A 72,089-nucleotide genomic window follows, 5' to 3' on the forward strand; every position below is an offset into this window, starting at 1 on the left:
TTTCTTATGTATCGCTTATTAGGTTTTCATTTCTTCTTATAACCTAGTCGCTTATTATTTACTTATTCCTTCGTGTATTTTTCACGTAGTTTTGAAATAAAATTTAAGGATTCTAAAAAACTGACATTTAAAGGAGCAGGGACAATTTTTTCCAATACAATATTTCGTCTCTCTTTTTCCAGTTATCTTCCAGTATTAAAATCTTTCCTCCTTTTGTTTAAATCCAAGGCACTTCACTTTTACATCGCTGTTTCAGACATTAGTTATTCCTTCAGGATAACACACATTATCAAATAAAATGGCAACCTGATTAAATGACACTGGAATCTCTTACATAACTGAATATGGATCTCGCAACATCGGGAACATTTACTTCTGTTACTTCTTCAATTTTATTTAATTTTATAGCCATCGTTGAACAGCAGACCCAATTTTGGGTTTACGACTTCTAATGTTCAACGCCGTAGCCTTGTAATTTTGAACAGATCCAGAAGACAAGGAAACTCCTGGATCAGTATCCCCAGAGGTTTTGATTTGTTCTGGGAACATGGAGGACTATGCGACTCGATAGATTTAACTTGCATCAGTCACCATTTACTACAAGGGGAGTCTTCGGCCGTCGAGGATCGAACCCACGAATGGGCCCAGTGCCCTACCAACCAGGCTCTCCCGACCTTCTATTTCTTCAATTATCAAAATTTTTTGTTTTCAAATTTAGCATTTAATGCTGAATTTTATTTATTGATCTCCTTATTTATTGATTCCTGATCCTTTTTCCTCTCGTCCTGTATATCCGTTCCAATTATAAACACACAAACTTTATTTCATAAAATATTATTACCAGAAAAGATTTCACTTACAAATGTATGTCACAACTGTTAATAGGAATTGGCTGTCAGGGATATTTCACTTCTTCCGAGAACAAAAAAGAAATCAAAAAATTATACTACAGCATACCCTCCAACTGCTACGGAATTTCCGTAGTTTCAGAAATCTTCTTTTCAGACGGTAGCAAAATTAATGTCTCAATATTTAAAAAAAATTAATTTTAGCGTAACTTGTCCACTATTACTTATAAAAGTGCAGGCCATATGGCTAGATTCTTAAGTTCTGATAAAAGTTTTATGAGAGATCCATTTGCTTTAAAAATTTCTACTTTGGTTCGCTACCACTAGAAAGAATTATTTTCAAAATCTTCATAAGTTGGAGGGTATGCTACAGTCTGACCTCACGATAGTAAATATTTCGCGAAACCATGTACAATAAGTTCACTTTGTACGATGGCTCACTATAGCAAAAATCTTAAAATTTGAAGGGTTTGGACAAAAATATGGAAAAATTTCTGTGCTATCTTTATGTGAACAATCTTCCTTTTCGCTGTAAATGACTTGGAATGTTTTACGTGATAAAACTATTGGTACCATTTGAACGATCATACTTGAAGCTTTTTGAAATGGTGTCCTTTTTACCCATGCAAAACTTGCATCGACCAATATGAGGGTAGGAAGCTAAAACCTTGTCTCTTTTTTAAATACCACTGTAACTTTAAAATCATTCTTATATATATATCGTAATCCTAAAGTTTGATTTCAAAATTGCTGGTATTAAAGCTAAAAAAAGGTAATTAACTTCCTTTCTTCATTATGGTTGATCTGAATATTGCATGTTTAAAAAGTGACGCCTATTCGAAAAAGATTCAAGTTTGATCTTTCAAATTGTGCCAACTGTTTTTCCGAGTAAAATCTTCCAAACATTTGCTGCTAAAAGAAAGATTGTTTTCATAGAGATAGCATATTAGTTTTTAGTAATTTTGTCCAACCTCATGATTTTTTAGCATATTGCAGTAGTTTTGTTGGAAACAGTTATAGCAATAATTTGTAATTTGATTCACAAACTAAATAGTACGCAACGAAGCTTCCGAAGAACGCTTGGTAAATGGATATTTTTCACAGTGGTCTGTTCACACTACCATTAAAAAACCGTGTGGAGGCTTTCAGTTATAGGAGGCGTTGGCCGTTTCCCTGGATGTATCTTCATGATGTCTTGCTCTAACTCGAGCTATTTCAAATGTGCAAATATTCGAGTTTTGCCAACGCCTCCTGTAACTGAAAGCCTCCACACGGTTTTTTATAGATAGTCCGATCAGACCACTATGAAGGATATCCACTTTCCGAAAGAGTCACTTAATACAAAATCTAGTTAAAATAAGAAAGTGGTAGCAAATATATGACTAAAAATTTATTTTATTTATGAATATTATTGGTTTGCCTTATTCACTTGTCAACCACTACAGATTCAATTCTCAAACATATATGATGAATTTCTCTCAATTACTTTTATAAAAGGTTTTGGGTTCATGCGCACAACTGGTTCACTTATAAAAGACCGTGTGGAGGCTTTTTGATGTAGGAGGTGATGGCTTTGCGCGAAATGTTTCGTTAAGTGATAATGAACAGAAACGGAATTTTTCAAAACAAATCAGAACTTTTATTGGGTTTTTTTAACTTTTTTTTAATGGAACCTGCTGGTTACCTAACATTTAATATCATGTCTAAATCATACGTGGTGGACAAATTTTTTAAAATTCTAATTGATTAAAATATTAATACATTACATTTGCTACCATCAAAAAAAATATTTTCAGAAATTCCTTAGTTGTTGGAAAGTATTTATCTGTTCTTCAACCTGACAAGGCTTATAAGCCTTGAATGCCAATAAATAAATAAATGGGCAGGTACTTTTTTAAAGTGTGACTTTAATTTACTTATTATTATTATATTTTTTTTTAGAAAACCCTTCCTACTTTACTTATTATTTTACTATCACTTTTAAAATTTTTTTTCCAGTGACTATTTAAGTTTGTAGCTCGCTTACATTAGATTTTTTTAGTGTGGACAACAAACAAACATCCTTTTAGCAGAATTGGAAGTTATTATGACAAAATGACGAAAACTTACATATTTCAGATATTTTTAGTAAAACCAAAGCAATAAACTTCACCAAATAATAATAATAATAAAATAAATAAACAAATATAAATAATAAAAAACGTTTTTTTGTTACTTATTAAAAATGGTATTAGAATTGAAAAAAAAAAAAATAGTTTCGGATGTGGAAAAAGAAACAAAAAACTTAAGTACTTATATAAAGAAGTTCATATAATCTAGATTTTACAGCACTTATAAAAGGAAGAGATTAGTTTTTCGACAAATTAAAATATCAAACAAATTTACGTAATCTAGAGGTGATGAAGAACTAAGAATTAATGACCCAATAAACAAACGAAACACTATTTTACTACTACATCCTACGCACAGAGTTCTCGAAACAGAACTTGTTTTGTTAGTAAAACGCAATCATTCACAGAAACACACCGTTACACTCAAAGCAGGTAATACGATGACGAAACAACACGTCACTTCCACTCAACACGTCAAAAGAAACAACAACAAAAAAAATATAACAAATGCCACCTTATCCTTATCTTTACCTCACACGGATTCCCCCGCACGAAAATCGTAGCCATCCTTCTAGAAAAGGATGGAAAAATCAAAACACAAAACAAAACAAGCCCGCCGGTTACGCCTTCCCAGAAATATTGCCACGCGTGTGACGTCAGTTTATAAGAATAGTCTCCGCCTACATTATGACGTAGCGGAAAATCATCGCTTCCGGCGGCCCTGAATGGTGAGTCAGCAGAACCAATAGGAATTATGGAAGCATCTTGCCCGCAGAATGTGATTTCGACCGCTGTTTTTTTGGGTAGTTTATATCCTGTTTGGTCAGCGGAGCGGGTGGATTTGTGTCTGTTTTTGAAGGTGTTTTAGAAAGAGGAGTAAAACTGACATCCACGTGTTTTTCACAACATCCCATCATGTTGCCGTTCGAAACGACGAATATTTTTGAACAGTTGCCGAGGTTTGTGTTCAAAATGCCCCGTGTAGTGCCCGATCAAGAAAGTAAATTCCAATCAGATGAACTTTTTAGAAGATTGTGTAGAGAAAGTGAGGTATGTGTTGATATTCTGTGCTCTGATTAGTGATGTCATATTGACGTAATATTTTCTTGTGGTTTTTCGGTGAGTCATAACATATAATGGATATTTTTTAAAAAAAAGAGTCACTTTTTATATTATCCCGGATTTGATACACTAGTGACTGGTTTTTTATTATAGAGTTGCCAGTTTTCATATCATACAATATTAAGTGGTAACGAGACTGCAATTAAATGGATTTCTCTTTCAATAATTTTGCAATACTTAAAAGAAAGAAAAAAAAAACTCAAACTACTTAGATTGATTTTTTATAAGTACTTTAACTTTATTTATATGTTATAAAGAATTTAAAAAAAGTTTTTAGTCAAACTTTTTAATTCATTAGACATGGTTGTAGGTATCTTTGAAATTTTCTTTACCAGAGAGATTATGAGAATAGCATTTCATTCCTAACATTTATATTGTATAGAAAAAATCTTAGCATCCACTATAATCTTCTTTTTCACCCGCACTACAGCCGTATGCAGACATAAGCCTCAATTTGCATCCTTTAAGCGGAGAGCACTATAAACAGTGCATGATTTATGATAAGGCTTGAAAGGCCCAGGCCAACGCCTCCTATAACTGAAAGCCTCCACACGGTTTTTTATAGGTAGTCCGATCAGACCACCGTGAAGGATATCCACTTCCCGAACTAGTCACTTAATACAAAATCTAGTTAAAATAAGAAAGTGGTAGCAAATATATAACTAAAAATTTGTTTTATTTATGAATATTATTAGTTTGCTTCATTCACTTGTCAACCACTACAGATTTAATTCTCAAATATATATGATAAATTTCTCTCAATTACTTTTATAAAAGGTTTTGGGTTCATGCGCACAACTGGTTCACTTTTTAAATAGTCTGCTCGGACTACTTATAGAAGACCGTGTGGAGGCTTTTTGATGTAGGAGGTGATGCCCAGGCCTACGGTTCCCTAAATGTTTCAAATAAATTGTTGTTTTATTTTTCCTCAAGAATTGTCTATTCAAATTATGAGTTAATCAAAATTGTAATATATATAAGCTCAAATTTAGTAACATATTGTAATTTACTTATGCTATAAATAATGTAAAGACACGACAATAATAAACATAGAGTAGACATGTCATAAAGTTATGACCAAGGTGCTCCTGGCAATTCTGTGCCTAGAGCTTCCTTATTCAAAGATTTTTATCAAAGATTTTTATTTATATGCTCAGCACGATTTGAACTCATTTTATCATGATTTTTTTTCGAAATTAGAGGTGGTAGCTAATAATAGATAATATCCATTTTGTTTGAGTACGAATGCTCTGTAATTTTTTAAATATTTTTTTTAAAAGCCAGTTTCCTTGTTGCTACTAAATATCACTTTTACGAAGTGATCGCAGTTAAAAAATGGTTTCAAATTTATTTTCAAATGAAGCAGAATATAAAATTTTTTACTTTCTGTTTATTTTAAAATACTTTTTTTACTATTAGCACCAGAGATGCCTACCTACTCCGGACAGCAAATAAATATTTTCGAGTGGTAGTTTATTAATTGTGATTCTTGGTCTAATAATCTCAATTTATTAAGTTTTTATCCACCACTACTTCTAAATAATTCGAAGGCTTATACAATTCACCACTTCGGTATAGTTAAGTTATGCTAACCCCATTTAAAAAGCAAGCAAAATTAGTCAAATATTTGCAAATTTTAGTTGTAGTTATTTACCGTTTGTTAAATTATTTTGGCGTGTCCGGAGCATTGGGCATCTCTGTTAGCACTCGTCAATTTTAAAATTCAATATATTTAATTATAAGATTAACATATTCTAGCGGTCATATATCGTTTTTTGCTTCACGAATTAATGAAAAGGTCTGAATTCTCTCACTATTTTTTTATTTTGAGTATTAAGCTGCGACCATCGATTACGCAATGATTTTAGCGTCTATTTAAAGAGATTTAATTGCCCTATGATGATAACAAAATCTTTAATATTAAGTTTCTAAATTAATCTTTTTTTTTTTAATCTGTTGCATAAGAGACGTAAATTATTAACATATAACCGAACTGTAAATTTAACTGATAACCGAAATATCATACTTTATTGAAAATTTTGCAAAAAATATTGTAATTCTCTTACGACTATTTTTAGTTGTTGCGATCACAGCTCGTAGCTCGGAAAGAGTGATACCAAAGTCAAATTATGGATTTCGTTATAGATTTAAATATTCGAGAAGAATCTGTTTTTACATACCTAAAATATTTAAAGAAGTCCTAGCTCTTGCCATGTTTATATATAAAGTAGTGAAATTACTAATTAAACTTAATTTGCTTAAAGTCTTACATCAATTTGTCAATTAACACTTAACTAAACGAATATTAGGTCTTATATACACGTGTAAGATAGTTTATAGAAAATGTTAGTCAAAATCAGTATGAAATCAAACTTAGAAAATCAAAATTGTGAATCCTAAGTATTAAATTTTATTACCATTTTAAATATTTTAGAACAGACGAAGTCGGCATGCGGACAACAATTTTATTTGTTAGATTTTTATTTCCTCCTTGAAGGCAAATGTAAAATATTTCCAATTTTCGTGTCAATTTCGTCTCTTTAAAGTTCGCTATTGCTAACTTTTGCTCTTTCGTAAGATGATTCTTTGAAGAGGTACTAAAATGAGAATAACAGGGTTTCCATGGGCTCCTAAAATTGTCAGTAGTAGTAACTTACTTATAAACGGAAAAATAATAGTAAGCGAGATTAAAATTGGAGACTTTTTCAAGCACATTTCTTTCAGTTTGCTATTGAGAATGAATGCTAGGACATAGACTTAAAACTTTTTACTGTTTCTGTTTACTATATAGAACTCAGAGATACCAACTGCTCCGGACGTGCCTAAATAATTTTTAAAAACGGTGAATAATTACAAAGTAAATTTACAAATATTTGTCTAATTTTGCTTCCCTTTAAAATGTTTATTGTGACATTACTATTACAAAAGTGGCGAATTATATAAGCCTTCGAATTATTTAGAAATAGTGGTGGATAAAAAACCAATAAATTGAATTTATGAAACGAAGAATCACAATTAATAAACTACCACTCGAAAATATTTTTTCGCTGTCCGGAGCAAGGTGGTATCTCTTAGAACTTAGCAAGTTTAATATGTGATAGTGCTACAAGTGCAACTGACTTTAAATTTAGAGTATGAATTATGAAAATATAACTTATTATATGCTTTAAATATATATATGATTTACCATGTAAATTATGGTGGTAGTTACGATTGAATGATTAATTGAAGTTATCCACTTCTTAATTAAGTAGTAAAAGATGCATTTCAGATGACACTGTGAAAATTAAAATTACTAAACTAAAAGTTCATTAACACTGATTATAATTTTTTAGAAAACGGAACAAATCAAGAATTATGTTATTGTGCATTTATTTATACATTTAATTTATTCATTTGTAGTGGTAGTTAAAATTGTTCTTAAAGTAATTTATAAATCTAAGTAAAAATAGAGAAGAATACACGAAATTCATTAGGCGAGTTTTCTCCATCATAATACATTAATGTTATCAATGTTGAAATTATGATCAAAAGATAGTGGAGTTCTTTTTAAGCTTTAGAAATAGAAAGAGATACCAATTATGGATTTAAAAAGAATGTGGTTTTCTTTCATACATATGCCACTTTTTATAACTGGGCATCAAAGAGCAGAGCTCCAGCTGCTTTTAAAAAAAAAAAATTAGCTTTTTTAAAATTAAGACTAGGTACTTGATGTTTTTGAAACTATATTAGTTTATTTAGAAGCATTAAACGTGGTAGGAAATGTAGATTTATGTAAACACGTCTTATTGTCTTTTATTTTGCAATTTAAAAACTTTTCTAGGACTACAAACGTTGTTAATGTATTATGAGATAATTTCCTACAATCTTTTTCAACAAGGCATACTCACCAATTTTTGCTATATTTTCTAGTGGTAAAACACTTTAACCACCTCAACATAAAGAATACAAGGTCGCTTCGCGGCCCAGGTGCCCAATTAAATCAAAACACTAGGATTAGGACATAAAGAATATGAAAAACATGTAATAATTCAGAAATGTTTGCTTTATATTTGTAGAGATGCCGACTTGCACCGCTTTGAAACGAAAATATTTTCTAGTGGTAGCGAAATTTCAGTTATTTCCAAGTTTAGTATTTCTCATTTTAAGTGATTTTTCCACCACTACATATCAAAAATTTTAAGTAATTAAATGTAAATTTAGTTCAATTATCTCGTGGTTACACTTTTAAAGAGTATGCGTAATAATCCTTATTCTTACAAGTTTTATTATCCTTATTCTACAAAATTAATAAAACTTTTTCAGAAAGCGGAACAGTTGGCATTCCTGTATTTATTAAAGATGACAAAATTTAAAAAAATTGCTAATAACTTTTACTCCGCTTTTCAACTGTCGCTATGAAAATTTTTAGCCAAAGCTATGAGCCAAAGATATTTTTAGCAAAGCTTTAGCTATGAAAATTTTGAGTGCAGTTCGCGGTAGTTAACTATTTAATAACTGTTTTCTCTTCCAATTATTATTTTACTATTTTGGCGAGAAATGGTTTAGTAAAGTTTTTTCCAACGACCCTATCAGTTTTAAGGCTGTTCGTTTATAAATTCCGTTGATCGCCGAAAAAGAATTTTGCCGCGTATTTATCATCATCATTCCGCGGGAATGTTTCTACTTCCGGCATCGAAAAGTAAAGCATCTAGGGGTGATTCGGCTCAATTTTTCGATTAACTTTGTTTTTTTCCGACTTGAATAACGACGTAGTTTAAGTTTAATTTCATAGCCATTTTTAAAATAAGTTTTTCATATGTTTGGCCTCAAATTACAAATGGGCAAGAATGTTTTGATATTCAATTAATAGTAGAGCAATCATTTAGTGATTGATTATATAGTGCTAGTTTACATCGAAACCATTTTTCAGTTAATAATTATGATACAGTCATAAATGCCAAGTTTCATGGATTTTGCGTTAATTTTTATTTTAATAATGTGGCAGGAAAATGGATACTTTCTTTTTTTTTAGATTTATAAATTTTATTTAACCCTTTGGCATCACTTAACTAGCGAGATTCGTCCTGTATTTATTTTGAATAAATAAACAGTGGTAGCAAAAGTATGTTGCTATGCTTTGATAACCTCTCAATCATTGAAATGAAAATATTGGAATTTTAAAAATAAAATCTTTATTTAAAAGCTTACTACTAACTGGTATTAAAATAATTTAGAACATCACTGCAAGTAAGTAACTTACACAAACGTTAAAACTAATGAGGGATTATCAGCAAGCTTTTTATTTATAAATTTTAATTATTTAAATCCAGTGGTAGTCAAAGTAATTTTTGTAAAAATTATTCTAAGATTTATAGATTCTTACATTTCCATATCACATAGGCATAGTAGGTAATTTAAGATGCCTGCTTGCTATAGAGAGTAAATAAATATTTAATGAAAAAACTGATAAACTAAATGACTGGTAATGAATGGAATATCTGTTTATCGTAACCTAATGATTAAATGAAATCTTTGATTTGTTATAAATTTGGTGTATCGAATCTATCATTTCATACGTATTTTATTATGAAACATTTTGAAAACTAATTTTATTTCAATTCGACGAAGATGATTCAATTTTATTGTTGTAAAAATTCTTATGTAAAATTTTAATATATTCTCAGACAAATCGTTGCATCGTATGTATTTACTGCATTTATTGAGGTGCTAAATTTCTTCAAGTCGTTATGTAATTTTATTCAGAAAGAGTTAATTTTCACGATGGTGTGGTTCAAATTAAATATATTAAGATTGCATCAAATTTACACTATATTGGGGTTCAGCGCATTTTAAAACTTCAGACTGTGTGATTATGCAATAATATTTTCGAATGGTGCTTTAAGAGATTTCTACCCTTGCCATCTTAGGTTATAGGTTAAATTTTAAATTACATTTGATTATATTGGTAAACTTTTGATTGTATCTAATACATTTTTGATTATATTCGATAGTACAAAACCTTTTTAAAAAAAGTGGAAAATAAAGAGGTGGCTTTATTAGATGTTTGAAAATTTTTAGAACTTCTATGGTTTTTTCCTCGAAACTTTAGAGCTATAAAATATTGTGATTTCTGGTTTTGAGTAGGTAATTTAAAACTACACGTTTGTCAATTTTTAGATTTTTTTTAAACATGTGTTTTTACTTTCCTGTCGTTGCGAGTAAGTTAAAACTCTTTATGTGAGAAACAATCTTTAAACAGATGTTATTTCTAGTCGTTGCCAAATGGTTAAAACTCTTTATGTAACAAACAATTTTTAAACATGTGCTATTTCTAGTGGTTGCGAGTAGCTTTATGTGACAATTTTTTTTTAAACATGTGCTATTTCTAGCCGTTGCGAGGTGGTTAAATCTCGTTATGTGACAAACAATTTTCAAGCATGTGCTATTTCTAGTCGTTGCCAGTGAGTTAAAGCTCTTTCAAGCCTTAAACAATGTACGTGAATTAAAATAAATTTTGCACCGGAAATTTTTTAAATTCCTACACTGAATAACAATGTATAAAAATTAGATGCATTCCAAGTATTGGATCGTGTTGTGCGGCTAGCTTTTCATGGAGACAGTTGTCATTTTTTACTTCTGCCAACTTCTAGATAAGATCTTTCTTTATGTACATAAATATATATTAAAAAAAAAAAGAAATAATAGTTTGTGCAGAAGCTTATTATTTCGGATCTATGCGTAGTGAAGGTGAGGTGACATTCGGGGTCAAGCTTTCATGATTTTTCTGTGGAATTAAGGAAGTTGCGGTTAGCGGTGATGAGAATTTGCGGTTTTGTATCGGCGCCATTTGTTCAACTGCCTTTTATGCCGAGATCGTTAAGATATTGAATTTAATTACATACGCCAAAAACGTGGATGGGAGAAACGTAATTGCGTTAAATATGAGATACCTCTACTATAGTTTCGAATATTTTTCTGTGGTTTTTCTCTACAAAAGCATAGTCAAACGATTAGTAATTGTTAAAAATATTAGGAATTTACAGAAATAATTTCACAGCGTTATATTAAAAAAGGATATTAACCTCATTAAATAATAACATTTATGTTTTTACACTGTTTTATTTTTTTCAAACTTTTTATTGAAGTTGGACTTTTTTTGACATATTTTTAAAGAGAAAAATATTAAAACTACTTAAAGAACGTATTAAATTTTTGAATGTTGAAAAATATTGTTATAAAATTTTAAATACTAAAATGCTGTCTTAAAATTTATTCAAATACCAAATTTAAAATTAGAAGTGAAAACTAAATTCTTTCAGTCATTTAAAATAACTAAATTATTTTCATCATTTTTAAATATGCATTATTGTTAATAAGATTGAAAACATTAAATTTCGAGGCGCTGTGTATAAATTTCAGTTAAATTGATTGCTGCTCAAAATCAGGCGTTTTTGCCCAAATTTGCTCTAAACCTCTTCCAAAATCAACACTTTTCAGTCTGCTTCAAGACTTAAGATTTTTTTCTTTATTTTTTCAGAAATAGTTTTTGTCAAGAAATTTGCTAAAAAAACTCAATTGCAAAAAATTTCTCGTTTAGTAAAGTGTAACATTTCTAAATTAGTTTTGCTACGCGGTTTTTAATTACAATTCTATTCGGGGAAAAAAATTGTAATTGCAAATGAATTTTCGTTTTGAGGTTTCATTTTGAAATCATGTATTTTAAACGAATAAAGATGTTATGATGTAAAAAATAATCAATTTTCTTTATATATAGAACTGATACAATAATAATAATGATTGATGGTAATTATTTATGAAATAATAATAATTAATCTATCTAAAAGGTTTTTCAACTTTCTAAAGTTGTGAGATTTTTGCAACTTTAATGTCATAAATATTCGTTTATCGCTAGGTTCTCATATTTTTTTCTCAAAAAATCCTTAGTTTCATTATGGTTTTCAACGATTCAAGAGCTAAGCTATAATAAATTACAATAGTTTTCCCGCAAACGTTTGTGCAAAACACCAGGTAGAACATGTGATCACATAAACTTTTGAATTTTCTTCCCTAGCATTGCAACAATAAATTTTGTTTCTGACCTTAAATTGTTGACATATTTTTAAGAAAATGTTGAAAATTTCAAAATTCTCTTAGACGTAAGATGTCGATGCTATTAAAATGTTTCATGCTTAAAATGGCAACAATCAAATTTTGAATTTAAATCTCCGTTCTCCGAATAAAAAGAAAAATTGTTGAATGAAAATAATAATTTTAAAAATCGAGACAGGTGGGTCTTTTCATGTTGGCCTTTGGGTTTATTAGGGTTTGAGCCCACTTTTGCAAACCTTGGTTTATGGCCATTTGATAATAAATTAATTTTTCTGTTCTAGGTGCGGTATACGGGCTATAGAGATAGACCAATAGAAGAAAGGCAAATGCGATTCCAAGCCGCTTGCAGAGATGGACACACGGAAGTGGTAAGTTTGTGTAGCATAATTTTCTGCAACTTTTTTAAACAATGATTATTGATCTCAAACAGAAATGACATGATGTAGAAAGCTATAACAAAATCGAAATAGTTTTAAAGACTATTTTTAAATCGTCTAATGGTATGTTTAAAACGTAGCAAAATAAATTTTTTAAAATTTCATTTGTATTAGGGTACTATCTATTCAGTTACTCTTTCTTCTCTTTTTCTTAGTGTGTAATCTTCTTTCTTATTTTAACCTTTTGCTTAGTGTTTCTTTTAAATTAACTATTATATGTTTCATTTTATTACAGTCATTCATAGCAACTGGTACAAATCTCCAACTTGTTTTTAACGCTTGTTCGAATGGTTATAGCGATGGCTGTGATTTTACAAAAGAACCTGGAAAGGTAAGTTGATAAAATGCATTTTTTAACTATTGTAAAATGTATACAAAAGTATTAACACAACCAAGGTCCCACACTACGGATTTTCAGCTATTTCTCCGGTGTTTTGTCTCGGATACCTATTTGCAAAATTTACCAAAATTTTAATTATAAATGGTCCCTTTGACGAAGAGTTTTATTAAATACATTTTTAGTTATTTTGTAAGAATTTAATTTAAAGTAAGTTATAAATATATTTGGCATTTTAATTTAAAGTTCTGAAATACAGTATGAAACAGCGTCTTTTTCGCATTAGGTAAAATCTTCCAAACTGGGTTCACTTTCAAATAGTAATTTTTCTAATTTGCAGTTATTTAGATCTAAGATAAATAGTTATTCATCATTGAAATTTTTTCAATTTACAGAATCAATTATTTATAAAATTTTGAATATGAATGGAGAAAAAAATTTCAAGGTTTTTTTTGGATACTTTTACACTAAAAAATAATATGGAAATAAAGTCGATTTCGTTGTAACAATTGTAAAGTGATTGTTATTTTGGATTTTATGTTTTAATAGAAATTTTTTTTTTAGTTACTATTAGACTGGTTTTTTAAAATTAAAAAAAGCCAAGATATATATTTTCCTTCTAATTAGGGCAGCGGAAAAAAAATAGATAAAAGGGACACTGTCCATTTGCGTCAAAGATCTTCTAAACGCTAAGCAGTTTGCATCCTTGTAAATACAAAGAAATTCGGGAAATCATTTTATGTAACGTCTTCAGTGTTGCTAAATTGGAATGCTTGGCAGATGTAGAAGTAAATTTACAGCTGCATTTTTCGGAAAATGTTTTCCATGAAATTTGTTCCACCATTATCCCAGTAAGGCGCTTCACTTAAGTTCCCATAGTGGTTTTACTGAAAGGCATCCCCTTCTACGACAATTTGTCTCCTATATTTTGTATGGTGATAAACACAAAACCACTGTTGTTTGGAGTTTGACCTAAGGCTAACAAAGGATAGTAAAGGCCATTTCGTTCCAGTTGTTCTGAAAACTATAAAATTGTTAAGGAAACAAACACAGCATGCCACTTTTACGGTTGTCAGCGAAATTACTTGTGGATATTCAAATGAGTAATGGGTTTTATTTTCTTGATTGCAGTAAAGCACGACCCCCCATATTTCAAAGGTCAAAATACCGAATCCGTTAATTTAAAAAGAAGTTATGTTTATTGAGGAAAAATAAATTTTCGTGTCAGTTTCGTATCCTAAAAGACATTGACCAAACAAGTTAATTGACTTATTAAGGTATGGCCTTTGAAACATTAAGGTTGTATCTTAATTTGCGAAAATACGTTAGTTATATCAAAAGATAATTAGTAACCGTTATGGGGGTTAGGGACAAATATGTAAGAATTAATGGATGAGTTAGCTCGTTCTCAGTGCTAAATATTCTTCGCGTGGCATAAAAAGCGTTCCGAGGTATTTTTTTTAATGTTATTCATGTTTCTATCTTTCCTTTATCTAATGCTTTAAACAAAACCACAAATGTAATTAATGTTTATTTTGATTACATTGTGTGAATTCTCACAACTTTCGCAGCGTCGGAGTAATTAAGTTTACCAAGCTAAAGTGTGTATCGATCTTATACAACCACTCATTCAAAAAAAAAAAAAAATAAATTAGTTTTCATGTTCTGTAATTATACGTGTAAGGCATATTAGACAACGTGTAAACAACACGCAAACAATAAAATATAATGATAAATGTAGCAACTACCACAATTTTAAAAAATATATATATTTATAGTTATTTTATTTAAAATTGTACGTTTTGAAATATATCTCGTACTACTTTCTAATAAAAAAAAATAATATCTTTAGAAATAAATGCATGTTTTATACAGCTGCGCGTTTCAAAATTCCTGAGCTTTAAAATGAATAAGATCTGTTTACAGTCTATCAGTAAGCATATTGTTTTAAAGGGACTAATACCAGGGATGAAATCGATAATTGTAGGAGGAGTCCATGTCGCGTGGGTGCGTTCCTTGGGAATGCTGTGTCCTCACTAGAGAGATACCATTTTCTTCACATAAGGAATGAGTCATTCCCATTTCGAAGTGAAGGGGTATGAATGATACAAATATTTTTTCATTTGTTATGATTATAAGTACAATTATAGTTTTGTAATAACTATATGTTTAGTTATCTAAAAATTTTGAAGATGATAAGCTTTTCATGCCAAATGTATGAGTACAGACAAGTTGCAAAAGCTAACTAACAGTAATGCAGGTGATATTCTATGCTTTTAAAAGAAGTTTTATCCATTGGTAGCTAAATTTATATTTCGCTGTTTAATTCTTTGTTTTTTTTAAAATTAAAATTACTAAATAAAATTATTGTTTTGTTAGTAATTTAAATTACTTAAATAAAATTAATAATAATGAATTAATTTTAATTAATTTTTAATTTATTATTTTTATTTGCAAATTAATTAATTTTTTTAATAATAATTAATAAATTAATTTTTATTTGAAAAATAACTAATTAATTTTTAATTCTTTTGCACACCACTAAGAACTGTAAGGGATAAGATGTTGGCAAAATTACTGAAAATCTTGAAAACTGTGAAGTTTGCAAATAGCGTAATAGTTGGCAGTCCTGGCATTATTATTGTATTTTTTTAATGAGAATCTAGGTCAACAAATTCCAGTCACCACGGTGGCTATAAATCGTAGATGGCGCAAATCTTTTAATAAAATTTAACCTTTTTGAAAAGGAAAAAATGTTGGGGAAAAAAGAGATTTTTTTTAGATAATATCCGAAAATTCATATTCTGTCAGAGTCATCAGCTCAATGAATTTAATTAATAAACAAAATTTAAAGTGATGCGATGAATCTGATATTTGAATACACCCCTCGGTTAAGGACTTAAAACAACAAAAAATTGTTCAACGACGTTTTAAAAACTAAAAGGCATATGTTTGTTTGCTATTAAGCAGGTATGTTACATTAGCTTTAATAATTGTCCGCACATTAAATTTTGTTCATACTTCTGATTTCTTTTATTTTGATTTTTGGGCAATATTAAATTAAAAATAAAAATTGATTTCTTTTAAATTCGTAAAAATAGGAAGCTTTCGTGGTGCTTTCCATTCCATGACGTTCTGGTGCCTGAAAATTGGTTCCAGTTTCGATAAATTTTAAATTCATGAAAAGACCCTGATATTTTAAAAAGTAATGATAAACGCATTTTTAAATGATTCTATTTTCCACAAAGTTTGTATTTTCCAAAGCTACAATAGCTGGAAAAATGTTTGGTTTAATAAATTCTCTGCTACTTAATTTTTTTATTTAATTTTGTAAATCAATAAATAATATAAAAGTTTGATTTAATGTATCACGGATAGTTGTTATAGTTCCTAGTTTTTAATAAAGTTGACATTTTTCCTTGCAGTCACAACAACAACAAACAATGCTCATTTTCATAGAGATTGTGAATTATTTTTGAAGGCTTGAGTACACAGTAAATCATTCCTGATAATTTTACAGTAAAAAAGTGACGCCTCCTGTAACTGAAAATCTCCACACGGTTTTTTATCGTTAGTCTGATCTGTGAAGGATATTCTTTAACCGGAGATAGTAATTTAATATAGAATATAGTTAAAATAAGAAAGTGGTAGTAAATATATTACAAAAAATTTATTTTATTTATGAATATTATTGGTTTGCCTTATTCACTTGTCAACCATTACAGATTCAATTCTCAAATATATGACATAAATTTCTCTCAATTACTTTTATAAAAGGTTTTGGGTTCATGCGCACAACTGGTTCACTCTTTAAACAGTCTGCGCGGACTACTTATATGTGGAGGCTTCTTGATGTAGGAGGTGATGCCTGAGTGCTCGTACTTTTTTCCGTAAAATCCATATTTACCGAAAAATTTTACTGAAAAAAAAAACTCTGATCTATATCTTTCGATATCTGATCTAAATAAATATTGTAAGAAATTATGCGGTAAAAATGAATTTTTACGAAAAATAGATTTTACGAAGTGCCAGTACTTTTTGCCATAATTTTTTACGGTTCATTTATCTTGTTTATGTGTTATATAATGCGTTGTTATTTTGTTTTTAAAAGTCAATATTGTTTATTATGGAAACAACCATACACTACATTAATTCCTTGTCCTCGAGAATGAAATATTCGCAAATCATCGTTTGCATTTTTGTCACTTCATAAGTTTTCCAGATAGAATCTTTTATACAATAAACTTATAGAATAAAAGATGAAAAAAATCGAGAATAATTTTGTTCCCTAACATCACATAATACTCTCCCTCTTCAACTGGTGTTGCAGCAATAGATGGTCCGTTATGTGCACACGTCATTATACTGGGGCATTTGACAATGCTTGACCCTTCAACCTTCTCGAGAGTGATATCAGCTAAAGAGGGGGGACTGAGAAGGGTCATATTTGTCAAGAGAAAGAGCGGTGCTCATTTCTTTTTTTTTAATTCTAAAGCAGTGTCACAATATGTCGTGTCAGAAAAGGGGGAATATCTGGAAGTAATTCGATTGTATCGATTTTATGAGGGCTGTGATACATACATGCTGTGTTTTCATTCGCCGGGGCATTAACATAAAGAGTTGCCGCCCCAATCCCGTTGCCCCGGACGACAGGGATGGGGGTCGGGAGAAATTGATCCGTCGCTCCTGTTTTTTCCCCTCACCTAGTTTTGCTTCTGTGTGCTGAGTAATACTCTGGAAAATTCTGTGTAGGACTATTAAAAGAAAGAAAAGAAAAATCAGAAGAATAAATTTGGTTAATTTTGTTTTTTACTGTGTATTTGAAGGAATTACAATTAGTACATTTTAGAAATACATTTGAGTGAAATTAAAAAAAAAAAAATATCGAAAAATGCGTAAAATGTTCTATAATGAGATAAGGTCTTGCTGTTGTTTTAGATCTTCTTGCTAATATATGAGAATATTCTATAATGTGTCGAGGTCTCGCTGTTGCATTAGATCTTCTTGCTAGTATATGGGAATACTCTATAATGTGATAAAGTGCTGCTGTTGTTTTAGATCCTCTTGCTAGTATATGAGAATATTCTATAATGTGATAAGGTCCTGCTGTGTTGCATTAAATCTTCTTGCTTGTTAGTATATGAGAATATTCCATAATGTGATAAGGTCTTGCTGTTGTATTAGATCTTCTTGCTAGTATATGAGAATATTCCATAATGTGTTAAGGTCTCGCTGTTGCATTAGATCTTCTTGCTAGTATATGGGAATATTCTATGATGTGCCAAGGTCTTGCTGTTGTTTTAGATCTTCTTGCTAGTGTATGAGAATATTCTATAATGTGCCAAGGTCTCGCTGTAGTATTAGATCTTTTTGCTAGTGTATGTGAATATTCTAGAATGTGCCTCGCTCTTGTTTTAGATCGTTTTGTAGTATAAATAGAGAACATTTTATAATGTTCTGAGATAGAACATTTCTTTTCAAGACAGTAATGTTTGTGTCTGAAAACAGTGAAATTTGATTACAGTAGAATTGTTTTTTTTTTTTTTTTTTTTTTTTTCCCTTAGGTTTTCCTAAATCTCTAAAATAAGTTTATTATTTCACAAAAAAAAAAAAAAAAAAAAAAAAAAAATAAAACTAATACCATGTATGGTCGTTGAAGAATATTTTCCTTGGTGGTAAAATCATTTATTCTCCGATGTAGAAAAACTGATTTTTAAACTTTCATTAAAAATTCTTTTACTCTTCGAGAAAAATAAAGATCTATTAGACAGACATTTATGGTTTTAAATATTGGCCAATTATAAAATTCTTCCTACTTTACAATTATTTTTTTACTATTATTTGTGAAATATTTTCCTGCGATTATTCAAGAAGCAGTTATGTAAAGCAATAAAACGCGTTTAATACAAAAGTGCCAATATTGTATAACTATTCAATTAAATTTCATGCATTATAAAAGTGAATTTTAGATAAGAATCGAACTGTAAAATAGGGTTTATATTTTATTAATAAATTTCTCTTAAAAGGCAAAGGCAAATAGTATTCCCTCATAAGTTTTATAGAGGGATATAATTATGGGTTAAGTTTTGTTAATAAATTTATTTAAATAATTTATATATCAGGTTTCGCATGCACCTGGAAAAAAATTAATAACTGGTATCAATTCTGTTATAAAAAAGCTGAGAGTTCCTTATTAAAGCTTCTATTATCTAAATTAAATTTCATGTCTGCCACCTTCGGATGTATATTCATTAACTTGAGAAAATAAAATTTTCTGTTAGCTACAAATATACTAATTTAAAAAAATTATATATTAATATTATTATCAATTTTTAATTTTTTCCAGGTGCGTATGAACAAAATCCTTTAAAACAACCTATGTATGTTCTAACATTCGAAAACAATAGTTCATCTTAAGTAAAGTTGCTTTTTTATATTCCTTTTAATTTTTTTAGTTGCAAGATTGTAAGTTCGATTTAAAAAAAAAAAAAAAAAAAAATTGAGTAAATTTTTAAATTTAAAATTAATATTATTAACAGTTCAGACCTAAATTTGAATTTACGACTACCAATGTTAAACTCCATAGCCTCGTGAATTTGAACCCAATCCATAAGACAAGGGAACTCCTGGATCAAGTATTTTGAGAAATTTGCCTTCGTGGTGGTCTTAACAGTTTAATTTAATTTTAGTTTATAACCATCGTTCGTTGAACAGCCGACCCAATTTTTTTGGGTTTACGACTACTAACGTTCAATTCCGTAGCCTTGTAATTTTGAACCCGATCCAGAAGACAAGGGAACTCCTGGAACAAGTATGGGAGAAATTGGCCTTCGTGGAGAATGGATGGAACTTTTCCGCATTAGCGTTACACGAAGCGGAAAACCACGAGAAACTCCCGCTGTTAGCCGTTACGGCAAGGCAACACGAACCCATGATCTGTCTACCACTGAGGATATTTTACGTCTACATTGTGGTCGGTGCAAGCCGGATGCGAATTCGTTTCGATCAGTCATCGCTTGGATTCGAACCCGGTTTACCTCATTGGAAGGCGAATGCTCTATCCCCTGAGACATCATGGCTCATTTAACAGTTTAATTGTAAAGAACGAAATATTAAATTAAAATGTCATTTATTATCAATGCTAAATGCAGTACTGCTTACTTACCACGTTTTCTAAATAGTCCGACCGAATTCGAAGCTTTGTTTGATTGAATAATCTGATGATATCATCTAGAAATTAATCATTGCTTTTCTTCCTAACCGGCAATCGGCGATGGTGCATCTCCGGTACTTAACGGTACATTAAGTTCCCGTGACAGACATCACGTTATCTAATAATTAGGTTCTCATCCATGCACGAAATGGGGAGAGCTGAACAGGTGATTCCGCACAGGTGATGTTGTAGTGCTACCTTCAATCACATGTTACTGCTTGTTGCCATTCGATTTAAACTAATATTGCATCTTCTTTTATCTAAATGTGTTAATCTGGTGTTAATTATCAACAATTGTTGCAATAAAATAACTTTGATGAATTTTGTTTTAAATTGGTTGACTACAACCGTCGTTAAACGGTTACATTTCAATTTTTATTTGCATTGTGAGGTTTCTTAGGGATTGCTTAGAGTTTTCAACATTAAAATTTCCAGAATTGTGTTTAATTTCGAAAACTCTTTAAAAATCTCACTTTGAGATAATTGGATTTAAGGGACATTTTATGCAGATATTTAAATTATTTGTTCTTAGTAAGGGGTAAAATCAGTTGACATTTGCAAAATCAAGTACCAAGTATTACAACACAAATTTTGCTACCACTGAAAACATTTTTTCCTGTAAAGTGGATCAAGTTGGCATTCTTCAAACGTCGTCATGGAGGAACTAGAATTTTCTTTTCCAGTTGAAATATTTAAATGAATAAAAAAATATCGCTTTTTATAATTATTTTTTTATAAATAGATACTTTTTTTTTTGACATTTGCAGAGCCTATCCTATGTCAAGAATGCGAACTTTCTACGCTTTTCGGAAAAGTTTCTAACGGTAGCTAAGTTTATGTTTTTTTGGTAAATTTGATTTAAAACTGTTTTTTCCACCACTACATGTAAATGATTCAAAACATATGAGACTTCCAGTTCTTTCGTGGTAAAACTGTTAAAAGGTCGGCAAAATTATCGAAAATTCTTAAAGCTTTAGTTTTTAGTGGTCTACCTCTCTATGAAATATGCTACTAAAAGCGTAGTAGTTGATAGGCATGCTATGTAGACTATTTCCCAAGCTTTAAAAAGTGCTTTCTTCAGCACTGATCTGTAAATAGGTTTTAGTGTATCCTTAATTAATAAGTTTCATTCAGTTTAAATATGTTTAATGCCTGATTCACTGACACTTTATATAGAATTTTTAGAAAAGTGTCCTATGTATGGGTAGTTAGTTGGCAATAATTAATCAGTGATTTTTTAAACTTTGGCATAATTATTAATATTTTCAATTATTTTTACTTTTATTACTTTTCTACAAATATTTAAAATTTGCAGTCAAAAGCCTTTTGCAATAATAGTTGTCAATCACATAAAAAAAATCATATTAATTTTTAGTTAAAATGGTTGACATCGGAATAAATAGTTATTTCGTATAACCGAATATATAATATGAACAACCGTTTTCTAGAAGGTCCTTTTTTGTATAAAATCATTTCGTTACAGGTGTTAATGGCTTAATCCTTTAAGACTTTTATGTAATTTGAAAGTATTTATTTTAAAATGCTTCAAAATATAAAAAGTGCTGGGAAAATTGAACTTATCTCAGATGTTTTCGCGTCACTGATTTCAAATTTGTAATCGATTTCTCTGTACAAGCCGTAGTTTTTAAGCGATTCAATAATATATTCCTTACCAGGAAATTTTAAAATTCACTTTAATTAATACTAAGTGGCCCCCACTTCTTTGCTGAGTAGGGAGTGATAGAAAGAGGGCTATTTTACATTTAAGTTTATAAAGCAATACATTAAGGATATGTGTTTTATTTATTTATTTTGTCTTTAGTGTTATTTTTAAAGAAGCAAACAAGTGTATAAATATTATATATATGCATATAAACCATACGTTCCTTATAGAGATATTTTATGTGCTCCTTATTAAGACAAAAAATAAACTAAATAAATTTTTTTTTGAAGAAAATCTTTTCCCTTACGAACAAAATTTCAAATTTGAATTCTCCACGCACGGATTAGGTAAGTTCAAGTACTTGTATAAAATGCAACAAAAAATTTATTCCTCAACGAAAGTGTATACGTCGGTAGCTAATGTCAATTAGTTGAATGATAATTGCGTTAATTATTTAAGTATAAAACGGACAAAAATGACTCGTTTAAATATTGTTATGCAGTTTGTGATTTTAAGATTTTATAGACTTTAAACAGCAAAAGAAATGTTTACAGTAAATTCCGAAACGAGATCAACCTGTCACTATTCCGGAGTTGCACGAGCGCGAATGATAAATGACATTTTATGACTCCCAAGTCATTGCAAGCAAGACTGCGTACACAAATGAAGGAACGAAGAAACTACGCTTGAGAAGAGATAAAATACAAGTTATCTTTCTCTCTTCGTCGTCTCGTCTATCTTTGAATTGAAGATTTTGATTAGGAGGAGAAAGAAAAAACAAAGTGTCGACATAAACTGCGAATTATGGCGTCATTAGGCGTAAAAACTGTTATTTAAGCGACACATTGTTACCTTCCTTCACCCTTGCTCTCGTAGGTCGATTACACGAAGCTTTTTTTTCCTTACTCTTAAAGTAAGCTATTTTTTTAATCATAAAAACTACCTGAAATCGGTAGTGTTTGCGAACTACTCGTTGTCTGAGTTTAGGGACCATATCCTTATATCGGTGATGATATCTTATTTCAATCAGATTCCATTCAATTTATCAGAAATACAGCTTATAAGAATATTTTTAGTATGGAAAAATAAATTACAAATATCGTTTTCTTTTATTTGCTCAAATAGACGATTCAATTTATCAGAATTACAGCTTATAAGAATATTTCAATATGAGCAAATAAATTATAATTATCGTTTTCTTTTATTTACTGACATAGACGATTCAATTTATCAGAATTACAGCTTATAAGAATATTTCAATATGAACAAATAAATTATAATTATCGTTTTCTTTTATTTACTGACATAGACGATTCAATTTATCAGAATTACAGCTTATAAGAATATTTCAATATGAACAAATAAATTATAATTATCGTTTTCTTTCATTTACTGACATAGACGATTCAATTTATCAGAACTACAGCTTATAAGAATATTTCAATATGAACAAATAAATTATAATTAACGTACTCTTTTATTTGCTGACATAGACCATTCAACTTCTCAAAAATACGGTTTGTAAGAACAGTGTGGAAAAATAAATTACAATTATCGAATTCTTTTATTTGCTGACATAGACGATTCAATTTATCAGAATTACAGCTTTAAGAATATTTCAATGTAGACAAATAAATTATTACTGTCGTTTTCTTTTATTTGTTGAGGTGGTCGCATTTAATCTCTCTAAAATAAGGTTTATAAAAACATTTTAAAGTGGATAGACAAATAAATTATAATTATCATTTTCTTTTATTTACTGATGCAGACCATTCAATTTCTCAAATGTACAGTTGATAAGAATATTTTAATATGGATTTAAAAAAAAAGAAACACCTATAATTATCGTGTTTTTTTTTATTTGCTATCATTTGACATTTTCTTTTTCAAAAGAACGGTTTATCAGAATATTTTAGAATGGATAAATAAAAGTTATAGTTATTGTATTTTATTTGCTGTCATAGATCTTCCATAGCTGTCCTAATTTTAATTTGCAGAGCTGCCGGATTTCTACGTTTTTTTTTTTTTTTTTTTTTTTTTTTTTTTTTTTAGTGGACGCTAAATTTAAGTTTTAATGTAATTTTTCTTTGTATTGTAAAGTTGATTTAAAGTTATTTTCTACACTTCTGCATGCAAATGGTAAAAAAATTATGAGAAAGCTGGAACGGCACTTTGTTCCCGCTCTCTCGTGTAGTTTTTTAAATATTGGCAAAATTACCAAAAATTTTGAAAGCTTTTGTTTTTAATTGATTGCGAGTTTGCAAAATATTTTGCAAAAAGAGCAGTAGCTGGTAGTTTTGAATTCGCTACCTCATGTTAATTACATAACCTTTATTTTTTCTTAAAGTTGATACGCTATTATACTTTAACATAGCATCCTGCTCGCTCACGTATGCGTATGCAATTACTACAAAACAATTTTGGTTGTCTGTATGTTTTCTGCAGTCTGTGCGTATGTGAGCATGTGGGATGTTATATGAAAGAGTTAAATAGAAAGATTTAGTTAGTTCCACGTACGTATCAACCTATGTACGGTTAAGTATATAATGTACGGTTACGTAACTGTTATGTATGTAGCAGTTACTACTGTTAATCTTCTCTTCAGAGCGTTTTGCACGTGACCTTACCGGTTGTTACATAGAAGCATATAAGGCAACGTTACTTTTAAAAAGTAACGAGTAAAAGTACAAGTATTTTTAAAAAAAGTAACGAGTAAAAAGTAAAAAGTTCTTAATTTAAAAAGTAACGAGTAAAAAGTACAAGTAAAAGTACAAGTACTAAGCAAAAAAAGTAACGATTTAAAAGTACATTTCTAGGAAATCGAAAATTCAAAGTAACCTAAAATTTTATTGAATAATATTCTTATGCTCCTTAAAGTTTTTGCCAAATTGTTGTCATTTATTTAATTATTTTTAATTTTGAAAGTTATGGATTTAAATTTATTTTTAAATTCGAAAGAATATTATAATATAATTTTATAATATAATCGTATAATATAATTTTAAAATCAAATATAGTTTTAATTTCAAACTTTTTATGGATTTGCACGAAAAAGAAATTTTATCTATTGATTTTAATTTTTAGTTTATTATTTTTATTTATTTAAATTACCATTGATTTAAGATTGTTTTACTCTTTAGAGACGCGTTTCAAAAGCACAAACGTAAACAAAGCAAACACAGGGTTTCAGATAGCTTTGTGATCTTTGAGCTAGTAAAAAATAATTGAATGTGCAGTATAAGTTGAAACAGAAGGTATTTAAACACGAATTTAGCTGTGAATGCATGTATATTGCACATTAATTTTATTAATTAAAAAAAAACATAAGCAAATTCAATTTAATATTTTTTTTTAGAAAGCTTACCGAGTTTTAGAAAAAAAGTAACGATTTCGTTCGATATTTCCGTTACAAATACTTGTACTTTTTCCCTAAAAAAGTAACGAAAGTACAAGTAAAAGTACTAAATTTAAAAAGTAACGAAGTACAAGTAAAAGTACGTACTTTTTACTTGTTCCGGCGGTACAAGTAACGAAAGTAAAAGTACTGCCATATATGCATAGAAGTAATAAATCTCTCTAATAAACACCTCATACGTTTATTGATATTCCAAATACCTTCGCTTCCTTGGTTAATATATTAGCTTACCCAGTTTTAATAACTTTTATCTAGTTATAGTTTTGTTTCAATGCTCAAAAGTAATACATAAATAAAAATGAAAACAAAATAGTTTACGTAATATCTAATTTTTGAATTTAATTTCAAGTCAGTTCCATCATTTCTTATGAATCATTCGGATTATTTTTTATGATATAGTTGATAGTTTTTTGAAATATGATATCAGTAAAGCGTACGTATCCTCCTTCTAGTACGGAGTTTCTGTAATTTCATAAAATACTTTTTCCTAGTGGTATAGTAGAGGTAATGTGCATTAATATTTTAATAAATTAGAATATAAAATTTTAATTCTTTAGCTTACAACCACTGAAAAAAAAAATATTTCGTCCAAACGTCAATTTTTGGAGGGTATGCATATGGGGCATTTATGAGTTATCTAAAAAATATTCCAATTTTCGAAATCGCATCAATACTGCGATTGTGTACTCATACCTATGTTCTTGCGTAAGATATTTTGTGGACGCTCCCTCACATACACTCCAAATGAGTCGGAAATGATGTGTAGAATCAGGTATTTATGAGCTTTTCAACGACATTGTTTCTCTGTGCTGAACCATGAATCAAAATTCCTTCCCTCTTTTATAAAAGGAAGAATTCCACTCCTAAATAATGGCCTTCTAATGATGATGAAGCTTGTCAGAATAGAAGCGTTTCATTTTAGTATAATTTATAAAAAGTTGGGAGAAAAAAAAAAACACGTTTTTCTTTTATTATTTTAAAGCAAGGTTTATTTTATTTTATTTCATAGCTGCCGTTGAACAGTCAACCCAATTTTTGGGTTTACGACTACCAATGTTCAACTCCGTCGTCTTGTAACTTTGAACCCAATCCAGAAGACAAGGAAACTCCTGGATCAAGTATTGGGAGAAATTTGCCTTCGTGGAGGACTTTTTTTAATGGAACTAACCCGCATTTGCGTTACATGAAGAGGCAAACCACGAAAACCTCCCACGTTCAGCCTGACGGCAAGAGGACTCTAACCCATAATCCGTCTACCGCTGAGGATATTTTACGTCAGCACTGCAGACATGCCAACTTGCTCTGGACAGCAAATAAATATTTTCCAGTGGTAGTTTATTAATGTGCGATTCTTGGTTTAAAAAATTTAATTGATTAGGTTTTTATCCACCACAATTTCTAAGCAATTCGAAAGCTTATATTATTCACCACTTTGTTTTATTTACAATGTGCTAGACCGTTTAAAAAGTAAGCAAAATTAGTCAAATTGCAAATTTTAGTATACAGGTGTTTGCCGTCTTTTAAGTAATTATGGCTCGTCCGGAGCAGTTGGCACTGTGGTCGGTGCGAGCCAACGCCTCCTATAACTGAAAGGCTCCACACGGTTTTTTTATTGGTAGTCCGATCAGACCACTATGAAGATATTCCCTACCCGAGCGAGTCATTTAATACAAAATCTAGTTAAAACAAGAAAGTGGTAGCAAATGTATGACTAAAAATTTGTTTTATTTATGAATATAATCGGTTTGCCTTATTCACTTGTCAACCACTACAGATTCAATTCTCGAATATATGTGTTAAATTTCTCTCAATTACTTTTATAAAATGTTTTGGGTTCATGCGCACTCGCGGACTACTTATAAATGACCGTGTGGAGGCTTTTTGATGCAGGAGGTGATGTGCGAGCCGAATGCGGAATTCGTATCGACCAGCCGTCGTTGGGATTCGAAGCCGGTCACCTCATTGGGAGGCGAGCACGCTATCTTCTAAGCCACCATACCATTTGCCTGCGCTTTTGAAAATACTACTTGTTTCAAAATACATACATTCTTAACGTATCGCGACATAAAATGAAATGTATAATCGCGTTTTTCCTACCACGCCCTACGTGCTTGTGAAGTGGGAACACTTCAGACAGTCGAGTGAATTTAAAAAAAGTTCTGGTTAAGAACATTATTCAATTGCATAAAAACTGAGCTTATAGAGAGAAACTGATAGCTGATTTGAAATCGGCGACGCAAAAACTATAACTTGAAGAGACTATATATAACTTCGACTATATATTGAAAACTATATATAACTTCGCAACTAGAGAAGAGAAACGAGGCATGTAAGCTTGCAGCTGCGATATATATTAGTGAAAGTTTCATATTATTATATTTTATATAATTATGCTTATGTTTTATATTTTATATAATTATATTGTTTATATATTTTTTTTGTTGCTTTTTAACGCTTTTTTTATAATAATTAATCATTTTTAATAGTTTATTACCATCACATATATATTTATTGAAATAAATATCATTGGAATCACACCCCAGCATTCATCAACTACAATTAAACTGTATAAAGAATGTCATTTATTAAATTAATATTTCTTGTGCGAAGTGTCTAAAAATGTTATTGCCACATCGATTTTAGTGAAGCCGTAATTCGTGACAGCCATTAATAAATAACTAAAAACCCCTATATTAAAATCATCGCCGGGCGTGAAAACTACAAGGCTCCGGACCGTGATGTTGCCGCTTGTATCCTTCTTGTCTGCCATAAATTGATTTACGTTGTACCTACGTTTTAACTGTTATTTGGTGCTTAATTGCGGTAATAAAATTTGTGTCGGCCTGGGTGGTCTATTCTTTGGGAGAGTGTTTTATTGCATAATTGCTGTACTTTTCTTGCTAGAAAGATACTATCTTCTACGACAATCGATGTTTTATTTCCATTTATGCAAGTTGGAATGTGCTGCTGGTCATATTCTAACTGCATTCAAGTTAGCGAGCTTTAGTATTGTTACGTGGTCATTTTTTCCCTGCATTTATGCTAGTGACTTTTAATCTTGTTAAATTATGTTGAGTGGTCATATTTTTTTCTGCATTCATGCTAGTGGCTTTTAATCTTGTTAAATTTTGTAACGTAATAATATTTTTTTCTGCATTCAAGCTAGCTTTTTCTAGTCTTGTAAATTTTGTTACGTGGTTGTATTTTATTCTGAGCACCAGCCAGTTTTTTTAAGTCTTGATGAAATTTTTTACGTGATCATATTTTTTTCTGTTTCCAAACTAGTGGTTTTTAAGCTTTGTTAAATTATGTTAAGCTGTTATATTTTTTTGTGTGTTCAAAATAAAAGTTTTGTTAAGTTTCGTTACGTGGTCATGTTTTTTTCCCGAGCATTCAAGTTAGTTTTTTCTAGTCTTGTTAAATTTTGTTACGTAATCATATTTTTTTCTGTATTCAAGCTAGTTTTTTCTAGTCTTGATGAAATTTGTTACGTGATCATATTTTTGTTCTGTTTTCAAACTAGTGGTTTTTAAGCTTTGTTAACATTATGTTAAGCGGTTATATTTTTTTCTGCGTTCAAAATTGTGGCTTTTAATCTTGTTAAATTTTGTTGCGTAATCCTATTTTTTTCTGCATTCAAGCTAGCTTTTTCTAGTCTTGTAAATTTTGTTACGTGGTTGCATTTTGTTCTGAACACCAGCTAGCTTTTTCTAATCTTGATGAAATTTGTTGCATGATCATATTTTTCTCTGTTTTCAAACTAGTGGTTTTTAAGCTTTGTTAAATTATGGTAAGTGGTTATATTTTTTTCTGCGCTCAAAATGGTGGTATTTAGTTTTGTTAAGTTTCGTTACGTGGTCATGTTTTTTTCCAGCATTCCAGTTAGTTTTTTCTAGTCTTGTTAAATTTTACTACGTGATCATATTTTTTTGTACATTCAAACTAGTTTTTTCCAGTCTTGAGGAAATTTGTTACTTGATCATATTTTTTTCTGTATTAATACTAGTGGTTTTTAAGTTTTGTTAAATCATGTTAAGCGGTTATATTTTTTTCTGGACTTAAAATGGTGGTATTTAATTTTGTTAAGTTTCGTTACGTGGTTATGTTTTTTTTCCCAGTATTAAAGTTAGTTTTTTCTAGTCTTGTTAAATTTTGTTAAGTAATCATATTGTTTTCTGTATTCAAGCTAGTTTTTTCTAGTTTTGATGAAATTTGCTATGTGATCATATTTTTTCGTGCATTCAAACTAGTGGTTCTTAAGCTTTGTTAATTTATCTTACGTGTTTATATTTTTTTCTGCATTTAATGTAGTTGATTTTAGTTTTGTTACATGGTTATATTTTTTTCCTGGTTGAAGCTAGTTTTTTTTTTAGTCTTATTAAATTTTGTGAGTGGTCATATATTTTTCTATATTCAAGCTATTAGCTTTAAATATCGTTAAATTTTATTACATATTTTATCTGATCACATTTTATCTGATTTTTGCATTCTTCTTAAAAGGTTTTAGTATCGTTAAATTTCGTTACATGTTTAATTTTTTCCCCCTGCATATTCAAGCTGGTGGGTTCTAGTATTGTTAAAATTAGTTTCATAATTTATGTTATCATGCTTTTCTGATTTCAAGCTTTTGTGATTTAGTATTGCTGAATTTCATCGCATGTTTATATTTTTGTCCTGTATTGTAGCTGGTTAGTTTTCCTTTTTTTCTTTTTTTTTTAGTCATGTTTTTATTTGCCTACAAACTGGTGAATTTTATTATTGTTAAGTTTGTTGCGTTTTCGTTGCGAAGTTGTTATTATTAATTTTCTTTGAGCTGGTTAGTATTCAGGGTAGCTAAAACCGATAAAAATTTAGAATTTGGATTTGAAATTCCTGAATCTTGATAAAAGAGACAGTAGAGTTCAGAGCGTAAAAATTTTTCTAGTGCAAGCAAAATTCATGCTTTCATAATTAATTTACTAGATTTGATTTATAGTGGTTCTGCCCTCCATGACAAATAAATGATTCGAACATACATATAAAATACACATTAATTTAGCTGATCTGATGACGAAGTTTTTAAGCAATTTACAGATTCGATCAAAATTATTCTAAATGTGTTTTATCTTCTATTACTCAATATATATTTTTAATTGTTAGCTATTTTGTGAAAAATAAATTAAAATTGTACTATGTCTTTTAAATTTCTTAGTTTTTGTTCTTTAGTTTGCTCAAGTGTAAACGGGAATGTTTCATGAAATGCAACACTTTCATAAAATTATTTATGTTCGAAAACTGTGCTTATGTTTTATCATGTTTGTAGCTTGTTATAAATTGTGATAAAAACTGGAAATAATTACCAAATATTTCTTTTATAGGTTCATATTAAATCAGGTTTTATTATGAATGGTGTTTGTGTTAGATGGCGGGGCTGGCTTGACCTTGAAAGATTAGATGGTGTCGGTTGCCTGGAGTTTGACGAAGAAAGAGCGCAAGTAAGTAATCCAGTTTAATTTGTTGCGTTCTCACAAAATTATATCCTTTTCAACTTGTTTTTAAGCAAATGACTTTTTTTTCAAATACGCACGTCAAGCTATGTTTATTTCAATTCCTCTTTAATTACATTCATTTCTCTTTCAAAAACGGTTTTTAAGCTGTAGGGATAGGATAAAATTATGGAAACACTTCTATACTAAACACTTCTTTACTTCTATACTACTTCTATGTAAACACACTTTCCCTTAAAACCAAATGTTTTTGAGGATTTTATGTAACAAAACTGTCGGCACACTTTGACAGATCATTCTTGAAGATTTTAGAAATGGTGTGCATTTTACCCATTCAAAATTTACATCAACCAAGAAAATTAAAAGTTTCTTTCCCTTTTCATTACTACGATAATTACAGTAATAGTAATAATAATGACAGTAATAATAATGTTGGCGTCGTTGGCGATTTTGAGTTTCGATGGTATTCGCAACCCCGCTCCCCCTTTTCATTTTGCTCTCGTGCTCATCTTTTTCCGTTTATAAACTTTGATTTATTAAATACTATCCTATGGTTAATTGTAACCATATTTTGGTTACAATTAACATTATGATTCACTCGGGATCATTTAAATAACTGTTATCGTTATTGTTATTTTTGTTTCAAATAAAAACTCTCTTGTTATTGTTTATGGGATATTTCCTTTAGTTATTAGTTATTAACAATGGATAAATACTAAGGTATGGTGGACCCTCCAAATAATATTAGTAATAATATTTATATAATAATAGTAAAAAAATCTAATATTATTATTGTAATCTTTGAGAATGATTCGAAATTACTGTTGTTCAAGTTTGAATAAAAGTTCCTCCTTATTTTGGTCGATCCTAATTTTGCATGGGGTGAAAAAGACATCAACAAACCTGCCAACTTTTATGCATTGGCATAAAATTATATTTTTATATTTTAACTGGTAGTAAAATGCATGCCTTGCATTTATAAACTTAATTTATTATCTTTTTGACCACCACTATTTTTAAAAAATTTAAACTTATATATAAATACTTAGTACTCTTGAGGAAATTCTTCGAAACGTTTTAAATTATAACGTATGTTTCGACATAAATTAGTAATTCAAATTTTATTATTCAACCACTGGGAAAAATCATCTTCCTTAGGATTGAAAGTTGGCAGGTATGCACCAATTCTAAATACTTCAATCATGATCTTTAAATAGTTCTAGCATTTTTATTACTTGAAATCGTTAAAACATTTGTTGCTAAAAGAAAGATTGTTTATAACCTATAGTATAAAAGTGTTTTCATAATTTGTGTCCAATTTTATTAACGCGCCTTTTGAGCTATAAAAATTTCATCCACTAATGTTACCTCTCCATCATGTAAAACTTATGTTACATAAAATGTATTATCATAAGTATATCTGACTCATAAATGGTTGCGATTTGCAGATAGAAGACACAATCTTGAGAGAACAGGTGGAGATGTACAATCAAAGGTTAAGAGAATTCGAAGAAAAGCAGAGAGTATTCCGCGCACAACATGAAAGGCATGTCGAAGCAGAAGTGGAGGTAAGAGCCTCAAGGTACAGAACACACACGGTTTGAATTTTCTTTTTTTTAAAATCCTTTTTATGTTTTTCCTTACTCCCTGCAATTCTAGAACAGGTTTTTTATTTATTTGTTTTTACGTTTTGCTCGATAATTATATTTTAATCTCCCGCCTTATATTTATTTATATATTATAATTGGGTATAATATGAAAAAAACACAACTACTTCGATTTAGTAGGAACAACATATGACGCAATGCTAAACGAATGGAATTTAGTTGTTGTTTATTTAGTTATTGCTATTAGTAGTTGTTGTTATTTGTTTTAGTTGTTGTTTATTTAGTTGTATTTAGTTTCAATAACTTTTCTTTATAATGCAATAAAATCTGGCGAGCAGCTTTTTAAACGATCGAACACTTCGTTTGTTTATTTGTGGCTTGAAGTTAGGCTCGCAGAAAATGCCGTTCATGGGTTAAATTTAGTAGGAACAACACAACCTGTGACGTAGGCTATATTATACCCAATTACAAGCTAATTACGTATTATAAAATCCGAATTTGTCAAAAAAAAAAGCAGACGATTATTGAGGAGAAAGATTTTAGTTTTAAACCAAATACTAGTTTATTACAGCATGGCAGATAATTTTTCCAAAGAGCCTTAAAGATTTCAATTTTCAATTAAGAGTAACAGCAGAATATTAACTTCGAAATTTTATTCGTATTTTAATAAATTTGATTTAAAATGATACTGGCCATCGTTATATAAAAATAATTAAAACGTACCTACGAAAAGTCTGATAATCATTTGACAATGTTTGAGTTGCTGAACATGACCGTATGCTATACTTGATCTATCAATGATGAATATTTGTTAAATGCTCAAAAGAGTTATAAAAATTCTTAAAAAAAAAAAAAGAAGTTATATTTTTTGTGGCAATTAAGTATTAGAAAAATAGCCTGAAGTACCGCACAAATCTCAGTGCGAAACAGCTCCTAGACTTGCTTGTTGGATAACAGATCTTAGTATTCCTAAAGTACGATGATGATTTCGTAGTGGGATGGTCTTAGCAAGGATATTCTCGAAGACTAATAAATAATTATCATTAATGATTTATAATAATTTTTGGATAACAATATCGTTATCGTTATAAAAATTTCAAAATAATAATTCAATTAGATTTTAAAAGGAAATGGTAGTTAACAAAACCAATAGAATAGATTTTCTTGACAACAGTAGACAGCCTAATCTTGGCCAACGACAGGGTAAGAACAACAACCGTAGGTGTCGTTGGCGGAGGGGGGTATATATGTCCCTCACAATAAATTAAAAAAAATCCCTCAATATTTCAGACGAGTAGATAAAATTTTTACGAATCATCATCGATTTAAATTCATCAAAGATAAAAACAAGAAAGAGATAAAAAAAATAATCGTTTTACAATATTTCTTATGAATAAAATTTAAAGAGCTGTTCTGACTGTATATTTTAATTTCATTCCCCTCAAAAATTATACTCGTGCGTCGCTGATGACAGCAGTCTCGTTTGAAGACGAACATTATTTAATTATTATCAATTTAGTCTTCACGAAATTAAATTTCACTTTAATTAGTTTTTTTTCTTCAACCTTTTGTTTGTAAATCTAATTCACTTCAAACAAAGTAACTTTATTCCATTAAAAATAGCACTATAGATTTGGGATAAAAAATACGGGAAAATAATCCAACAATTCACGGAAACGTACACATAACCATTGTATTTGGGGAAAGAGGTATCTTATTACAAGCACTTAACTCCATTCCTTTCTACTTTACCGTTCTGTTGGCTAAACAAAATAAATTTAGTAGCCCCCACTTTAAAAAGTATATATTCATCTACAATATAAAAAAGAGGGATGGGGTGATTTTTATACGAAGAAATCGAACGGTACAAATTGTCTGTACATAAAAAAGGTTATAAAAAAACCAGATGCAGAACGATATATAGCGCTGCCCGAACGCCGGCGTCTCAAAACAGCTGCCTACTAGGGCACCACCGTCGTTCCACAAATTCAAAAGAAATTGAGCACCTCCCGCTTCTCAAACAGCATTGAATTGTACTTCAAAGTAGTGGAAAAAGTATTGAAATAAAATTGAATTTCAGATGGGTGGGTGGGGATGTTTTAGAAGAAATTTTATAGTGTCCTCTCTCTCAATTCTATTGCATTTTTTTTAATTGCTCGGGGGGTTTTATGCGAATAATTTGAAAAAAATCGAGAGTATATCGCATTTCAAGCGTATGCTATCTAGCATAAAGAGAGTGTGTAAGTACTAGAAAGAGACGCCTTCTATAGATATATATATTTTTTATTTCGACTGATTTATCAAGGCTTTGGGAAAGTAGGTGAAGAATGATTCAGATATGACCTATATTTCGTAATTATTTTGCGGATTATAGAATGTTCTAACTTCAGCTTCAGTAATTATTAGTTTGCACGAAGAATTCAATATGTTGAACACATACCTGAACGCAGCTTCATTAATTAATTTACTCCAATGATATTAACATGTAACTCGAGCTTACTCGAACACAGCTTCGTTAATTATTAATTTGCTCGAATAATTTCAATATTGAACTTTAAAATACTTGAACACAAGTACAAGTACAAATTTGTAAAAAATCGAGAGTATATCGCATTTCAAGCGTATGCTATCTAGCATAAAGAGAGTGTGTAAGTACTAAAAGGAGACGCCTTCTATAGATATATATTTTTTTATTTCGACTGTTTCAGAGATGCCAACTGCTCCGGACACGCCAAAATAATTTTAAAAACGTTAAATAACTACAAATTAAAATTTGCAAATAATTTGACTAATTTTGCGTACTTTTTAACAGGTTTAACATGACTATGCCATTATAAAGTGGTGAATATATAAGCCTACGAATTATTTAGAAACAGTGGTAGATAACAATCTAATAAATTGAATTTATTAAACAAAGAATCACAATCAGTAAACTACCACTCGCTAATATTTATTCGCTGTCCGGAGCAAGTTGGCATCTCTGCCAGAGATGCCAACTTGCTCCGGACAGCAAATGTATATTTTAAAGTGGTAGTTTATTAATTGTAATCCTTGGTTTAATAAATTCATATATATATATATATATATATATATATATATATATATATATATATATATATATATATATAATATATATATATATATATATATATATATATATATATATATATATATATATATATATATATATATATATATATATATATATATATATGTGTGTGTGTGTGTGTGTGTGTGTGTCCACGGAAGAAGCCTCATATATCATTTTATCCACCACTATTTCTAATTAATCCGTAGGCTTAAATAATTCACCACTTTAGAATACTTATGTTATGCTACACCTTTTACAAAAAAAGCAAAAATAGTCAAATATTTGCAAAATTTTCTTTGTAGGTATTGACCGTTTTTTTAATTATTTTGGCGTGTCCGGAGCAGTTGGCATCTCTGCTACATTATTGCGGGTCACTACTTATGGCCAAACAACTAAATAAATGATAGAATTTACCAAGTTTTAGTATATACTTTTTAACTCCATAATAAATTTTTGTGTTAGAAATGAAGTTCTTGGTATCCCTGCATTCCCCTTAGGGCTGTTAGCTTTTATAAATCAAGAAGACAGGAAATAGCAAATACTGGTAAAAGAATCATTTCCATATAGCTTGTTTCCAAGAAATATATTCGTGACTACCATTTCTCTTTTAACTGTTAGAAGAAAAATATAGGGCTGCTTTTATATCCGAGAGAAAAGCTAACTATTCCGCTTTTTAAAAATTGTTTTATAGAGCGATAGAAAATTAAGAATTGTGACGCCTCTAATATTGCCTACATTTTAAAAGCTTCATTACGAGTATAAACAACACCTCCTAGAATAAGGAAGGCCTTAGCACGGATCAAATTAGTAGTCCGATGTGACGAAGTTAACTGCGCAGTTGATGAAAAATAAGAAAGTGGTCATTACGTTCGGGGTACTAAGCTGCGCAGTGGTTGAAAATACGAAATACGCCATTACGTTTGGACTACAAAAGGATATTTATGGTAACCCGTGCAGAGGCCTACTCTTTTCTAGGAGGTGTTGGTATAAATGGGCAAAGTAAGATTTTTTATGAAATTTTGAATCGTTCACATCTAGTGTCGAGGAAAAGAGTCAAGTTTACAAAACAAATAATCATATATTCTAACATAAATTTTTCTATTACTATAGTAATACCTAGCAAAGTAACTTGAGCCTTATTGGGCCAATACTCATGAATCTTAGCTCAGTAAGGGTTCAAAGGGCCTTTATTTTCCGATATTAACCCTATATAGAATTTTCCGATTCTCTCGATATTTTACAGCCACTTTACTACCAATATCGGTCCTATATAGAATTGTCAGGTTCTCCCGATATTTTGTATCCATTGTTTAGCCAATGTTGGTTCTATATTGGAAAATGTAGGCCCTATATAGGCCATTCTGGGACCAATATTAAAAAATTTAGACATCCCAATTTTGGTCCCTCGGTGTATGTTGTTATAGGATCCATATCGAGGCAATTTTGAACCCAATTGAGGCCAAGGTAAAATTGCTGCTTCTATAGAAGAAATTTTCTCAGAAAGCATAGCAAGTTTTATACAGAGATGCCAACTTTACTCTGGACGGCGGATAAATATTCTCGAATCATAGTCTTTTTAATATGAGATCCTTAGATTTTAATGTGAGACGGTTTAGTAAATTCAATTTATTGAGTTTTTGCTCACAACTACTTCTAAATAATTCAAAGGTTTATGTGATACTCCACTTTTGATCAATTAAAAACTTGGCAAAATTAAACGAACGTCTGCAAATTTTAGTTTGTGGTTCTCTTTTTAAATTAATCTAACGAAGATGAAATGTTTATTTATTTTTCTCTAAAAAAATCTAACGAAATAATTCCTTTTCTTTTGATAAAAAAATATATCTCCCCGTTTGAAACTAATCTTGAAAAACTCAACAGATAGCAGGAGATGATACTCAAAACATCTGCTATGATTGTCCACGCTTGTATCATGGTTGTTTAATTCAAAATGTAAAAAACACGTTTTTCTTCTTTTTTTAATGGTGACAAATAAGTTTCCCCTTTCATGCAATTGAAAGGTGAAGAGGAGAGTAAAAAAGTGCCGAAAACGTGTCGTGTTTGTAGTTTTCATAGATAACTTCCCTGTTAAAGACATCTGATACTCATAGATTCTAATCGCCTAATCCATAAACGGCGAGTTTTGATCCCGTAGCTGATATATCTTGTCGCCAATGTGTTGTATCCTTGTTGCTTTCAATTTTCCCACCATCGAAATGAAAAGGCGGAGATTTGAAATATTTTTCTATAAATATTAAAAATTAAATAATTTAAAGTCTTATGTTATACCAATTATTAGGCCTCAAAAAAATATTTATATGAATTTTATACACATAGCAATGTGCAGCGCTCCAAAAAAATAGAATTACATTGAATAAGTTTTGATCTAATAATCGGATCTTCGCGTTCTAGGACTCAAACTTAATGATTCGAGGTATTCTCCTTAAATATGCTAATTAATTAGCGCAGATGATATTTTAAGCTACAAAATCAGACCCAAAAACGTACTTTCTCTGAATAAACATACCTCTTTTTCGACTGTTTTAGATTTCTGACCCCCAAAATGTAAGGGGCAGAACAAGCTGGGAAATATGGCTCTATTAGTTTCGTCAGAAGAGTGAGCCAAATTTCAGACCCCATAATGTTAATTTTACATTTTGAGTATTTCATCATGTCTCGAGAAGTTTTTAAGCGAGTTGAGAAAATTTTGCACACAGTTCTGAAGTTCGTTTATTCAAAGATAATTCCATGCAAAAAATAAATTTTAGTAAGCATTTATTATTATTTTTTATTATTTTATTTAATAATAGTCGAAAAAATTTAAATTGTAATATATTGTATTGTTAGATAAAGTATTTAAAATTCGATTTCTCAGGAACTATTAGACCGATTTCGCTCGAATTTGTATTTTGCCATGTAAAATTACATTCTTTAAAATGATGTAAAAAAATTTTACTTTACAATCCAAAATTTTTTCGACCATCAATAAATAAAATAATAAATATTTACTAAAATTTATTTTTTGCACGGAATCAACTTTGGATAAATGAATTTTATAATTGTGCGCAAAAGTTTTTCAATTCGCTTAAGAAGTTCTCGAGATTAGGCGAAGTATGTAAAAAATAAATTTTACATTAAGGGATACAAACGTTGGATCGTTCTCCTGACCGAACTATGGGGTCCAGATTTCCCAGATTGCAGCTACCCCTATAGTTTGAGGATTAGAAATTCAAATCCGTCGAAAAAAAGGTTTGTTTATTCAAAAAAAGTACATTTCTGTGTCTGATTTTGTAACTTAAAATATCGTCTACACTAATTAGTTTGCATATTTTAGGTCACCCCTTTAAACCATAAAACTTTGAAACTTTTATTTCTCTCTCTCTCTTTTTTTTTTTTTTTTTTTGGCGTATTGTACATTCAACTTAAAAAGCGAAGGTATGGAACTTTAAACATTTTTCTTTCAATATTGATGATTAAAAGTCTTGTGTTGAAGCAATTAAAAGCCACTAAAAAAACAAAGAAAATTTTTTTTCTAAGAATTTTTAGCATAAAACTCAAAATTTTAGTGGTTGAATCGGAATATCTCCTATTTTATAAATATTTTTGAAATTCCCTAAAATTCAGAAAGTTTTTGAAAAAATTCCTATAAAGTTAAATTCTTTATTCGTTTTATTACTTGTTTGAGTGTTTAAATAAATATTATTGCAAGATAATATAGTGAATAATCAGCTTATAGATTTTCCCCCCCATGTCTTAAAGAGTTATAAGTTTTTTCCAGATTTCTCGAATAATTATAGAATATGCTTTTTCGATCTGAAATTAATTGAATTCTTTAACGATTCAAAATTGATAATTCTGAATTGAACTTTGATTGAAGATTTATTAATTTTCAATTTAAGTGTTAAAAAGGCAAGCGAAATATTGTAGTAAATTTAAATTTAAAGTTATTAGTGGTATTATGCATTTTATTGGTCCGTGATATTTCCAAATATTTCTTGTATTTTAAAGTCAATATATTTGCATTACACAATAATTTATTTCGTAAAATTAACTAGATTATTTCTTTTTTATATCACCAGGTATAACTTTTATTCATAAAAGCAATCCAGACGGTTTTCTTTTCTCCCCCCCCCCTTTTTTTTTGTTTACTTCTCATTCAGAACGCTATTTTTTGAATTCAGGAAACTAGCTTAAATATTAACTGACATTCTGAGGAAGAAAAAAAAAAGAACTATCTATGAATGATGGGTTTCAAATTTTACCAATGAAATGTATCCTATAGGTAGGGGGACCAAAAAAAGTTTGATTTTTATCGTTGCATGGAACAAACGGATTAGAGAGATTTCATCCAAAAGAAGGTTCACTAATCCGCCAAAATGTAGGATATGCTGGGGTCGCTTTTTTAGCAAACATCCTACACAAGTCTCATCTTTTTTCTGTATTTTTGTTCCCCTATCTTTCGTCACGGTAACTTTGTGTAAAATCTAGTATTTTTCAATAGAAAGATCCACGCAGATGTCAATGATGATACCAAACTTGCTCAAAATTAGCTGCTGCTGTTGTATAAGCAAGTAAAAAAATATTATTTGAGTTATAATCTTTGAGTTCAAAATTTAATTCATGGTTTTCGGAAAGACAATCAAGTTGTTTTTTTTTATTATTGAACTATTTTTTTTAAAATTAAACTATTACGGACTGCTGTTACGAAAAAGCAACATTAAGTAGTGATAGAATTTATGAAAAAAGCGGAGAGCATTTCATCTGAGACAGATTTTATGTTGATTACCATGTGAGTTTTAAAGTAAAACATTTTATTGATGTGGATTAAACAATTAAAATTTATTCTTTAGACTGTTTATAGTAAACACAGAGGCATTTTTTTACCACGATAAATCTTAAAAATGAAATATCTATCTTACCTGTCTTTATTTTTTAAAAAAATTATTATTATACCGTCAGTTTTAATTCGATCAGAAGAAACACCTGTCCACATTTCTTTATATTCTTTGCTAAAGGACTTTCACAATTGAAGTGACTGTTCTGAACAGAAATAAAGCAGCACATAATATTTTAAAATAATTTCGATCTGATCTCTTACGTATTTAAAGTGATTTATATATATGCAGTGGTCATTAAATTCAACAAAAATTCACATGGTAAAGCCTGGTTAATAAAGATAAAGATCGGATTTTCTTTAGAGATGCAGTTCTTGCTTTATCCACAGGAATGCCAACTGCTCCGCTTTGAGCAAAAGTTTTAATTTGTAGAAGAAGGATAATTATGTCTATTCTTTAAAACTGTCACCTCGAATGTCACTCTTTGAATCTGCGATAAACTTGCATTTCTTATGATTCTTTGAATTCTTGATATATTGTGGCGGAAAAACTACTTTAAATCTAAAATATAACTTAATTGTGTCACGACCAGAAAAAGTACCATTTTACTAAGCGGTGCAAGCATAACTGCCAATTACTATACTTTTTGCAAAATATTTTATAGAGTGGTAGATATTTAAAAACTGAAACTTTAAGAATTTTTGGTAACTTTGCCAACATTAAAAGCCTTACCGTGAAAGAGCTTGAACAAAGTGGCTTTCTATATGAACGTTTAAATTATTTATATGTTGTGGAAAATAAGTTTATATGAATAAAAAAATAATAAGTTTAAAGCTAAACTTAGCTACCACTAGAATAAATTTTTACAAAAGTTTCAGAAAAATGGCATCTCTGATTAAATTTACACTTAAGCATCCAATTTAAATAAATATAATTTATTAAAATAGTAAGTACATACTATATAGTGAGTAATATAGTAAGAAATAGTAAGTAACAGTAAATATATAAAAATTATGAAAAATTAATAAAAAAGTGGTATTTTAATCTTCTTTTTTTTTTAAATGTCTAAGCAAAGATACAAAATATTTAAACAGGAAAATCTAGATTTAATGTTATTTTGCAAAAATTTGAACCTTTTTCACTCCACTGACATCTATACGGTAACATCAGAAGTCACCATTTTGAAATCTAAAATTTTTGCTTCTTAATATTTCGGTACCGTATTATTTTATGATTATTAGTTATTATACTGTAATATTGCATCATAAGTGAGTTTTTACACTAAGTTCCCTTGTTTTCTGGGTTGGGTTGAAAGTTACAAGGCTTACGCTATTGAACATTGGAGCGTCTGTTCAACGACGGATATAAAATAAATTTAGTCAATCCTGAAAATTGCATAAAAAAATCAATGCGAAGAATAGACACAGCACAGTACTGTGAAAATTAAAATCATCTGTGATCAAGTTTTATTTTTTAATATGTAAAAAGATACCACAACGCTGTATTTGGGCTCATAGATATTTTCAAAAATTTATAAATGTTCAGTGGTTTTTATAATTTTTACCAAGGTGGAAAAATCTCTTCAAATTAGTAAATTTTAAAAAGTTTGATAACTTCTAAAATAGATAAGTTATTTGTTCATTCTAAAGCCCAAATAATTCTTTATAGTAAAACGGTTTATATAGTTAAAAATTATAGTTTTGCCTCAAGTGTAAGGATCTTAAACTGCAGTAATTTTCATTTCCCATGGCGAATGAGCTCTTAAAAACACTGTTAACCATTTGACGCAGAATTATATTTTTCTTACTTTTTAATTATATTGTATTATTAGGTGTAAATAAGTGAAAACTGTTGTATTAATCATTTTGATTATTTATGAAATACTACATGAAACACCGGTGCTATTTTCTGCTTTAATTGTAAAATGTTCCAGACGCGGCTCACTTACAAAACATCATTTTTTTTTTTTTTCTAGTTTGCAGTTATTTAGATCTAAGTAAAACAGTTGACCATCACTGAAATTTCGTAAATTTAAGAAATCAATTATTTCTAAATTTTTGTTTAAGAAATAAAATAAAAATTTCAAACAACTTTTTTTTAGATTTTAGTACAAACGTAATTCGAAAATCTAACAATTTTTTTCAGTAATTATTAGACTGTTTTTTATAATTAAAAAATACCTAAATATATTTCTGTTTGCAAATAGAGCGCCTGAAAATTACGAGAGAAAATTGTCAGAACGTTGATTTGGAAAAGCAGTCACTTTTGCATGAATTTATTCTTTTTATTCCATGTAAACTCAATCGAAAATTCTTTTGTGTAGAAGTAGTAATGTAATAAAAACACGATTAATTCATACGAACAATCGAAATGGGTGCGAAAAATCGACTAGTCCAGTCCATCCTGTTTAGCATACACTTCCCTCTGAAAATCTTTTGCATATGGATTTATGCTGACTAACATTCCCATTTTTCCCCCGGAAATTAAAGAGGGGTTGATTCAGGAGAGACCTCATTATGAAAGGGAGAAACAAATACTGAATATAAGAAATTTTTTAAGGGGAGGGGGTAGGCAGACGATATGAGCAGACTCAGGGTGGGCAGGGGTTCAGGGGCCACCTAATCTCTTTATTGACAAAGTTAATTCCTGCCCTCTGAGTTGAATGAGGGGTTTATTTTTTGGAGTGCAAGCAGGGTGACAAAAGGGCAGGGGAGGTCAACCCCCGATAGGGTGGGAAGGGAGACAGCATTAATGTTCGTCTTATTTCTCCAGTTACTGTTTTACACATGACGCAACAGGGTGCTGGGGCGCATAATTACACGCTTGTACACAAAAATGATACAACAATTTCTGATTGACAGGTCACGTGTAAATTTGTGCAAGCGTAGGTGTGATTTTGAGATAAGGACTGCGACAGGTTTGCTCAAATTTGTTTCACTTATCGTATCACGAAGTATTTAAAATAGAGTTTTTTTGTGAGATTTGATTTTGTTAAATATTTCTCAAAAAATAGTTTCCCCACTCTTATCATAATTTTGTATTGATTTAGGTCAAAATAAATGAAAAATATTACATATAGCATTCTAATAATTTATGGTTATTAAAAATACAGCAAAAATTTAAACAGCTTTTTTTTAAAAAAAAAAATTATATTTAAACACAAATACAATTCTGATAATCTAACAATTTGTTTAGTAACTATTAGACAGTTTTTTTTCTTCTTTTTTTGTGATTAGAGAGTTAGAAAAAATATAAAATGGTCACTGGTGTCCCAACCGCGTTAAAGGGATAAGTATTACGTAAGTACGCTATTAATACTGAGTATTAATAAGTACCAATATTAATAAGTACGATATTAATATTAATAAGCTATAAATGCTGAGAATATTACCATATTTTACTTCCACGTTTGCTGTATTACGAACTAGATCAAAAACACGGGGATCATAATTTGAAAACAATCCATTAATATAATAAAAAATGGTGGCTAGATTATAATTAAGGGTTTAATTTTTTTCCTATTAGGTACTGATTGATATTTAAATAATTATAATGCTTACTGCATTTCCTCAAACATACCTGTGAGGGTCATGGTGGCTCAGAGGATACAGCTTGCCTCCCAATGAAGTTATCCGGGTACGAATTGCATGATGACTGCTCGATACGAATTCGGCACCCGTCACGCACCGACCGCAGTACTAACGTAAATAATCCTCTTGCAGTCGGATCATGGGTTTGATTCCCCTTGCCGGCAAGCTAACCGTTGGAGGTTTTCACGGTTTTACTCTCTATGTAACGCAAATGGAGGTTAGTTCTATCAAAAGTCTTCCACGAAGGCAAATTTCTTCCAATACTCGATTCAGGATTTCCCAAGTCTTCTGAATTGGGTTCAAAATTACAAGCTACGGAGTTAAACAATGGTAATCGTACACTCAAAATTAGATTGGTTTAATAGTATTAAAGATTGTTGCGAATGCGTAGCTACCCGTAAGATTTTATTCCGTAAGATTTTATTTTTAAAATGTTAGCAAGGTTTTTGTTCTCCAGTTTTAATTCTTGAATTTATAAATTCAATTTTAAATTATTTTGATCACCATAAATAAATTAATCACATGTATAAATGCGTGATAAACACGTCGACGTAGTTTAGTTCTCGCAAAAATGACTAAATATCAATAAAAATATGCTTGAATCTACAATTGTATCTAATTTTAAATCATTTTAATCACCTTAAAAAAATTAACATGTGTATAAATATATAATACAAAGACAACGTCGATGTGTTTTAGATCTGGCAAAAATAAATAAATAAGAATAAAATAACCGTTTATTCTACAATGGTATTTCAATTGTCGCTTGGAAAATTTGTCATCAGAAAACATTAAGACTTCTCTCACAGAGATATTTTTCTTAAATAGTTGAAGTAGTAGTGTATTTTATACTTTATCATTTTAATTCTGATTTAATAAATTTGAATTACGATGATTTTGACTAACGCTTATAAACAATTTATGCAAATATATAAGATCTTGCAATGAGGTTTTTAATTGTTGGCAAAATTAAACAGATTAAGACTGTTGGTTGAAAGGAGTTGGCATCTTTGCAACTGTAAAACTTTTACCGGAAATCTTAAGAATAACATTAATTTATCTTTGTTTTTTAATTTTTAAAATAGAGATTCTAATTTCATCAGTTATCAGCCAGACTTATTTTTCCGAATATTTTAATTGATGACAAAGTTTATGTTATCAAATTTGGTTTTTAGTTTATGAATTTAATATGAAATAATTTTAATCCCCACAACTTTTAAACAAAAATTGAAAACACCTGATTATTTTATTAAATTTTTAAGTATTGTAAAAAATTGTAATTCTTATTACTTTACGAATTAACTTTAATAATCGTGTTAAAAAAAAAAAAAAAAAGCAGCTCTGTAAAAAATATACGCTATTACTTGATAAAGGATTTTAAGGAAAGCTTCCTGTTTGATGTGTATATTCAGTTTATATTTACGAACCTTAATTGATTGTGTTCTTAATTAATGCGTAGTTTTTTCAAAAAAGAATTTTTTTTTTATCAAGATATCTTACTTTTATTACTCTTGCATTTATCGAAAATAGTGCAACCACTTCAACAAAGTTGATCAAACGGAAACAGCCCGAAATTTGAAACTTTTTACTCAACAAAGACACCCTCCTTTGATGAGGAGGGGACTAAAATTACTCTTGACAGGAGGCACGTGCTGATATACACTAGAAATTGAATGTCGCTAAAATAGTGACAACTCCTAGCAACTGTTTTCCCACACAGAATGTCAGGAACATTATGTTTTAATTCAGGTTCTCTGTTTGATTTTATCATAGATGGGATTTTACATCTTGAATGATCAGTATTTTAATCAATAAAATTGTAAGAAAAATTTTAATGTTAATATTACATTTTATATTAAAAATTTTAACATTATTTAGTATTGTAATTTTATATTAAATAATATTATATATTATTAATATAAAATTACAATAATATTATTATTAATATAATAATATTAATATAATTTTTGTGTTATTTATTTTAAGGTTATTTCTCCTTTATGTAAAATTTCAACATGGTAAAAAATAACTTTGAAGTATATAAAAATACTGATTTAAGAAAAAATTAATAATTCCATGAACATTAAATCACTTGTTCTACGATGAAATAAGCACTTTTTATGTATTTCAATTATGTTTTTTTTTCTCTTTTTTTTCGAATTTACGTTTAAAAATTGACCCAAGACGACGTTAAGTTGAAAAATAGCTTTGAAAATGACTGAATTTGAAACCAAATTTAATATAACAATGATTAATAAGCAAGGAAATTACCATTTCACTTAGCTGAAATTGAGATTTTTTTTTGTAATAAGTAATTGCAAATTTTCTTTAAGCACAGTTCTCTAAGTAAACGATGTTAAAAAATGAAAGTACAAGAACACATATTTAAAAGTAATTAACAGAGATAATAATTAATATTAATTTAACAATTTTACCGGGATACGTGCGCTTTCAGATTTTTAAAACCTTCCATGCAAGCGTTGCGTTAGCACAACATTTTTCAGTGATGTAAAAAATAACTTTTGAAAAATATGTGGCTGGGAATTAGCGCCTTTGCTAAGTTAATGAAGTTCATTTCTTTACTTTAGTTTTTAAAAAAAGATACTTATAATAGCAAATGCATTATTTCCAATCAAAATGCAACTATTTTTTATTTATGTATTTTCGTATGCTATGACTTTGCTTTAACCCTTTGTACCCCGAGTACTTTAAAATGCTGTTACATAATACAGTATTTTTATGTAATTTTTAAAATTCTTAAAAGAAGGAAAGGCACTTTTAGATTAGAAGGAATTTAATTTTAAACTGTTTTGGAACTACCACTGAGAAATATCTTTAGCAAAAATCGTATTAGTTGGAAGCTATTCTTCATACCTGCGTTAAATTCATTGCCATTTATATGATATAGTTTTCGATATAATCATCTTTCTAAAATAGACTCATGGCAAAAGATTTTCAACAGGAATTGATTACTTATTCGAAATAAAGGCACGACGAAGATTGTTTTCCGAATAATTCGTCGTTGTACGAAATGATGCTTACTTACGAATAATAAACTATTTTCATAATAACTGCTTTGAGTTTGCAACAGTTACTCATGATTGTTAGGACAAGTTTAGCTTATCTAAAGCGAGCGCTATCTGTGGTTTTTTATGAAAATGGCGTAAAACGTCAATATTCAGAAAAGCCACAGTTTCGTTTAAATGAAGAGCATTTCTGGTCTAGTTTTTTAATATTTAAAAACATACCTTAATGCTGCATTATCTGGGCTCATAAGAATTTCCAAAAACTGAGAATAGAAGCAGTGACTTTGATATTTTTTTTCTTGGTAGAAAAGTGTCGCCAAATTGGCGATTTTTAATAACTTACAAAATATTTAAGTCACTCGTTCGTTCTAAAGCCTAGGTAATTTTTCACAGTAAGATGATATACATATAATTGTTTTGCTTCAAAGTGTAAGGCACTTAAATAGTAGTTCTTTATTTTCCCCATGGCGACAAAGCTTCGAAAACCCATGTTAAAGGACGCCATCCGGTTAAAATTTGTTGTTGACGATTGCAACGATTTAAAAATCATAACCTTTCTCGTGTTTGGAAATCGTTGAATGAAATATTTTAAAAGAGGATTTAGTGGAATAAAAGCCACCCTAAATATTGTCTATGTAGATGGTGCGAAGAGACAAAAGTTTGCGACCCCTGCATTCGACGTTTAATCTTTTGATGGGATTAAATTCGTTGCGCTGATCGGGATTTTTGAAGTAGACCGTTTTAATGGCATCCCCATAGCAACCATCCTACTCTTTTCCTTTTTTCAACTTTTTTTTTTAAAGACTAAATTCAGTGCATGGGAACCGGTGATAAACCCTGATTTTTAAGAATGGGATGCTGAGGATTATAGGTAGTTTAGAACTTGGAATTAACAATTAGCGACGGAGATTAAATGCATTTAAAAATAAAATAAAAAATAAAAAAGATTATTCGTGATATTATCCGTTACTGCAATGCTAATGTACTGTGATTTGTGTGGGAAAAGTTGGTCGTTTTCAATCAATTTTATTTAACGTATAATGAAATCATTTGAGAAATACTATACATTAACTAGTATATTAAACTAGCTAAAAATAATTGTTGTAGAAAAAACAAAAAAAAAATTGTTTAAAAAAAATCGCTGTCTTTTTGTTTGGACACATTTATTGAATTAAATTTTGAGGAAATGATTAAATGAAGCGAGTAAGTTACATTTACAGGGATAAGTGACATTTATTAATCAGGGAATAAAAATATGTCGTGCTCGAATCAATATAGGTATGTTTAATATAACAGAAAACTGGCTTTTTGCTTCTAGTTTAATTCTAACATAACTAATAAACATTAGCTTTGAGTATGATTACATAATTTTTGTTATAAATTAGGACGTGGCAATTAAAATAAAGCAAGGAATTATTAACCCACTTTCTAATAAATTTATATTAACAAAATAGTTTGGATGCAGCATTTTTTTCTTTTCTTATCCTGATTGTAGTAATTCATATAATGTTTGGATCAGCTATCTTAAATATCCTATTTTTTGAGGCAGTTAATTAAAGTGCCAAGACTGCGAAAGCTATGATCTCGGGATAGACTTACGTACTTTATTCAGGGGTTTCTGTACTGGTTGTCATAAATGAAACTATTTCGCACATCTTGGCGACTAACTTTGCGATTATCCAAGTGTTTTTTGAAATATAGTGGAAAAACAAATATTTTTAGTTTACAACTTTTTAAAATTTTACTATTACTATTTTTCTCTCTTTAATTTTGATTATTTTGTAGCCTTATATATATGTTTCTTTTCTTCCAGGCTCGGAAAAAACAGAGTGAGTTAAGTCCTGACAGAGCTGGTTCAGCAAGCAACTAGGATTCATCGGAGATTCTCTTTTAAATTTACATCAAAATGTACCGGTGTTTCACTTATTTTGTTGCCATTCCTTCATTTCAAAAGAAAGAAAGATCTAAAAACTGCTCACAAAATTATTTGGCTCGCCTTATATTAACCCAGAATGTTTTAGAGAACTCTTGATTTGAGTTGATGTTTTAGGAACAAAAGCTTACCCTTACATGACTATAGAAGCTTAATTTAACCTAAAAATGTAAAGAAATTATTTGTTTCTAATGGTTTAATTTGTATCAGTTCATTGCAAAAGTTCGTGCTTGATTTGAAGCCAAATGCAATATCCAAAACATCGAACTTATATTTTACCGAATCATAATTTATTTATTATTTGCTTAGCATGAAATCATTTTTTTAAAAAATGTTTAGTTCTTTGTCACTCATAATTGAATGAATAACAATTTTTACTATTTCAAATTTTTTAAAATATGTTCGCGTTTGACATTAATAATTAGATTTTTCCAAATGACAGCTTATTAGCTAAATGAAACAGCTGTAATTTACTGAGGTTTTTCTAAATTATTTTATCAAAAATAGAATATTAGAAAATGGGAATTTAAAAGTTTAAATAAATAGAGATTTTCATTTGTTAGTGTTGTATGGTATAAATAATTTAGCAATACTTTATTCATATGAAATAAAACAAGGTTTCTTTTCAATTCATTTTTTTAAATGTAAGTCAGATGCTCACATTACTTCTACAATTATTTGTTTGTTCTTATTTCTCTACAGTCAACAGGCAAGCTTTACAATAATTTTTTACACAGTTTAATCAGGCATCAACTTTTGCAATTATGAGACCTTATTCTCCCCACGAGCGAAAGTTTAAAGAATGAAAAGTACTAGGAATGACGTCATTTTCGAGAACAAGCTAAAAGTCTTCTTATATGACGTCATAAATACGTAATTTACAAATGCTGGAACTTATCACCTTGTATAAAAATTGGACCGTCAGCCTTTCTAATTCGGAAAGCACTCTTAGTGTACTGCATACTTTTTTTTTTTGCAAAATATGTTCTGTTTGGTATTGTTTTGCATTGAACAATTAATTTATTTTGACTTTTATGATTTCTAAATTTCCATTTGAGCTTTTACCTTTTGTGTTTTCGAACTCTTGATGTAAATATTGTGTTTGTCGGAAAATGAACTATTGCTAATTTTAACTCAATTTATGTCTTTCAGATCTTTCTGTTTTGTAAATAGTCAGCCAAATATCTTGTTATTGAAGATTCCTACTGAATATTTATAATTTTCTGTTAGTTTTCTTTTCTTTTAATGTCTTCAAGTATTAAATTTTTTCATAAAGAAAAGCAATGAATTTAATTTTTTTTATTAAAGCAATAGAAAAGCAATTAGAAAAGCAATTTTTTTTATTTCTTAAAGCAATAGTACTTTTAATTTTCATATAACAAGATTAAGGGCTTTGCAAACTGAAATTATTTATGAAATATGTTAAGATATTTGTTGTTTTTTGAATTTCGTGTATATTACTAGAATCATCCACTTTGTTGCTCAGCACAAAAACCTTACATCACTTCTGTTTTCTTATTCGGAAGTGAATCAGCTTTGTGTAATATTATAAATATGGGTTGTAAATATTTATACTGCAATATTTGTTCATGTATCTGTGTTATAATGTGTCCCGGATATGTTGTTTTTAAACTGTGTGTAGCTAAACACCAAATGAAATGAAAATATCGTCGGGCACGATATGTTTTAATGATATATTTCCTAGTCTAGATATTGTATTTTTGTCTTTGTTTGTTCTGAATAAAAATAATTCATTGGATTTTTTTGCAATGGTTTTATTTAATTATTTTCGTTAACATGGCTTTTCGAAACTCTTCTACTAAGGAAAATAGAATAGTTTCAGTTTAAGTACACTTGAGGCAAAGCTATAATTTCAAACTATATCTATGCCATTTAGCCGTAAAAAAGCATCTGGGCTTTAGAAAAGACAAATAATTAAAATATTTTAAAAGTTTTTAAAATAGCAGATTTATCATCATTTTCCATTTATATGAAATTTATCAAAATCAATGCCTTATTCTCATTTTTTTTGTAAATTTTTATGAACCCAGATAATGCAGCATTCGTGTAAGTTTTTAATTGTTAAAAAATTATGCCACTATTACACTATTTCCAGAAAACTGCGGTTTTCCTTATTGACGTTAATTTGACCTATTAGTCATGTTGAGTAACTGCCATAGGTGATTGTGCTCCAGAAAAAAAAAATCCGGATTTCCAGATTTTTCAAAAACCGTGATCCGGATGTTCCTGGAAATCCAAGGTCCAGAAGTTTCAAGAAATGATCGATCTCATTTATGCATACAAATTCTTGAATATTTAATTTAAAAACATTAGAACTAGAATTTATACTTGGCATCTCTTTCATTTGTAAATATTTTTTCTGGTAGAATAATAAATGTGATTATAGATAAAAGTAAACATATACATGATTATTCATTCAAATTATGCAACATATAATTTATTTAGAATTTTCATGTTTTGAAAATATCAATGATTTAAATTTATAAAGACATATAAATTTTTTGAATTAATCATTAATGATTTTACTCAGGGAATTTTCAGGATTTTTAAGTTGGCCCCTGAACTGTTGTGAACTCACAGCAGTTATAAAACAAGTTCGGAAATTTCACTCCATAGCAGCAAATTAAAGAGCTCAAAATAAATAAAATAAAAATAAACGGACCGCCCTCAATAACTTTTGATTTAATGTTCTGATCTTCACGTTCTAGGACTCAATCTTAATAGTTCTAGAGGGTGCTCTTAATTTATGCTAATTAATTACTTCAGATGATTTATTAAGTTACGAAATTGGACGCAAAAATCTTTTAATAAACATAACTTTTTTTATGCGGATTGGGATTTCTTACTCTCAAAATATAGGAGCAAAATATAGAGGCAGTCGCGATCTTGGAAACATGGTCTCAATAGTTTGGTCAATCACCATTTCACCATATATTGAGAACTTTTTAAGCAAATTGAAAAGATTCTGCATGAAATTTTAAAATTTTTTATCCGAAGATAATTGACTGCAAAATATATTTTTTAGTAAATATTTATTATTTTTTAATATTTTATTTAATAATAGTCCAAAAAATACAGAAATTGCAGAGGAATTTAAAAAATGAAATTTTAAATGGAAAAATGCAGAAGAACGAAATGGTCAAATAGTTCTAAATAAATTGAATTTTAAAAACACGACTTTGATATTTCCGTCAAGAAAAGGTATGTTTATTTAGAGAAAATATGTTATTGGGTTTGATTTCATAACTTAAAAAAATCGTCGGCGCTAATTAATTAGCATATTTGAGAACACCCCCTCTTACTATTAAGTCCCAAAATACGAATCTGTGATCATTAGGTCAAAAGTTATTCCAGTTAGCCCGTTCTTTATTTTGCGCATTGTACGTAGAAACATCATACTGCTTTACCGTAATTACACGGTATTTTCCACCAAACGCACTGTCCAGAAGAATTTTAAAATGTGGCTTATCATTCCACGCCCCAACCCATTAAAAAGGGGATATTATATTGAAATAGGAGAACTTAGGAAAATGAAGTGACAAGTCTCAATTATCCGAAGGTGGACAATTTTAAATTAAACTATTTTTAGTGCATACTGCTTTTTAGTTTCCTAAAATTTTACTCCATAAAAGCATTGTGCGGCCTACTTGGTAATAATAATATTTTCCATCAAAAAGACTATCTTTAATGATAGGAAAATGTGGCTCAGGTTCGAATCTCAGCGGTGACTAGTTGAAACGAATTATGCTCCCGACTCTCACCGACCACAATGCTGACATAAAATATCCTCAGTGGTAGGCATATCGTAAGGTTGGGATCCCCTTGCCATTGGGAAAATAGGGGGAAGTTTTCGTGGTTTCCCCTCCATGTAACTCAAATGCGGGATAGTTTCATCAAAAAGTTCTCCACGAAGGGTAGTTTGCCCCGATCCAGGAATTCCCTTGTCTTCCGGATTGGATTCAAAATCACAAAGCTAATAAATATTTATATTTTTAAAAAGTCCTGTAAGGAACAGACAATAAGTATAATGGTGATACTCTACATTTTTTCATTGGTTAAAAATTATTTAAGTTTAAAATTCTCATGACAGAAGTTTTCAAAATTTAAGTGAGAGTTAAAGCGATGCCACCCCATTTTTTTTTTCCATATCTTTAACTTTAATGTTTTGTGATTTAGATTTAAAAATTAAAGACTTCATTTATACCATTTCGAATATAAACTAGTATTTGTTCTTTGAATATTTTGCTCCCTGTAGTTCAGAACAATTGATGTTTTTTTTAAACAGCAAACAGATGCCATGAAATTCCATCCGTATATTTTGAACAGCAACCCTTTGAATCCCATACCACGTGTGTCCATGCCTGGCATATCAAATGATGCCAGTTGTATAGCTTTCATACGGAAGAAATAGACTTCGATAGCCATCAATCTTATACAGAAAAACTCCCTTTTTGGTTATTTTTCTCCGATTGCAGAAAAATACAACATAAAAACTTGAATGATACGGTGCATTCAGGGTGACTGACTTTTGACCTTTTATTTGGTCAGTACACTTACCCGCGTTCTTTTATGATTTGAGTAGTTGGAGAGAAAAGCTAGAAGCATAGAATAGGGGTTAAATGGTTACTTTTTTTCACTTTTACTCGATAAATGGCAGTTGAAATAAACGTTATACTCTGCTGTGAGAAATATTGAAAATGAGTGGTCAATTTCTACATTTTAATTTTGGAAGAAAAAACAGCATTAATGACGCACTGCTAACGCTGTGTGCTGCTTGAATTGTAATATCACAGAGATGCCAACTGCTCAGGACACGCCAAAATAATTAAAAAAACGGTAAATAACTACGAAGTAAATTTTGCAAACATTTCATTATTTTCACTTGCTTTTTAAAAGGTATAGCATGACATAAGTACTATAAAGTGGCGAATAATATAGGCCTACGAAATATTTTTAAATAGCGGTGGATAAAAATCTATTAAAATGAATTTATTAAAACAAGAATCACAATTGATAAACTACCACTTTAAAAAATATATTTGCTGTCCGGAGCAAGTTGGCATCTCTGATATCATGCTAGAAAACATCGATAGCGCAATAGCTTTCGAACTATTGGTCAGATTTAGATGTATAATACAGTTACAAAAACGTATTTTTTCTGAATAAGCATGCCATTTTTTTCGCGGGCTTCCAAACATAAAAATAATTTCTCTAAATGAATTTAAAACTAAATACTATAACTCTATTAAACATATTTTTACCATATTAAGAAGTTTTCTCAGAATTTTTCGCAAAAAAGTAGCACCGCCCAACGTGGGGCTCGAACCCACGACCCCGAGATTAAGAGTCTCGTGCTCTACCGACTGAGCTAGCCAGGCGTGGCAGCGTTGACGAATGCAATAAATATAAACAAGGCTTGCGAAGTGATAATGTGTTCATGAACAGCTGGTAAATTTCCCATGAAAAATAAAGCTGTTCTGAAAATAAAAATTCATTTTTCAGGCTTTACCACGCCCGGCTAGCTCAGTCGGTAGAGCACGAGACTCTTAATCTCGGGGTCGTGGGTTCGAGCCCCACGTTGGGCGACGATTTTTATTTTTGGGAGACGTTATATTTATTTATTTTAATTTTATTATTATATTTTTGTGACGCTCGGGGTAAGAAATTCTGAAGTTTTTTTTACATAAATTTCTAACACATAAACGCAGTTTTTAAACAAGTTTTTATTTATTATCAAAACTGTAATTAGCCTTGCTATTAACATCCTTTTGCTATTCAGTGTGCAAATGTTTCAATACCAGGTCTTCAAAACTAATTAGTTTTTGATAATAATAATATGGTTTAAAATTTTTTGCCACTTACAAAATGTTGTAAACACAGATCCAGTTGAAATTCTATTGAGCAGTTTCAGTTAAGTATGGCAGATGACCTACTATCACCTCAATTCATTAATTTTTTCTTCGTTTGGGGTTTTGAAGGGTCTGAATTGAATTTAAAAGTAAAAAAGTTTTTATTAAAACCACATTTTTCACCTGAACTGAATATGAGGAAATAGTTTTATTTAGTTTCACATGAAACGGAAAAACACGAGGGAATTTTTGGTGATAATAAAAGTAAGCGTCCCTCGATTTTTGTTTCACTCACACTAATGTCCCTTTAACACGTTCACGCCGGGGTGACCCACCGGAGTAAAAACTGGTAGCAATAAATTTCATTTTTTAGTTTTTTTCCGGGAATAATGAAAATCCATAACTACCAATTGTTTTTAACGGATGCGATTTTTATATTGAGTTGCTTCTTCGCCTTTATAAATTTCCTTGCAGTGGATTGTTATTGTTGAGAATAGATTAACTCCTCCCGAATATTATCTAATATTGAAATAGTTCTTCTACCAGTATTATCTCCTTTCCCGTACCTGTATTTTCACTTTTCCCTGCGTGAACGTGTTAAAGTAACATTATTTTCATATTATTAGAAGTGATTTTTAAAATAATCGTAAACAATAATTAATTTTATTTTCTTTATTTTGTATTATATCTGTTACATAGCTCACTAACTAACTAATCAAGTTTTTCAGAGTACCTATCCATGAATGGATGATGACTGCTCTTTCATCTAAATTGAATAATATGTGGTGGAAGGGAAGGGAGGTGCTGCGTTAACATTAAGTTAAATCTCAGAATGAACAATAATTGATAAAATCCAATCTGGGTCATACATAAAGATAAATCGCAAGTTGATACATAATAAAGTGAACAAATTGATGATAAAGATAAAGAAAGAATATTTACACTATTTACAATAGGGGGAAGACTCCCTGTGCACTCTCTCGCCTCCCCCCGGTATTACATAGCTGACAACAACGCGGATTACCCATAGCATTTCATTTTGATATTTAAAGTGATAATGAATCTCATAAATTTCCTTTCAATTCTTGGATTTATAAAATTTAATATGAATTTGACTACAACTTATTGCAAATAAATAAATTTTATATAAAAGAGCAATATATAGAAAAGAAAATGAGTGTAATCCAAAGTAATTATAAAAAGTTACTTTTATTTACAGTTGCGTTTCAATTAGTCTATCGTGACCACTAGAGTAATACTTTCTCGGTAAGAGTAAAAGTCGGCAGGTCTGCTGTTAGTTTATTGAATTAAGTATTTTAGTCAGATTGACATTAGGTTGTGATAATAGTGACAAGAAAATGATTGATACTTTCTTTCAACTCAAAACTTCAGCTGAAATTCAGCATTCTATAAAGTCGGAAAGAGATCGAAATATATATAAATCCTTTAAATGCTATTTGTCATAAATAGCAATAGTTTATGACTGTAGTTGTCTGAAACTGAAACATTTTAGTTAATCGGAAAGTGACTAAAATTTTGATTTGCAGTAAATTTTGTTTGACTATTAGAGGAAAATACGTTCTGATTTTGAAGGCCGTAAAACGATTGTCGCTTATTTTGTCCTCAGGTACAGAGCTCCCAGGGCTCGAAAAACCGCCCGTCCGCCCGTCCTCGGCGGTCAAAAATTCCCCGCGGACAACGAATTTCTCGAATTCGACGTCCGAGTGGACGGCCATTTTTCCGTAATGTTGCAATTATGAACATCTACCTAAATGGAAAACCTCTTTCAGATTTCTGTGCAGAAATCTCTGTAAATCATTGGCTTGATTGTGGAACTGGCAAACGTCATATTCGATTCATTTTAAAAACGCAGTGCCTTAGGATAAATTGATATTCCAGATAACTTGACCTTTGTCATTTAAATTATTTCATAAAAGAAATAAATTATTTCATAAAAGAAATACTAGGTTACTATTAGTAACCTAGTATTTCTCTTATTACTGTATAATGTAATCCTTGTTTGTTATCCTAGTAACTACTAATTCATTGTGCAATTTAAATAAATGTTTATAATAAATAAGAGAATATTATATTTTTATTCATTTAGAAGCGACGGGTTAGTTTCAAAGGAGGACGGGTACATTGATGGTCAAGCCGTCCTCGGGGACGGGTAAAATTTCTGAGTTTTTTCGAGCCCGGAGAGCTCCTATTAAAATTTAAGCACATTAACTATTTGAAAAGTGGTCGTTGCAAAGATTGACGGCAAAATTTTGCTTGTATCAGCCAGGAAGTAATCGAAACTTGGAATAATTAAAACTTCATTTGATGTAAGCACTTTAGGTAGTTGGAAAGTGCTGGTAGCTTCGATTGCCCCACCAAGACTCGAAAGCAAGTTAACCCGTTCACTGTTGAGGGGACATAAATGCACAATTTTGCAGTGACAATAAAACTGTATTCTTTTAAAAAGAGGTAGAATAATTGCGCTTAAACAGAGTGAATATTTTCTATTGTTAGGTTCCAACTTTGTAATATAAAAATTTATATTCAGCTGATTTCAGATCGAGACAAAAATATTTATAACTTGTCGTTATAGTTACTACTTCATTTTAATACTTTCCCATCTCGCTATTGTAAAACTGAATAGAGATATTCTGGATCAGTTAGATCGAATATAATATTAACAACGAATAGCGGTAATAACGAATGAAATACTTCTTTAAAAATGCGAATGAAAATGATACAGTTTTAGTATTTTTTTTACCCTCAAATTTTTGCCAAATATAAAGACTTTAGAATTTGCCTAAAATCATTTCACGTTTTCAAAAACATATTTATACACGATCCGAATACATTGTGTTAATAAAATATTCTAAGTTTATCCAAAGTTTATAAAATAAAAAAGAAACGATTAAGTTTCCATTCCTTATATTTTTTTGGGGGGGGGGGGAGGGAAAAACGAGAACATGGAAAACTTATATGCCATATCAAAACGAAAAAGAGTAAACACTAATAAAAAAAAAATAGAAAAACATTATTTCATTTTAGCATGTTTTCGGGAAGATTAAAATATCTATGAATAGCAAGATTTTTTAACAGTTATAATATTTATATAAAACACTTTATTTATTTATTTTTTTACCTGATTAAAAGCAAATAGCGATAAATAGTTTACAATTGGGAATAGTAAGAGCTTATTTTGCAACTCACCAAAACCATTTAAAAAAAATAGTTTTACTACCAATTTTTTATCTTTTAGCTCAGGATAAAATAGGTGAATGAATCCTAATAGGTCCTGTAAAACGTGATAAGTTGGATGCAGTTCACTTTGCATAAAGTTACTTTCACATTTAAAATATTTTGACCTTCTATCAAAATAAATAAAAATAAAAGAAAATGATGATAAAAAAGGATATATTACTACATTTCCGAATCTCCACAAATTTTTTTTTAGATTTTTGACACATAATGTGTGTATAATTGGGGGAAAAAATAGTAGGGGGAAGGAGGGAACAATTTTGTTAGGTACTTCAGATTTTTCTCCTTGAAAAAAAAAAAAACGCCACCCCTGCCTTTTTAACATCATCTTGAAGTTCCGAAGCAGAGCATATGGCGTGAAGTAGAGAAAAAACTGCTCGTTTCGACGAATCTCCCATCCCTTCCCTTCCTCGTTTACTTTCTCTATCCGGCAGTAGAGCGTATAATTATCCTCTCATAATCTCTGCACCCAAGCATTATCTGCACTTATCATTGTGCTTTCTCTCCCCTTTGTTATTATCCGTAAAAGAGAAGAGGCTGCTTCGATAATGGCCGCCTCTCTAAAACTGCGCCAAGTGTGAGCGTTCGCTCGCAAAGCTCAAATCTTAGGCTTAATTGGGAGTGTTGGATTATTTTTCTTTGCGCTGTTTTAAATGGCTGGCGACAATGGAGTTGATCGTGTTTTTGGCAACTGAAGTGTGATCTTGAAACGCAATAGAAGAAGTAAAAGTGTTGGAATTGCAGACGATTTTTAATGGTTTGTTGAAGCTGAAACACGTGATTTGGAAGTCTTGATTTTATACCATAAAATGTTTTTAAACTGAACCTCGTGTGTGTTACTTTGACTTATTTTTATTTGACTTATTTGCATCGATTAAAAATGATGACCAAGATAATGGCATACCGACAGGGTGATCTTGCAACGCAGTAGAAGAAGTAAATGAGTTGGAATTGCAGACGATTTTTAATGGTTTGTTGAAAATGAAACACGTGATTTCGGAAGTATTAATTTGTCTCCAAAAAAATATTTTAACTTGAACCGTGTGTGTGTTATACTTTGATTTATTTTTATTTTACTTATTCTGTATCGATTAAAAATGATAACTAAGATAATGGCATACCTGCAGGTGATGTAGTGTAGGTATCTCAATCCTGATAGGTTATTGAAACATGACATTTGCTTACATTAGCAACTGTACTTTCCATTCTATTTCGAGTAAGCCAAACTAGTATCAAGCTAGTAGTAAGTCTAGTATCAATTCTCTTTAGTGACATATTCTATATTCTTTCACAAAGATTTAAATTCTTTCTCTATGTGTTCCTCACTTAACACAAAGACAGGCACGTAGCCTTGTATAACATAAATGCAAGAACATTATGCATCATCGAAGTTGCCAGATTCACAAAACAAAAATATATCATGGTTACAGTAAAATAAATCAACAAATAATAAATCGAAGACGAGAAAGAAATATATTTCTACAAATTCGATGTGCTATACGGCGCTGTATTTAATTAACTTCACGTTAATTAACATTCTAATTTTTTTGGAGAAACATAGCTCAACTTTAACATGGCATTTTGCTTATTAACAATCAGCTGGTGCTGACGCCACAGGTTACTTGTGTGGCTAGTGATCTTCTTTTGCTTGAAGTGCAAGTACCCAATTGTTTTTTTTTTTTTTTTTTTTTTTTTTTTTTTTTTTTTACAGTCGTAAACAAAACTATAGATTCAACAATATTAAATTTAACCAATTTGTGCCTATCTATCTTTAAAATGACGGTTTCTTTTTTAAAGAAATATATATATATATATATATATATATATATATATATATATATATATATATATATATATATATATATATATATATATATATATATTAATTTTTCTACCACTAAAAAGAAATTTCAGATGTAGAACCGTATGTGCCCACAAACGATGACACTAGTTGAAAAATAGCTCTAGAGTAGTTCAATATGATGCCAATAAACATAATATTAGTCGGATTGTTTATTCGGAAAAACGAGATAGGATACTCTACCGTCGCTGAAAGTCAATTTATTAATACTCAATTATATATAAATAGGTAGTAAAGTGTAAATTTTAAATGAAATTAAAATACAGCGTGTGTATATTCATTGCTGTCAACCTGTAAGGTCAATGTGGTAACTCTTATAATGGTAATAGCATTTATATTTTACTGCGTAAATATAAAGTTTTTAAAGTTTGATTATATTTGTATTTAATCACCACAACAAATAAATAATTTAAACTTATGTAAGATACATGAGTAGCAACTACAAATCACATTTAATCATAAATTTGCAACCAACTTTTTAAAATTTCTCTTTCAATTCTTGAAGACTGTTATGCTTTCACAACAAATTAATCATATGCAACACTTCCTCAGATTTATTTACATTTTCGCCAATATTATAACATTTTCGTCATAATTTACTATCGTATTTCATATCTATTTACTCGCCAACTAAGACGGCAATAAAAGGAGGCAAAAAAAAGAAGCATTGAAAGCATGAATGAGACCGCCTATGATATACGAAACTGCAGAAAGAGCCCCAATAAATTTATAGCTTTTTAAAAAGTACGGCATCTGTCCCTAGAGATGGCTCTAAAATCCGGTAGGGATTGCTGACAGGGACGACAATAGGAACAATGGCGACCACCCGAGGTGTGAAAGGCTCGCCCATGGTCTCCAGAGTATAATGCTCCACTAATTCCATGGGCGGCGTGAATCTGCCTACTGTATAAAAGGGCTTGTAGGATGTCTATTGCTTTGTAGTGCTTTGGGCCTTTTGGAAATCACGCCTTTCCTATAAATGCCTATATCTGGTGGCATTTGGAATCTCAGAGGATCTCTATATGGTATGATTAATGACAAAAGATTGAAAAGGGATTAATTGTTTGAAAAATAAATGCATAATAGAGAATATATTGAAGGATAGATTCAAAAAGATATTTATCATCCTTGTTGAATTTCTTTCTTTTTTATTTATTTTTTACGGATAAGTATTACAAATTCTATAAGCACGGTTGCTTGTGCTCCCGAAAAGAGAAAAAGCTCGAAGGGGAAATATTTCATAACTAGATTGTTTTTTGAGATATAAAAAATACTGCATACCAATAGTTTTATAAAGTCTTATTTTACTTTCAAGACTGCAGGGATACCACTGGCGAAAAATGTAAGAAGTGGTAGAAACTCAATTCTTCTTTTATTTATTTCATCAAAATGTTTCCCATTTTTTTCGGCTGCGATACCCTAAATTGTCAACCTTCTTTCGGCGGTACCACGACTTTTTAAATAAAGTTTATTAAGGAAATTGTGAACGTTATTACCGATGAAAGACTATTCTTAAATATTTAATTAGAGGTGTGAAGATTTTTAATGTTTTTATTGTTAGTAATCATAAATTATGTTTTATGTCCGACAGTTGAATTTGCAGTGCTTGTGCTATTACTAGTCTAGCTAAGATTTTTTTTTATGTACATGCACAAGTTGAAAATGAATAAAATAAAACAAATAATGGTATACTTCGAAATGAAAACTTAAAAGAACTGCTATAAAAGTTAAAAATTTGTTATTATGGGGAATTATTTTTTTTCTTCTTTACCAGTATAAGCTTATTTCGTCATGACTTTTGAGCACAGAACAAACCAGTATGAGATGAATCGATTGGTGGCGCTACGCGCCAAATACCGAGGTACCCTACATGTCCAGCATCCAGCAACATTAATTACGTATGCTAGAATTAAAGTAAAAGCAAGAATATGACTTTTAAATTATAAAAAATAAGCTTTTTGTAAACTTAAGCTACTGCTTTTTATTTTTTTTCCCACTCTGATTCTCGTTCCATACAATTTATGACTCGCCCGTTCGGTAAAACGATATTCTTTCGTAATCAAATTCAATATTAAATAGAAAAAATTATGGTAAAAACAGGAATACCATGAGCGATTAAAATTGTGAGAGGTGGTGACTGATAAATTAGGAAAAATCTATTAAAAAATTTAGTCGCCTTTGGCATCCCTGTGAAAAAAAGTTGTTAATTTCAATAGAATTTTACTTTTTCCCATTTTTGATATTTTTACTTGCCCTAGGTATCCTTAAGATTGCTTACCATTTCGAAAAATAACTGTTAATGTGTCTTAGTAATCGCGGATATTTATTTCTTGCGAAAATAAGCTAAAAATTAAGTGGTTTTCCTACCAGTTTTGTCTTTTTTCCGGGTTACAAACAGACCTGCTATTATCAAAATTGAGAACAATGCGCGTTACAGAGCATATATTCAAAACAGAGTGAGCTGTTTTAAAGAAAAAGTAAGAAGTTAAAATATTTTTGAAGGTACTGATCTTTACTTTAAAATCATATATCGTGACTTTAGAATATATATATATATATATATATATATATATATATATATATATATATATATATATATATATATATATTAAATTTGTCTTATCTTTAGAAGTAAATTTTTGAATTCATATAGCTCACAATTAGAAATAAAATTTCAAATCATGTATCTTGAATTTAGAAATAAAACTGTAAAACTATCTATCTCTACTTCAGAAATTACACTATCTTAACTTTCTAAAATAAATTTAAATTCATGCATCTTAATCCTATAAATAAAAGTTTAAAACCAGATAGGTTAAATTTAGAAATAAAACCACATATCTTGAATTTAGATGTAAAACTTCAAAAGTATATATCTTTAATTTAGAAATAACACTATCTTAACTTTATAAATTAAATTTGAAATCTACGCATCTTAACTTTATAAATAAAAATTTAAAACCTTAAAGGAAAGAAAAAACAAAATAGAAACAAAACTTTCAAATGTACCATATATCTTGAATTTAGAAATAAAACTTCAAATCTATCTATCTTTAATCTATAAATAACACTATTTTAACATTATAAATTAAATTTAAAATCTTTGTGTCTTAACTTTATAAATAGAAGCTTAAAACCACGTAAATTAAATTTAAAATTAAAACTTGAAAACTATATATCTTGAACTTAGCAATCAAAGTTCAAAACTATACAACTTTAATTTAGAAATGGAACTATCTTAACTTTGTAAATAAATGTTTAAAACCATCTAGGTTAACTTTAGAAATAAAACATTAAGACTATATTCTTTGAATTCAGAAATAAAACTTTAAAACTGTGTATCTTTATTTAAAAATGAAACTTTGAAACCACGTGTTTTATTTTCAGAATTAAAACTTTGAAGCCATGTAATTTAATCATAGAAATAAAACTTTGAAGCCATGTAATTTAATCATAGAAATAAAACTTAAGAACCAAATAACTTAAAAAGTAGAACTTTAAAACGATATGTTACATTTCTTTTACTGTATTTTCTCGTACAAAAAAGAATTTACGTGATTTAAATGTTCATCATCTTCTTTTCAACGCATTCTTTTTCCTATTCGATAAATAAAGCAAACTAAAGAAACTATTCTGTTTGAAAATCATATTGCTAGATTGTTTTCAAAACTTTAATAGCAAATTAGATCAAAATTGATGGAAATCGTAACATTTTCCTAAGGAGTTTTCCATAAATGTCAGTAAATTTTGATCTTGACATATAGCTGAAGAGGTCTTTTTTTTCCTATACAAGGTCATACGTGAGATTGCATAGTACTAAAAAGAGGAAATGTTTAAAATACTTATCATTTCTATACAATTTCTCAAATTAACTGATGATTGATTGGTTTATCGTCAGTATCTTTCGAAACATGTAAAATAAATGTTCATGGCCCAATCAAAATTTTACAGTTATAACAAAGTTATTCTCGAATTTCGTGAGATTTTTTCCTAACAAAATAAATGAATGTCCATTCAAAATAATCATTTTTAAAATATATTTCAGTATTATACATTTGTCCATTTTTAAATTTTTATAAAATATCTTTGTTTTTGAAACATTTTGAGAAAAGAATTTTTCGCCCTTCTTCAAATTTGTATTCCTCAGTTTAAACAAAGAATAAATGTAAATTAAAAAAGTATAGAACAAGGCAATTGTGTGTTAAGTTATCTAATCTGAAGTACTAATCGCAAATTTTTATTGCTATCAGATCAGGAAAATTTTTTACAATTTATCAAGCAGTTTCATTCTATTTTCCTACGAGCAGTATCTTTTGAAACATGAGAATTACTCTCTCGTTGTCCAATCGGATTTAGTAAATTACAGCAGGAGTTAATTCAGAATATCAAAAGATTATTTTTTCTGTTAAAATTCAACCAATGTGGAACGAATATGTTCTCGAGTTAATGCCAAGTGTTCCCAATTTTTAGCTATATAAGGCGATAATTCATTTCAGTTTATGATGCAATACGTTAATGTAGTAAGTTTTTTTTTTTTTTTTCTTTTTTGTCATAAGTGTAATTTTCAGAGAAGCCGACAAGTGTATCTGTATGTATATAAACCTATACATTCTTTATATTCTTGTATATTCAGATGAAAACTAAACTAAGCTAAAAGTACCATTTGGAAAAAAATCCGTACCTGTTAAGAAAAAACTAATTTCAGGTTTGAAATCCTCACACCCGAATTAGGTAAGATCAAGTGCTTGTATAAATGTAACAGAAATCTTGTTCTCGAACAAAAATCATTGCAAAATCGATAAAAAAATTTAAAAAAAACTTAAATGAAATATGGCAAACAGCGTTTTTCGCGATTAATATGCAATTTCGACAACTGCTGTGAGTTTTAAAAAGTTGTTCATGATTGTTTGGTTAAGAGGCCCTTCCTTTTTCTACCAACTAAGCTAACGACGATAGAGGCAGGGAGGGAAATTACTAAATATACTTTTAATCATTTTTCTTAAAGTTTCACAAATAAACTGATGATGGATATCAACTGTATTTGGCAGCATCTTTCGATACTTGTAAAATGCAAGGCCGCCAGCCAATCACAATTTGAGATACAAAGTACGCGGTATTTTTGATTCAATGTTAATTTTTTGGGACAGAATATTGCCAATACAATTCTGCAATAAACAAGTTTTGATAAATAGTTAAATCGTATACAGTTATCAGTTAATACAGTAGTATACAGTTATCGTATACAGTAAGTATATTATTAAGTATATTTGTTTTTATGCAATTAGCGCATAAAGAATTTTTTAAGTTCTTCCAAACCTACTTTCATTAGTTTAAATTATAATAAAATTATATTTAAAAAAAAAACAACCTAAAACTGAGAAATGTGAAGTTTTAAATTAATTTCTGAAACAACAAATCACATCATTTTAGTGCTTTAAAGCTTTGAGGAAAAATTCATAGAAATTCAAAAAATTATGAAGCGCTATTTCTCCTATTATGCATTAATTTTCATCTTGCTGGAAATTTTTTTCCCCACCAGTTGGCTGTTTTTAACAAAGTTTAATAACGTTTGAAATATTTAAGTTTGTTTATTTTATTTACGTTTAATTAATAATTGGTTCATACTAAAACCTAGATAATTCTTTACGCCAAGATAGCTTATAGAGTTTAAAATTATAGCTTTGCGTCAAGTGCAACACATTTAAATTATGACCTTTATTTTTCAATGCAAAACATCTTCGAAAAATGCTACACCTGCCTTGTAGCTTGCAAATAAAAAGATGATGCATTTTTTCAGCATCTGCATCATAGTATCTACTTTCATTCGCGCCGACTTTACTTCGTTCGTATTGTATTATACAATATGGGAAGAGAGGAGAAAAAAAATTGGTACGCGAACAACAATACGTGGCTTCAGTCCATTCCGCCTTCTGACTATCTACTAAAGATTGGGAGGGGAAAAGATGATTTCGTTAGTGGCTATTAGCTTTGCACTGTTGATTTCTCCTACTAGCATCTTCGCACGTGCTGCTCAGCAGGAAAGCAATTCTCTGTTATACGTGATGGAAACAACAGAGGATCTAGTTTGGCGGATTTGGGTACAATTTTATCATTTCCATTTTGCAAGTTAAAATTTATTCTATAACTCACTGTGTTAGTCAAGACAAAAAAAAAAAAAAAAAAAAAAAAAATTACACATACAATAAAAATTATAACAATGAGAATAATAGGATAATAATAATGATGAATGATAATAATGTTAATAATAATAATGATGAATGATAATAATGTTAATAATAATAATGATGAATGATAATAATGTAATAGTAATAATGATGATAATAATGTTAATAATAATAATAAATCAATGAAAATAATAACATACGAAAGTATGTTTAGCGTGAATTTAGTGGCGTGATTAATATGCTAACTGAATTTATATACTTTGAAACTTGTGTAAGTTGACCACTTGCGGTTCATTGTTTCAGTGGTCAACTTAGACAGGTAGTTAAATTGTAAAGAAGAATGAATCACTCATACACTTCTTCTATCAAAATAAATGTAACTTATCTAATGTCCAACTTTTTTTTTTCTTCTTCCGACACAATTTTATCATTTTCATTGAGTGAGATAAAATTTATTCTATAACTCACTGTGTTAGTCAAGATAAAAAAAATATACACACAATAAAAATTATAATATGATAATAATAATGATAAATGATAATAATGTTAATAATAATAATAAATCAATAGAAATAATAGCATACAAAAGTAATGTCGGTGAAGACTACCGTGAATTTAGTGACGTGTTTACTACGCTAAATGAATCTATATACTTTGAAACTTGTGTGAGTTGACCACTTGCGGATCATTGTTTCAGTAGTCAACTTAGACAGGTAGTTAAATTGCAAAGAAGAAGGAATCATTCATACATTTCTTCTATCAAAATAAATGTAACTTATCTAATGTCCAACTTTTTTTTTTCTTCTGGCACAATCTTATCATCTTCATTGAGTTGGATAAAATTTATTCTATAACTCACTGTGTTAGTCAAGACAAAAAAAATTACACATACAATAAAAATTATAATAATGAGAATAATAAGATGATAATAATGATAAATGATAATGATGTTAATAATAATAATAAATCAATAAAAATAATAGCATACAAAAGTAATGTCGGTGAAGACTACCGTTAATTTAGTGACGTGTTTACTACGCTAAATGAATCTATATACTTTGAAACTTGTGTAAGTTGATCACTTGCTGTTCATTGCTTCAGTAGTCAACTTAGAGAGGTAGTTAAATTGTAAAGAGGAATGAATCATTCATACATTTCTTCTATCAAAATGAGTGTAACTTATCTAATGCCCAACTTTTTTTTTCTTCGGGTACAATTTTATCATTTTCATTGAGTGAGATAAAATGTATTCTATAACTCACTGTGTTAGTCAAGACAAAAAAATTATAATAATGAGAATAATAAGATAAGAATAATGATAATAATGTTAATAATAATAAATCAATAATAATAATAACATACGGAAGTAATGTCGGTGAAGACTACCGTGAATTTAGTGGAGTGATTACTACGCTAAATGAATTTATATACTTTGAAATTTGTCGAGATTCACAGTAAGTTGATCACTTGCGGTCTGTTGTTTCAGTGGTCAACTTAGACGGGTAGTTAAATTGTAAAGAAAAATGAATCATTCATACATTTCTTCTATCAAAATAAGTGTAACTTATCTTATGCCCAACTTTTTTTTCTTCTTCTTTCACAATTTAATCATTTTCATTGAGTGAGATAAAATTTATTCTATAATTTACTGTGTTATGCAAGACGAAAGCAAATAAATAAATTAATTAATTTATAAATAAAAAAACTGAAAATAATGATAATAATAATGATAATAATAATAATGATAATAATAATGATAATAATAATAATGATAATAATAATGATAATAATAATGATAATAATAATGATAATAATAATGATAATAATAATGATAATAATAATAATGATAATAATAATGATAATAATAATGATAGTAATATTAGAATAAATCAATAAGAAATAATATACTCGTAATATCGATGAAGATTACCGTGAATTTAATGGAGGGATTACTGCGCCAAATGAATTTATATACTTTGAAAACTATGTAAGTTGACCAGTTGCGGTTCATTGCTTCAGTGGTCAACTTACACAGCTGGTTAACTTATAAAGAAGGACGAGTCATTCATACATTTCTTCTATCAATATAAATTTAACTTACGTAAAACCCAACTTCACTTACCTTAAGAAATGAGTACAATACGCAACGCCTCCTACAACTGAAAGCCTCCACACGGTTTTTTATTGGTATTCCGATGAGACCGCTGTGAAGGATATCCACTTTCCGAACGAGTCATTTAATACAAAATCTAATTAAAGTAAGAAAGTGGTAGCAAATATATGACTAAAAATTTGTTCTATTTATGAATATTATTGGTTTGCCTTATTCACTTGTCAACCACTACAGATTCAATTCTCAAATATATATGATAAATTTATAAATTTCCCTCAATTACTTTTATAAAAGGTTTTGGCTTCATGCGCACAACTGGTTCAATTTTTAAATAGTCTGAGCGGACTACTTATAAAAGACCGTGTGGAGGCTTTATGATGTAGGAGGCGATGGTATACGTCAAGTATTTATTATAAACATCTTATAAAATATCTGTTCACAAGAACATATATGCAATTAGAAAACCAAACGTTATATTCATTTCAACGAAATTTATTTTGTAGTTTTTTTGTAATTGGAATCAATTGTAACGAAATTTATTTTGCTACATGCACTTATTAACCAAATTGTCCTTGCTACATGCACTTATTAACCAAATTGCACTTATTAACGTAAGTCCTTTATTCAAATGGTCTACTTTCAAAAAAGGATTAGGCTAGCCTTTAATTACTATTTTAAAGATCCAGAGCAAATTCTAATGCATAACATAATAGCAAGTAGCATGCTAGTGATAAATATTTAAATCTTTTTTTAATTATTTAAGCACTCAATACACATCAATATTTACATCTTTATTCTACACTGAGTAAATTCAAAATTTATACAAATAAAAATTCGATTAACTTAAATATAATATAAAATTGAGCGAGTTTTCGAAGGTTAGAATATGATCACAATTCGAAATCAGAAACACAAATAGAAACGTTTCATAAAAGCAAAAGAACAATTGCTATGCGTAGTCTTGAAATCGTTTGATACGAAATGAGAACATGGGAAAGTTCTCAAACTTTTATGCTCTTCTTTTTGTGAAAACAATTTAAAATAAATAATGAATAAACAAATAAATAAATAAACTTATCAGACAAGACTATTTCAATGGATAAGTTGTTTGGGCTTTGGCGATAATTGACAGTAGAATTATTGAAATAAACTTTTGAATCCTTTTACCTATTGACGCAGAATGGTTGTTAAACGTAGTTTTCGCACTACTTTTACTTTCTTCCTTATTTTGTATTAATTTAGGTTCAAGTTGGTGAAAAAAAATTATGTTTAGCATTTTAATAATTTATGGTTATAAAATATAGCCTCGGACACCAGTGTTTTTTTTTTTTCTTCTTCTTTTTACGTTAAAGGTTAACTTTTCCAAACCTGGTTCACTTACAATTAATAATTTTTTCAAATTTGCGCTTTGCAATTATTTAGATCTAAGAGAGACAGTGATTCATCCCTGAAATTTCTTAAATTTGCGAAATCAATTATTGTTAAATTTTTGAATAGGAATGGAAAAAAAAAGTTTTTATGGCTACTGTTTTCAGATTTTACATTTTAGAACAAATGCAATTCCGATAACCAAACAGATTTTTTTCAGTAAGTGTTAAACTGTTTTTTATAATTAATTAAGAACTACCATGTTTTTATTTGTCATTAGAGTGCCAGAAAAAAACGTGTAAAAAGGGACACTAGTTTCCATCAGCGACAAAAAGTTTAAAAGAAAAACATTAAAAAAAAAATTAAGTATGTAACTTGTTTTTGCCCAAACAATTATTTGATGAAATAAGAAAACAGGGATTCGCAGAATGATCTAGTCTGCTTATCACCTTACTTTTACAGACTACTTGCTCCTTTTTTTTTTTTTCCTTTACAGATAATGAACTTAAAAGAACAAATGACACACACTGACGCTAGCGTGGACACACCGTCATGGGGGGTTTATAGACATGACAATATTGTAAGTGTCACGTTTTTTAAACTAATTCAAGAATTCTCCCCCTGCTGAAAAGGTCTGTTTTTTACACAAATCCCTAAAATTTTAGTACGATGCTTAAGCGTAAAACATTTTACAATTTTACGGAAAACATCTTACAAAAAAAGTTGCACCCTACATCATCCATTTACAGCATTTTTACACCGCTCTGTTACATTTTACATAATTTTTAAAGAATTCATAAGGAACTATCCCCCCCCTTATTAAAATAGTAAAAAGTGCTATTTGGCTAATTTCACAATGCAATAAGTATTTACATTTTTTAAAAAAAGGCTATTTTATTAAATAAAATATTTTTTATAAAATATCTCGTATTAATTTAAAAAAATAAATTAACAAAAATAATAATAAAAGTATTAAGTAAAAAAAAATCACATTTTCTATCATAAACATGCAAAAAGTTTGTAAATTTTTACATAAACACATGCTTCAGAGCCCACAGACAGCTGCATAACAGACAGGGGCGCACATAAACTCACTTAGGGCGTTACCTCCCGATGAGATACCCCCTCTTTTCTTGGCAACAATTGATAATCACCTGATCTCTCTATTCCGAGCTCTTCCTTCCCCCCCACCTCATCCATTAATAAAAATACACCACCTCTAAAATTCAAAAAGGGCAGAAAAAATGTATTTATTCTTTCGGTAGTCATAATAGATTCATTACGGTTATTCTAGCAGATGGGGAAAGCATCCCGCTGTGTTTAACAGTAAAAAATGAAGAAAAAAAAGTATTGAAATAAAAAATAATTCATATTCTTTGGCGAAAGCGTTGGTGGATGAAATGTGCAGACAATGCCAAAAAACAGTGAGTTCTGCGCCGTCAGAAATGATTAAGAAGAAAATAATAGTTTGGTAAGTTTTGTTGAGAGTTGATTCAATATGAGTGGAGGTGACAATTTTCTTTGTTGCCACAAAATAGAATGAAATGTTTAAATTACATTAGACAAATTATTAGGTGATAATAAAAAACTCCATGATATAACATCGCTTTAGGAATGAAGTGCTAAAAATAAATATGCCGATTTATGGGATGATAATTAAAGTTTCATTTAATGATTCATTCATTATTTCATTTGAGGAACAAAGTGTTTAATGACTTGAAAATTTTTTAAATGATCATAAAAAGTTGATTTGAAAATGAATGTAAATATAATAATAAACGCAGCGAATGTAATGATAATGAACAAAGGGTTAAAAATAAATATGCCAATTTATTGGACGATAATTAAAAATTTTATTTAATAATCCATTTATTGTTTTGTTCGATGAACAAATTGATTAAAGTACGTTTGATAAAGAATTGAATAATAATAAAAAACTGTATTTAAATACTCATTATTTTATTTTATAACTGTCGTTTAACATCAGACCCAAGTTTTGGGTTTACGACTACTAATGTTCAACTACGCAACCTTGTAATTTTGAACCCAATCCAGAAGACAAGGAAACTTCTGGATCAAGTATTGGGAGAAATTTGCCTTCGTGGAGGATTTTTTGAATTCAAAGTTTCAAAGAAAATTCTTTAAATTGTGAAAAGCTAATTGTGCTTGCACGATCTTTTGAAATGTTTTTTTTTACATAATTTTTTTTAATTATTTGTTATTAATGGTACACAAAATTCTTTTAATTTGCCTTTTACGTTTATAATTGCTGTTATTCACATAAACAAATTGGCGTTGATGAAACAATAAAATTAATAAATAAAAGACTAAGGTTTCAACTGTAACGAAATTAAAAAGTATATAACTAGTAACAAAGCAATTTCTCAGTTAAATCTTAATTTTCATACGTAAGCGCATGACTCAGGGGTGAAAGCGAGACGGAAACGAGGAAAGGCTGGTAGTAAAACCTTTTCGGTTATAGCTAGTTTTTGGGAGGAGTTTACTTATTCTTTTTTAAAACTATTCAACAATATCTACTTTATTTCGGAAAAGAAGCAGTTTTATATCCTTCCTTCCTCACTGGCTCGACAGCCCAGGATGGGCCTTGGCCTTCTCCAGTAGTTTTTTCCAA

General features: G+C 29.5%; 2 protein-coding genes and 1 non-coding gene across 5 annotated transcripts in view; 2 read left to right on the top strand and 1 right to left on the bottom strand.

The window, feature by feature from the left end:
• Window positions 1-3,695: 3,695 nt before the first annotated feature.
• LOC107447242 (protein big brother) lies at window positions 3,696-50,564 on the top strand. Of its 3 annotated transcripts, none has more exons than XM_043051510.3 (6): window positions 3,696-4,009; window positions 12,454-12,540; window positions 12,845-12,940; window positions 30,595-30,711; window positions 32,172-32,305; window positions 48,686-50,564. In XM_043051510.3, the coding sequence occupies exons 1-6, from the start codon at window positions 3,875-3,877 to the stop codon at window positions 48,708-48,710; spliced, it is 594 nt and encodes a 197-aa protein (XP_042907444.1). In that variant the 5' UTR covers window positions 3,696-3,874; the 3' UTR covers window positions 48,711-50,564. The 3 variants fall into 3 exon arrangements, with proteins under 3 accessions (XP_042907444.1, XP_042907442.1, XP_042907443.1); XM_043051508.2 differs by having other exon boundaries at window positions 3,698-4,009; window positions 32,172-32,321; XM_043051509.3 differs by having other exon boundaries at window positions 3,704-4,009; window positions 32,172-32,291.
• Window positions 50,565-54,338: 3,774 nt separating this feature from the next.
• TRNAK-CUU (transfer RNA lysine (anticodon CUU)) lies at window positions 54,339-54,411 on the top strand. Its single transcript has one exon. It is a non-coding gene; the product is annotated as a tRNA-Lys (tRNA).
• Window positions 54,412-70,552: 16,141 nt separating this feature from the next.
• LOC147808933 (uncharacterized) overlaps window positions 70,553-72,089 on the bottom strand; it is a 10,029-nt gene continuing 8,492 nt past the window's right edge. Inside the window, exon 4 of the mRNA XM_087162745.1 lies at window positions 70,553-70,676. Within this exon, the coding sequence (XP_087018871.1) occupies window positions 70,553-70,676 (124 nt within the window). The remainder of the gene's footprint in view (window positions 70,677-72,089) is intronic.

Source organism: Parasteatoda tepidariorum, chromosome 5, assembly GCF_982258835.1.
Source record: "Parasteatoda tepidariorum strain Cologne lab strain chromosome 5, Ptep-v5.0, whole genome shotgun sequence".
Lineage (NCBI taxonomy): Eukaryota > Metazoa > Arthropoda > Arachnida > Araneae > Theridiidae > Parasteatoda > Parasteatoda tepidariorum.

What these genes read in the sequence shown, in the direction of transcription:
- LOC107447242 (XM_043051508.2), top strand. Translation starts at nt 3,875, where the DNA reads ATGTTGCCGTTCGAAACGACGAATATTTTTGAACAGTTGCCGAGGTTT. An exon ending in GAGATGGACACACGGAAGTG is followed by an intron (nt 12,541 to 12,844) that starts GTAAGTTTGTGT and finishes ATTTTATTACAG; the next exon opens with TCATTCATAGCAACTGGTAC. An exon ending in TTACAAAAGAACCTGGAAAG is followed by an intron (nt 12,941 to 30,594) that starts GTAAGTTGATAA and finishes TTTCTTTTATAG; the next exon opens with GTTCATATTAAATCAGGTTT.